Source organism: Microtus pennsylvanicus, chromosome 10, assembly GCF_037038515.1.
Source record: "Microtus pennsylvanicus isolate mMicPen1 chromosome 10, mMicPen1.hap1, whole genome shotgun sequence".
Taxonomy (NCBI): Eukaryota; Metazoa; Chordata; class Mammalia; order Rodentia; family Cricetidae; genus Microtus; species Microtus pennsylvanicus.
The window spans coordinates 100733076-100805164 of record NC_134588.1 but is presented as its reverse complement, the minus strand read 5'-3'; the positions used below and the strand labels follow the sequence as shown (position 1 = coordinate 100805164).

Genomic DNA, 72089 nt, shown 5'->3' with positions numbered 1-72089 from the left:
AAACATTCATGCAAACACCCACACAAGTAACATTGAGAATTGTTGTACATCCATTTGCTTCCTCTATGAGGTAAGCCTTCTTATCCTAGTCACACATTCTAGTGCCTTCTAGCTCAACCAGGATGTGGCTTGACCACTCTTGGCTTGAGCCCCGCTTCCTGTATCTGAGTATGCCAGGTCTTCTTTCTCACAATAGCCTTGGGGGAATTGTGGGGCAACACAAAAACTGAGGACCTATAAAATGTGGATCTTGTCCCTCCTAAGAGGGTGATCGCAATTCATCCCAACTACAGTGCGTGTTACTGGCTTGAAGGACCGCCAAAAGCTACTGGGAACAGCGTTATTATTACAGAGCTGCCAGGATGACCGAATCGGCACAGACTGGATATGCCTTCAGAGGAACCGGATTGTCCTCAGGAAACACTGCTCCTGATGGACATCCTGCTTGGGGTCATGCCTGGTCATCATCTGGTCAGTGTCTCCTGGTTCCTGTCTCCACCATTGTTGAACAGTCTACTCACTAATCCCCACACACCCATGGCAGCCCTTCCTCCATCTTTGTTCATTTCCCTCTACACAGCAATACCGCTGTGACTCTGGTCTCTTTAAGACACCTCTTTGTGTACCATAAGTCAAAGATGCAATAGTCACAAAGGGTCCCTATTGTCCAGTGCTGGGTCATATCTCAGCCTGCTTTCTTAGGTTCACTTTTGTTACTGTGGTTTTACGGAGGGTCTCACTATGTTGTCCAGGCTATACTTGAACTTGGTATCTTCCTGCGTCATCTTCCTGGGTGACAGGACAACAGACATGTGCCACGATACCCAGCTCTCGGGCATCCTTTGACAGCACATACCCAACGCTTCAGTTGTTACCATGAGCATTTTCTAGTTCCTCTCTTCAAAGTTTCGAGTTCTATAGAAGTCTTTCCTGTTCTTGGATTGGGCTCTACCATTTTTTTTAACTATCTCTTCTACTTGGTTCTTCTGATCTTCAGTATTGGACACTCCCAGCTCCCCCCAGCTCTGAGAGTTGTGCAGGAGTTCCTGTCCCTTATTTTACATGTCTAAATCCTTATCCTTCCAGCCTCTTGCTCTGACATTATCCTCCCATATTTTTTTTAAAAAAAGACAAGTGTAGTGATATTTCATTCGTATTTTAATAAATAAAGCTTGCCTGAAGATCAGAGAGTAAAACAGCCCCACTGGTCAGCCTTACAGACCAGGCAGTGGAGGCACACACCTTTAATCCCAGTAGCCACACTAGTTCACCATAGAAACCAGGCGGTAGTGGTGCAGGCCTTTAATCCCAGCCCTAGAGAGGAATATAAAACGGGAGGAGACAGCCCTCAGACACAGTCTCATTCTGAGATTACTGGAGGCAGGATTGCTAATTCAGACTGAGGTAGAAGTAAGAGCCAGCGACTGGCTGTTTTGCTTTTCTGACCTTTAGGTTGAACCTCAACCTGTCCCTGGGTTTTTATTAATCGTGCTACAGACAGGATCTTACTATGGAGCCCTGGCTGGCTTAGATCTCACTGTGTAGTCCAAGCTGATCTTGAACATATGAAGATTTGCCTGCCTTTTCCTCCCTAACAATAAGATTTAAAGGCACGTGCCCAGTCCAGAAATTCTTAAATTCTTTAATTTGGAAAAAAGGTTTCTTCATCTACACCCCTAAAAAAAAAGGTTTACTTCTTTCTTGACACCTTAACTTTGTTATATGCTTTCTGTGTACTTGGCTCAACCCATTATAGATATAAAAACCTAGATTTTGCATACATAACTTTTCATTTTAGTTTACCTCCCAAACTAGAAGCACAATATACTGACCACAACAAATTCTAAATATTGAGGCTAGACTAATGTTTTAGTGGTTAAGAACAATGACTAGTTGTTGAGAGGATCCAAATTCAATTCCCAGCACCCACATGGCAACTCAGAAGTTTGTAACTCCAGTCCTAGAGGATCCGATGCCTTTTTCTAGTCACCACAGGCACTACACACACATACATGCAAGCCAAATACCCATACATTCAAAATAAAAGATTATAATTTAAAAATTAATTCTAAATGTTTTAATGTTGCTTGAATGATACTTTTGCTTTGTAGCCAATTTGGAGGGTTTGATACAGTTTTTACCAGTTATAACTGAGTCTCTCTCTTCCTCTCTGTCTTACACACACACACACACACACACACACACACACACACACCTTTTTTGTTTATTTTCCTGGTATAGTCACAGTATGTAGCTAACTAACTGTCCTGGAACTCACTATGTAGACCAGGCTGGCCTCAAACTCGCTGAAATCCACCTTCCTCCACCTCTTGAATACTGGCATTAAAGGCATGAGCCACCACACCCAGCGACACACACTATTTTTAACGCTAAATTGTGAGTTCTCTCACAACAGTGCCAGCTAGGAGATTATCTAGAGCTTCCTCCTAGTAGATGTCAGTTGGAGATGCAAACGCTGTATGCCATTGAAATGTAATGTTTATTTAAGTGATACGTACTTTATACTCAGTTCTGAAAAGCTCTTAAGAATAAGATGCTTTGTCTAATGAGTAACTGCTCAGAACTCACTTTAATGGCTGCCTCCTGGATCAGCAGAGAGCAACACTGATCTCCAAAATAAAGGTTGCTATGTAGTCGGCAATAAACTGTCAATCTCAGAGCTGCTTCCGACCAGCGCTCGCAGCTCCATTATCTCTTTCCAGTCTAAGGTCTGGAAGGCCAATGGTGATGTCACTCTTGAAGACTCCATAGTCTCCTTCCAGCCTAGGGTCTGGAAGGCCAATGTTGATGTCCCTCTTGAAGACTTTTCAAGAGTGAGAAGAAGGTGGGAGTGATAATCTCCCTCCCTACCTCTGGGACCTCACCTTTGCTTGGCTGTCTGCCTTTCTGTCACAGCAAGTATTCTTCTTTGAAGAATCACAATCTTTTTGCACTTTTGTCTGTGTAGCTGGCTACATGGGACTGCATGTTATTAGCCTTCATCAAACTTAGGAGGGGGGGTGAATGCATTTGTTTTGAGGAAAGAGGTAAGAAAGACAACTAATGCTAAATCCAAACTTAAATAGTGTGTGAATGAACCTCTGTGTGTGTATGAGCCTCGTGTGTGTCTGTGTGTGTGTGCGCGTATGAGCTTCGTGTGTGTGTCTGTGTGCGTATGAGCCTCGTGTGTGTGTCAGTGTGTATGAGCCTCGTGTGTGTGTCAGTGTGTATGAGCCTCGTGTGTGTGTGTGTGTGAGTATGAGCCTCGTGTGTGTGTCAGTGTGTATGAGCCTCGTGTGTGTGTGTGCGTGCGTATGAGCCTCGTGTGTGTGTCTGTGTGCGTATGAGCCTCGTGTGTGTGTCAGTGTGTATGAGCCTCGTGTGTGTGTGTATATATGTGTATATGTGTGTGTGTGTGTGTGTGTATATATGTGTATATGTGTGTGTGTGTGTGTGTGTGTGTGTGTGTGTGTGTGTGTGTGTGTGTGTGATGAGCCTGGGGGGAGGGGGAGGGTGTGTGGAGGGTGTTCATGTAGGTGTACATTTATGAGAGGATCATGTATATGCCAGAGGTCAAACTCAAGTGTCTAGGGGGAGGGGGAGGGGGTGTGGAGGGTGTTCATGTAGATGTACATTTATGAGTGGATCATGTATATGCCAGAGGTCAAACTCAAGTGTCTAGGGGGAGGGGGAGGGTGTGTGGAGGGTGTTCATGTAGATGTACATTTATGAGTGGATCATGTATATGCCAGAGGTCAAACTCAAGTGTCTAGGGGGAGGGGGAGGATGTGTGGAGGGTGTTCATGTAGATGTACATTTATGAGTGGATCATGTATATGCCAGAGGTCAAACTCAAGTGTCTTAAAGATCACTTAAAGAGTGATTTTTTTTTTACACAAGATCTCTCACTGGCCTGAAGCTGACCGGCTACGGTAGGCTGGCCTGAAGATGACCGGCTACGGTAGGCTGGCCTGAAGCTGACCGGCTACGGTAGGCTGGCCTGAAGCTGACCGGCTACGGTAGGCTGGCCTGAAGCTGACCGGCTACGGTAGGCTGGCCTGAAGCTGACCGGCTATGGTAGGCTGGCCTGAAGCTGACCGGCTATGGTAGGCTGGCCTGAAGCTGACCGGCTACGGTAGGCTGGCCTGAAGCTGACCGGCTATGGTAGGCTGGCCTGAAGCTGACCGGCTACGGTAGGCTGGCCTGAAGCTGACCGGCTATGGTAGCCTGGCTGACCACTAAGCCCCAGGTAGCCTGTCTAACCACCAGCACTGGAATTGCAGCCGTGTGCCATTCATTGTGCCTGACTTGCTTGCTTGCTCTATTTTTTTTTTTTTTGCGTGGGATCTGGAAGTCAAACTCAGACCCCTGTGTCTGTGCAAACACTTTATTGACTGTGCTATCTCACCAGCCTCTGTCCCTACCTTCCAACTTAAATTTCTTTTTTTTTAATTTATTTTATTTTATGTGTACTGCTATCAGAGCCCCTGGAACTGGAGGCACAGACAGTTGTGAACTGCCATGTGGGTGCTGGGAATTGAACTCAGGTCCTCTGGAAGAGCAGCCAGGGTTCTTAAATGCTGAGCCATCTTTCCAGCCCCTGCAACTTAAATTTTTTAACACAGACAACATTTGGTCTTATATGGAAACTCCTCTAGGGGTCATAAACAACTTAACAGCACTTGGAAAATTGAGCAAGATACTAAAGTTGTAAAGCAGAGAACGTTGCTGGAGCAGCTTTGGTCTGAGGTTGTTTTCATCTTCTGTAGAACATTTAGTCTCAAAGGTTTTAGAGCATCCATGAATAACAATTAGAAGAAGAAACATCTGTCTGTTAACAACAATGACCTTGGAAAATGGCAATTTCTTTCAAATCTGAAAATCTACCTGTCCAATAATCAAGCAATCCACATGGTATTTGCACAATAGCAATGCAAATATATATTCACAAAAGTCATACACAAGAATATTTCTAGCTGCACTATTTATAGAAAAAAAACTGGAAAGAGCCCAGATTCCAAACAATGACAGAACAAATGAGAAAAACTAGAACATAGGAACGAGCAAGGCCTCCTTCCACGTTCCTTACATAACGCTGTCTATAAATTCAAACTGGGCAGAGCTAATCCAAGTCATGCAAGTTGGGGTCATGGTAATTCCTGTTGGGTGGGAAGAAAAGGGAAAAGCAACAGTGAAGGCTTCAGAGACCAGTGGCACTTCCGTTTGTCCTCTCTGCCCGGATGTGCTTAGGCGTGTGTGTGGATTTTTATGTGTGTGCAGGCGTGTGCATTGGTGTACGGAGGTCAGCAATCAACACCGAGTGACACCCTCAGGAAGGCCATCCAATCTCTCTCCATGGCCTGTTAGTCTAGACTGGCTTGCGGGGACGCCCCAGGGATCCTCTTGCCTTCACCTCCCCGGACCTCTTAGATTACAACAGGCTGCACCACATCTGGCCTTTTCACATGGGTCCTCATGTTGGTGAGGTACAACTTGGTTTTACCAACTAAATCATCCCACTCCCCTCCCATCCCCAAACACTCTCTTTCTTGATCGAGATGGCGAATATAGAGGTAAATTCATGATTTGTATCTTTCTGTACGGATGTTACATTACAATAAAACATTTACTGTCACACACACGCACACACTCACACACACGCACGCACACCACAGTAATAAGCGACGGGCCATATGTCACCACAGCTACATTTCTTTTTTTTTTTTTTTTTTTTTTTTTGGTTTTTCGAGACAGGGTTTCTCTGTGGTTTTTGAGCCTGTCCTGGAACTAGCTCTTGTATACCAGGCTGGTCTCGAACTCACAGAGATCCGCCTGCCTCTGCCTCTCGAGTGCTGGGATTAAAGGCGTGCGCCACCACCGCCCGGCCACAGCTACATTTCTAAAAGATATCCGTGAAATAGGTAGTGTGTGTTGCTGTCCTTTGTCAGACAATGCTTATGAAACAGACAAATTGTTCCTAAGACACCTCTAACTTCTAACAACACCACACTGCTGGCGGATAGGAAGGGCCACAGTGAGGAGAAGGGGAGCAAGCACCGGGAGCTTTTGAATGCAGCTTCTGACTATTGGCCTCGCTATGAGAGGAAAAAAATCAACACGGGAAGAGTACCTCATCTCCCAAGTCTTCAAAGCCAGCCCTGTCAACTTACCAACAGTTACACCACTGGAGAAAATATTTCTTTCTCGCCCCAACAACCATTACCTATCTATAGCTCTCAGAGAGAGCCTCTCCCTCCTCCATGACGGAATGTTGAAAACCACTATGGCATGTCCAGAAAGCAGTGTCACATGCTCTACCACATCGTTCCTCCCTGTCTCCCTCCGCCCTCCTGTTCTGACACTCTTTCCCCTCCTTCAGTGATGCTCCCTGAGTCTTGGCAGGGGTCCTGTTTATGGCTGACCATTTGACAGTTATCTAATCTCAGCACTTTGAGCAGTTAGCAGTCTCTGCACACGCCCCTGCCCACTACGGAAAGAAGCTCCCATGACCAAGGCTGATGACAGCAGTAACATGTAGGCTTAACATCAGCACTTATAGGGCGTTTCGAAGGGTGCATCATGTCCCTTTAGCAAAATAACACCAGCAGTCTCATACTAGGGCTGGTGGCCTTCCTGACCACAGGCTGTTGACAAGGTTTCTGGTCCCAGATGTGAATTCTTGCCGTGGAGTGGAGCTCAGATCCACTCAGGATGTGGTTGGTTGCTCTGTGGTTGCCTTAGAGAAAGGAGACTGGGAGACTAAAGTGGGATGTGGACTTCCTTTTTTACTCTTTTGGACTTTACTACCTACTTGAAAATAAATATTTGCTTTTAAAATAGTGTCTTCAGAAGAACAATACAACTTAAATTTTTAAATAAAATTTTGAAATGAAAGAAATAAGGATGGAAAACACAACTTAGCAATGTAATAAAAACTACTAAAACTGCATGCTCAAATTTTCACAGGAAAGTGGTCTTAGCTGGCTTTCCGTTAGGGCAGTAAATACCTAGATAACCAACTAAAAGAGAGAGGGGTTGATTTGGCTCATAGTTCTGTAGGTTTCCATGATTGGCCATGCTGCTTTTGGGCCAGTAGAGACACCATACATCATGGCGGGGACCAATGTGGGAGACAGAGAAAGCTACTTATCTCAGAGTTGGAATTGGGAACAAGAGGAAGAGAAAGGCTGTGGGTTCACAGTCCTCTTTGAAGATGTATCCTTCCCTCCTCGATAACCAAGATCTCCCACTAGGCTTCACCTCTTTGTGGGTTTGTGTTTCTGCAGAAATACATTAAAACATAATCTGAAAATGCAATATACCCTTTCAGGAGGAACAAGTTCACACACTGAATCATTTCACAGGAAGAAATAAGCAGAAGAGAGGGAATAAGAGAGGATGATAGAAAGAATATCAGCAAAATATAAGTCTACACAGGTAAGAAAAATCTCATCATGATACCCACTATTCTGTGTGCTAGTCCCAAAATAAATCAATTTAAAATGAAAAGAAGCAATGGCGGGGGAAGCCCTTTATGAGACAGGTAGATGCCCACACCAACCACTTCTTTCATTACATTTGAGGGAATATGCACGTGCCCTGTCCCAGGAGTGGGAAGATCCTGCAGGAGTGAATTCTCCCCTCCAACACGTGGATCCTGGGGACTGCGCTTGGGTCATCAGGATTGGTGAGCTGAGTCTCTACCAGTTCAGCCAGCCTGTCAGCCAGGCCCTAACAACTTATTCTTTAGCCAGGATTTAGAGGCTTTGGGAAAAGTGGTGACCAAAAACCATTTTTATAGCAGGAATGCATAGCACGAATTATGAAGTCATTCTTGGGCCCGCTAATTTTACACTGAACTACAAAATTCCCATGTTCCTATCAGCGCTCTTTATAGTCACAGCAAAACACAAAGCATATTGAAACATTATTTTTCTAAAATTACGCCATACAGACAATAGTAGTCCTAACACGAGCCACAGCGTGCTGTTCCAACCAGACCATTAAGGAGTAGAGAAGTACTTGTCGCGGTTTCATGAGCTCATCAAAGGCAGAAATGAATCTGGAGCAACAGAGTTTATAACACGGCACTCATTAGGTTTCGTGCAAACGGTTGTTTAAATTCCCAGAGGAAACTCTGTCCATCTGGCAGGCATGACAGCAGAGCGAGGGGACCAGATGGGCTTCGAAATGGGTCATTCCTGGCAGAGCAAAGGATGCTTAAGGTAGGATTGATTCTTGATGCACCACCTGAGGTCCCCATGACAGACCATCCACAGCCCCACTGGACCTGTCCCCAGGTGCAAGAGTTAAAGAGTTAAAGCCATCTGGTGGCTGAGTGAGAAAATGACAGTTCAGGCGATTCTGAGGGCGAGTGTATGGAGAACTAAACAGGCGCTTTGGTTCAGCCAGCATCACGTGCACACGAAAGCATCGCAAGCGGCTCCGGGTTGGCCATTAATATCTCCTCCAAATCCTGTTCCTTCCTCATCGTGGTAGCCAGGGTCCTCAGTCACGCTGTCACTCTCGATCAACACAATTCATCTCCCTGAAAATGCGAAGTGCAGAATACATCACTTCTCTAAGTGGACAAGTGATCAGAAGTAGGCACTCAGAGGGCGGAGGAGAGCATTCCGTGTGTACAGCGCTGGCTTTACGAGCACGAGGGCCTGAGTTGGGAACCCAAGCACCCATATAAAAGCTGGCTGTGGTGGTGTGTGCCTGTAATCCCAGCCCCAGGAGGCAGAGACAGGAGGATCCTTAAGGGCGCTTTGTCCAGTCAATCAGTCAGTCTAGCCAATCGGTGAACTCCTGTCCATGAGAACAGAAAATATAGTAGACAGTGATAGAGGAAGGTACTCATTGGTGTCTGGGCTCCACAATTGCATGTATGGGCATGCACACCTACACACACACACACACACACACACACACACCAAGGAGACTCGGTAGTTCGTGAAATGCATCCCTTTGCTCCCGTGCCATCTGCCATTTCTCTGCAGAAATGCCATGGGGAAGAACTGCTCAACACACAAAGGCAAACACACGTTATGTTTCTCCAACATTCCACGAGAAGTTCGCTCATTCCAGAACGCCATTACTCATTCACTCTTCTTGATCAGCCTTCAGAATAGTCCAGATGATAAGAGCAGCATTTAAATTCGGATCTGTGTTTTCACAGAATTATAATTAGCACTTTCCACGGAGAGACCTGTCTGACTCCCATGTGGCAGGTCCCAGGGTGATGTTAACAAGACCAAGACATTAGACAGAGGGTAGGGAAGTCTCTTTGAGGAAGAATTTTTGGGTGACAACACCTCTCCTTTGGTTCGATTTTGATTTCCCTTTCTGCTGACTGGGTGGACCATTCTTCACCGATCTGTCATGAAAACAAGCAGATTGAAGCAGAAGTTCAAGGATATCATTTTTGTCTTTTCCCACCCATTGAAACCTTGTGTAAAGTAGTATCGAAAGAATTCGTCCAGCTAGACTGCAGGATGCCAACTGGAGCATGGTTTCCAGGAAGCTCCAATCTTTGGGTGTCTCTACATCTTTGGGAAATCCAAAGTTGGAATGCACCCTCCCCATCTCTGTGCTCGGCAACACCTGCAGACTCAGTGATGGGGAGCCCTTGGGTCCTTGCTCTGTTTTTCCAAGCTGGACCAAGTTAGGAACCTCTGTAAACCCTCTATACTAGACGCATTTGCTGCAGGGCTACACAGGCTCACTTTGTCTAGACTAGCTGACATGCAGAAGGTATAATAAAAGAATGGGTTAGAAGCAGCAACACTCCCACTCCACCCCCTCGAAAACATCTTCAGAAGAATGCAGGACATGTGTCTAAGAAATCCTTCCACCTAATCGGATCCTGACACTCTGTTCCTGCATTTTTTCCTTCACTTGTCAGTGATGAAGCATCAGAAAACTGCAACATCCCCAGGAGTGGGACAAACTGACAGCAAGTCTCATCAGGAAGTCCATACCAGGATGCAATGTTCCAGAAAGGAAACGTCACGTCCAGGTACACATCGTGATCCAGATATGGTGGTGTAATCCCAGCACTTGGGAAGCCGAGGAGTCAAGAGTTCTAGACCAGCCTAGGCTAAACAACAAGACCCTGCCTCAAAACAAAAATGAAATTGGATTTTCCACATCTATCTTCTATATAGCCTTTCTGTGAGTAAGAAAAAAAAACACATAGCTTAGTTAGTTTAGCTTCATAGGAAATCCATGTGCAGTGGGTGTGTGCATGTGCCATGACATGTGTGGAGGGCAGAAGACAACTTCCCATGTGTCAGCCCTTGCCTTCCTCTCTGTAGAGGACTAGGGAAACAAAGGCAGGGTTGAAAGCAAGAAGAGAAAGAGGGTGGATCCAGCATCCTGACTCCCTGGATGCGTCCTGACTCCCTGGATAAATCAATCATGGCAGAGTGGGATATGACCAGAAGATGGAGGTTTTCCTGGGCACTGATGTTATCTAAGGACTTTCTGTTTCTGTCTAACCTAGTGGATCAGGTATCTGATTCAGGAGACAAATCCATTGACATTCGTAGTTAATTTATGGACTGTGAGAGCTACGTTCCTTGTTCCTGAGCTGTTACATGGCTGTATAGGAAGCTCATAAATGTTTCTCAGTTGTGAGAAATAGGAAGTTAAATCTTTGTGTGTATGTGTGAGACAAGAGCGTCATTTTGTAGCGCACACTGCCATACTAGCCTGTAACTCACCACATAGCTTAGAACTCACAGCAATTCTCCTGCCTCAGTTTTCATAGGTCTGAACCACATCCAACCAAATCTTGGTTTAAGTTTTAGTTTATTTTACTTTTATTATTGTGTGTGTGGAAACCAGCAGAGAGCTTTCAGGATTCGGGCTACACCTAGTCTCAGGGATCGACTCGGGTTGTCAGGCTTGTGTAACAGAGGCTTTGACCCACTGAGTCATCTTACTGTCCCTATTTGTTGTTATTTTTGTTGTTCTGGAAGATAGATATAAGCTTCTTGTGTTGTCTTAAACCTGTAATTCCCAGAACTCAGGAAGCTCAGGCAGAATTGCCATTAGCGTGAAACTACCTGGGGCTGCATAGCAAGTACCAGGGTGGCAAGGGATAGATTAAAACCTTATCTCAGAGAAAAAAACAGAAAGAAATTGAGAAGGGAGAATAAGGAAGAGAGGGAGGGGGTTAGGGAAGGAAAAAAATCAGGTTTGTTTGCCGTTTAGTTTAGTTTTTGCAAGTATTCTACTTATAGGACCTTAAGGCTTTAACAGGGGAAGGGACCAGAGATTTCAAACTCGAGAGCTATGGAGAAATTTAAGGGAAAGAAGGTTGAAGAAAGGAGCTGTGGATTCTTCTTTGACACAGCTTTGAGTGACAAGCAGAGAAGGCTGACATCTTTATTCCAAGTGCCCAGCAGATGCTGGATCAAGTCACTAAGACTGTTGGCAGGGGTACAGCCGCCCTGTGTTTATGAGAATGTGCTGGACACCTCTGAGGCCACCGCCCGCAAAGTCTGGCTTCTATTCTGAGTAGTCATTTATGACGCCCATAACAAATATCAAGAGGTTTGTAGGGCCTGTAATGTTCTGGGCAGACATAAACTAAGACAAAACGATTAGTAAATCTTGACTCATAAGGGGCAAAGTGAGCATGGTTAAACAAAGGTCCACTGAGGAAGACATCAAAAGCGTCTTCCAGGTGTGGCGCCTCAAGCCTGTAATCCCAGTACCTGGGGGGGCTGAGGCCAGAGGGCTGCAGCAAGTTTGAGTCCAGCCTGGGTTACACAGTGAGTTCCAGGCCCCACGCTTCAGGGTGAGATCCTGTTTGAAAACAGAAACAGAGAAGGAAGGAAGGAAGGAAGGAAGGAAGGAAGGAAGGGAGGGAGGGAGGGAGGGAGGGAGGGAGGGAGGGAGGGAGGGAGGGAGGGAGGGAGGGAGGTTGTAATGGCCTCAGAAGTCTGAAATTAAAAGACATCTATGAAGGTACCAGTGAGTGCCATCAATACCCAGGAAGCCCCCACACTGCACCTCCCTGGCAGTCTACTGAAACACTGGGAAAGAAAACAGCAAGGAAGTTGCATCCTACACAAATTGATAAAACCCCCTCCCTGCATACAGGCAGCTGATGAAGGATAATTCCATTACAGCTCCAATACCCCATGCCAGAAGACAGGTTTTCTTCCACACTCGAGGCTTAGGTTCCTCATAGAGCTTTGGTGAGGTCAAGGAGCAGCAACAGCAGGTCTAAACTGAGGTGAGTATGTTTGGGCATTTCTGGCTCCATGAGGTCAATTCCTGCTCACCTTGTTGTGAACTGCATGAGACACACAGTTAATGTCAGTCTGGGACACACCAGAGATGCTAGTTTGAAAATGTCTTTGATGGCTAGAAAACCTACTATATGTTCATCCATCTATCCATCCTTCTGTTCTCTTCCCACACCCACCTCTATCAAACCCAGAACTAGACAAGTGCTCTACCAATGAGGTACACCCCCAGCTTACACAAAACTTCTTTATTGGCCTTGTTCTTGGGAAAAGGTTGGCTATAATTCACGCAGGTACATAGACCCATTTTTTTTATGGCCATCAGGGGTTTTTTTAATTTATTTATTTATTAAGGATTTCTGCCTCCTCCCCGCAACCGCCTCCCATTTCCCTCCCCCTCCCCCGATCAAGTTACCCTCCCTCATCTGCTCGAAGAGCAATCAGGGTTCCCTGCCCTGTGGGAAGTCCAAGGACCGCCCACCTCTATCCAGGTCTCCTAAGGTGAGCATCCAAACTGCCTAGGCTCCCCCAAAGCCAGTACGTGCAGTAGGATCAAAAACCCACTGCGATTGTTCTTGAGTTCTCAGTATTCCTCATTGTCCTCTATGTTCAGCTAGTCCGGATTTATCCCATGCTTTTTCAGACCCAGGCCAGCTGGCCTTGGTGAGTTCCCGATAGAACATCCCCATTGTCTCAGTGTGTGGGTGTACCCCTCGCGGTCCTGAGTTCCTTGCTCGTGCTCCGTCTCCTTCTGCTCCTGATTTGGACCTTGAGATTTCTGTCCCGTGCTCCTCTGTCTCTGTCTCCTTTCATCGCCTGATGAAGGTTAATATTCATGAGGATGCCTATGTGTTTGTCTTTGGGTTCACCTTCTTATTTAGCTTCTCTAGGAACATGCATTATAAGCTCAATGTCCTTTATTTATGGCTAGAAGCCAAATATGAGTGAGTACATCCCATGTTCCTCTTTTTGGGCATAGACCCATTTTGACATCGTTGTTAAGTCCTCTTGAAGGGAGAATCAAAGAGAGATGCAATCATTTTTAGGAGGGTTTTTGCTTGGTTTTGCCTAATGTCTTTCAAATCCAGTTTTAAACCTGTCTCATGGGAAACTCTCTGCAGTTGCCTAAATCAAGCCCAGATCACCCCCAGCTTCACACCGTGGACTCTAAGCTTGTGGATTAAAAGAAAGGCTGTCCGGGAACTCTTCTCCACCTGCAGATACCACAGTCTAGATCCATCTTTCCCCAAAAAGGAAGCATCAACATTGTCTGAAAACCAGAATGGCCTAATGGCATGAGAGGTCTCTCAAATTCCACTTCCTCTGTAATTGCTAAGCACAGCTGTCCAAATCCCCTAGCACTGGCTTTAAAACTGCAGGGTGAGCTGGTACACAGGTGCATACCTGTAAGCCCAACTGTGGAGTCAGAAGGATTGCACGAGCCAGGATTTGAGGCCAGTCTGAATAGCATAGTGGTAACCCACTTCCAAATGGTGTCGTACCAATATTAAGATGAGGCCAACAGAAGGTGTGATTGGTGCCTTCTCCCGTGGAAAATGTAACACTGCAAGGGCTCTTGGGGTTATTGGTGGTTATGTTTTTTAACCTTTCCTAGAAGAAAGTAGCATGAGTTCACCAGAAGCCTGAGTCTGAAGTGCTTGCCTATGGGGCTGGCTTGGTTAGGATTTCTTCTGTGGGAATCTTCTAGAAAAAGCAGTTCAGGGGTTAGAGGTGCAATTCAGTAGAACATTTTTCTAAGATACACAAAGTCCTGGGTTGTGAGAGAGAATGAGAAACAGCAAGAAAGAGAAACACACACACACATACAGAGAGAGCAAGAGAGAGAGAGAGATTGATTTTTTTTTTTTTTTGGTTTTTCGAGACAGGGTTTCTCTGTGGCTTTTGGAGCCTGTCCTGGAACTAGCTCTGTAGACCAGGCTGGTCTTGAACTCACAGAGATCCACCTGCCTCTGCCTCCTGAGTGCTGGGATTAAAGGTGTGCGCCACCATCGCCCGGCTGAGAGAGAGATTTTTTAACGTCAATTTCTGAAATAGTTCAGGAGAGGCTGTGACTCAGAAAAGTTAATTAAATACCCTCTCAAAGGTTTTGCAGCCATGCTTTTGAAATAGTGCCTTACATATTTCCTTCTTTCTCATTTCGGAGACATCCAGGAAGGCTCTGGGGACACGGTCATTCTACTCAAGTCCTGCCAAAAGCAATTGTAAGAAAAAGAAGCCACTTGATTGGGTCAAGAGGAATAATTACACTGCCTAAAAATAAGCCGAGTCTAAGGGGAGAAAATGAAAAGCTCCACAGAGACGGTGGCCCGCGCTTCCTCTCTGGCCCCCTTTCATCACCGTGGGGCCTGCTCTAATAGCCTGTCATTTCAAGCCAGATGATTCAGAGGCCTGGCCACGGCCTAGAGTGTTTCATCTGTGGTCATTCATCCTGCCGAGAAAGAAATGGGCCTTTAGTCATGCAGAGAAAAGCTATAACCTCCTGACCCGTGACCAGCCAAAAGATGTTGGTCCACTGCGTTTACCTGCTCGCTGGAGCTGGGGGAGTTGGACCTGGCCCTGAAGGGGTGTGGCTTATTTCTGATGGTCCAACAGAACAGACTCTTTCAAATTTTGCCTATCAAGACCATAAACTGAAGCATGAGAATCTATCGCCGTGACTTCCCTCTTCCTGTGCCCTATGACTGCCTTCCCTAGCTGGGGTGTAGGAGAACGAGTTAGTTGGTGTTTGGGGTGGGAGAATTATGAATTATGAGGTCGCCGTACAGCATCTTCCTCATTAATTAAGAGGAAGCCCAGCATTCTCTCTGACCTATTTTCTGATTGAGTCAGCAGACCCCACCTAGAATCTGACCTCTTCCCTGAGCAGATAACCACAGAGAAAAATGGCTTCCGGGAGGCTCATGTTCACCTGCTACTGGATGTCTGCCTCGCCCAGTGCTGGCCTCTTGGATCAGAACTTTTTGTCTGCTCCTTCCCTTGAGGCTTCTCTCTGCAGTAGCTAACCCAGTTTTGATCTCTAGCCACAGCGCATGCCTTAACCTTTGTTTTGCATGCCCACAGCTTGCCTTCGCCTCAGTTCTCCCTTCTCACGTTTGGGCTCCTGGACCCCGTCAGTCCTTACCATGTGAGGACAGTGGAGGCACCGTTAGTCTGAAATAGCCAAACCCCAGTGTTCATGATTAACAAGGAGAGACTAGCCAAGGTTCAGTGAGCATGCAACTGCTCACATGAAGGCATACGTTTCCTTATTATGTATACAAACTTCATTTTCCTTATTACATATACAAGCTTCAGAAATCACAGGCAGTATTCAGACTAAAAGGGGACAGACTTTTCAGTCTCAGGTCATACAAGCAAAGCATATTCCTTAAAAATGTGTGTTTCCTCCCAAGGCAGGATTATGCAGTTACCTCTTGCTGTGCCAACAATGCCAACAAGGCATTAAACTTAGAGTTCCTTTAAGACCTGAGTGCTAGGAAGCTACAAGAAGTGCACAGATTCTAGGAAACTGCCATTTACAAACACAAATGCCCGGGGTGAACAATCGCGCGTGTGTCTCCATGGTTGCGCTCTTGTTTTAGGTGTCCAAATGTGTTAGGCTGTCTGAAATAACAAAGGTAGTTTGGAGAAAAAAAGGTTAGATGGAATGTTCCAGAAGGAATGTTCCAATGGGAACAGAAGGCTTGGCTGGAGAACTTGCCCAGGCACTGATCAGATGGCCTCCAAATTCTTTCTAAAACAGGGGGAGGTGCTTCTAGATCATACTCAGGGCCAGAAAATACCTCAGATGTTACTCAGTTCAACCACTAATCTTCCAGGGACAGAGAGGCTTCCTGGTTACCTACCTGCACCCTTTCCAGGGAGTTCTTAGTAGGGCAAAGGCTTCTATGTTTTAAGCAGATGCCCTCCTTTTGGCTCCACACAAATTCTAGCCTTTCACATGACATCACCCAAACGCACCCCTTCAAGCCAGGTGACATTTTGCAGTTCCCTCCTGAGTTCCAGGTTCAAACGTTGCGTTGTCACTGGCTTCCCCATTCCTCATCTGAAGTTCTCCACCTCTTCTTCCTTTCTGGCATAAGCTGTCGTTGTCCTACCCTTGTCAAAGGGTAGGGTAGAGGAGACCACAGAGTTCACGGACAAACACCAAGAATAGAGGAACCATTTCCAAGCACACTTCTCCCCTGTTCTGAGTGTCAGGCTCTTATTAATGTAGCCCTCATGTGTTCTTGCCATTTGAAGGGCGGTCATTGAGTTATTTTGATCTTCTTCCCCCTATGTTACCCTATACAGAGATTAAGCAGTCATTCTTGAATCCTATGCCCTTTAATTGCCGGTTTCTTTCTGAATGTAGAAACCATTACTTAGTACTTTACCCGTGTTGGATTTCATCTTGTTAGTGTTGAAAACCCTATAAGAAGAGTTCAAGGCAAAGAGAATGTAATAATGACCTTCAAGGAAGAAGGAACAAGAAATAGTTCCAAAAAAGCAGAAGGCTCTTGTTTGTTTTCTGTTGTTGGAATAAACAACATGGCCAAAAACAACTCAGGAAGGGAAGGGTTTATTTCAGCTTACAGAATATATATGTGTGTGTGTGTGTGTGTGTGTGTGTGTGTGTGTCTGTGTGTCTGGTGTCTGTGTGTTCAGGAATACCTAACATTTAACAAGAAAAAGCTATAAGGAAAAGGTTTTGAAAGTTAACAGAGCAAGAAACAAGGCAAATCAGAGAAATAATAATCCCAGGAAATTTCTCAGAACAGAAAGTTTTCAGTTATCAAATGGAAAGGGTCCACACAACACCCAGAACAGTAACTTTTTAAAAGGACCACATTCTATACCCATATAGTCTCACCAACATGGCTGCCTAAATACCAGCTGGACAAGGACCATCATAGGCATGCATGTCCAAAGAGCACAGGGGAAGGACCAGAACGCCTCAACCCTACACAGATAACCAGAGGCAGCTAAGGAATGCTGAGCAAGCAGGATAAATAGTCTTCTGCAAGGAGGAGCACACCATGGTTATCCAACACCAATGGGAAGACAGAGGGTAACATTCGGTAGCAGTAAGAAGGAAGATGATGCATTAGGTCACATTGGACACAATCATCTCTGCATATGGACCTATGCTGTAGAGTAAATCAGAAATTAATTAAAATAACTATTTCCATTTAAAAAGAAAAAACAGACAGACACACACACAGAACCCACATCTTCAGGACACCAGAGATAAAGGGAAGATGGTAAAAGCTTTCAGAATAGAGAGTAGGTGACAAAGAGTCCAAAGATAGAATGCTTTGGGAGCTGGGAGAGCAGAGCTCGGCTTTCTGAAATCTGAGAGATAATTATCTGTGGCTCAAAATCCTATCTTGTACATCAACTTAATATAAAGCCAGAGGGCTTAGTGGCTAAGAGTGCTTATTATTGTTCTTGCAGAAGACCCAAGTTTGATTTCCAGCACCCACACCGGCCCCTCACAACTGCCCATAACTCGGTTCCAGAGAATCCAACACCCTCTGTGCTCTGTGAGCCCCTGCACACATGTAGTGCACAGAAAATCATGCAGGCACACATACATACACGCAAATGAAAACAAAATTTTAAAATGATCTTAGATATAAAGCCAGAATGAAGATGCTTTTTGTTTTCACACATGAATTGTCTGAACTTATACGCTGACCCTAGTTTCTCAGAAAGCTAGTGCAGAACATTTGTCAGCAAAATGAGAAGGCAACAGAAGAAGACGGAAGAAATAAGACTCAACTCAAGACACAGGCACAGAGTTTTTGCTAGGATCATGCTGAGGAAGTGTCCTGGGAAGAGAGCCATCCGGGAGGCTCAGACAGCAGCCAAGACAGGGCAGAGCAAGGGGGAGAGCACAGGAAAGATTTCTCTAAGAAGAAGAAGGTGAGAGATTAATGCTAAGTCTGAGCCAGCAGGGAGAGGATTGAGACAACCATGGGGAGTTTGTGGTTAAATTAATTACACTTTAGAAGACATTAAGGGAAGAAGAACACGGCAATTATTAACCTCAGAGAAAATAAAATGTTGTGTAAGAAGGGGTAAGTGATCACAGTGTGCCACGTGGCTTGTCTGAAACTGTCATTTACAGGGTTACATGAAATCTTGGCCTCAGCCAGAGTGGGCCAGGATTGGTCCAGATTCGTGCTGGTCCAGATTCGTGCTGGGATGTGAATGATGGGACATACATATGTAGATGGTAATGTTGACAAGGGGCAGTGGTGAAACTGAATTTAAAGTTTCTCTTTCATGGTAGAAAGTTAATTATGTTCAAAATAGAAATACTAAGGAATAACAGTATATCCATGGTATTTAGGAAAAGGAAGGCTGGGCTGGGAGTAGTTCAAGTGGGAGAACAAATCTTAGTGTGATTAAGGCCTGAGAGGGAGGAGATTGCCACCAAAAAAAATTAAAGATTTACAAACCTTCTCTGGCTGGAGAAGCATGTTTGATAGCGAGCTGTGTAGATTACTTGACTGCACCTGCACAATAGCTACAATAAAGTTTTTAAACTAAGTTTTGGGTTGTTTGTTTGTTTGTTTGTTTGTTTGTTTGATATAAGGTCTCACTCTGAAGGCCAGGCTAGACTTAAACTTGTGGCTATTCTCCTGCCTCAGCCTCTTAAGTGCTGGAATTGTAGACAACAGCCACCATGCCTCACCAAAAAAAAAAAATATTTTGAAACAAGAGTGAATAAGTGAATGAAGGAGCCAAGAAAGTCATATAATTAAAAACAATTGATTAAAAATACCAACACGGAAAAACAGCTGGAAAGAAAGGCCTAGAATGGCAAATGAAGAGGGAAGCGAACTAGTTCAATACTTCAAGACTGAAAGAGGCCAGAAATGAAGCCTGGAGTGAAGACCCATGTTTAAATACGTAACTAGATTTATGATAAAGAGGAGGCGGGACCAGTCACTACTGACTGCTAAGTTCATCTTCTGTATATTTCTCAATTTTATGCACTTTGCTCTAACTCCATCTTGTTTTCCTTAGCCGAGGCCAGCAACATCAATGTCCTACATAGCTAGAAATGTTCCCTGCTTCTAGACTTGTGCAATTTCAGTTCACTCTGTTGGAGGATATTTGATCACACTGAACCCCGAGTTTGCATTTGCATTAATTAAATAAAATTTAACTTGGGTCGGGAGGCTGAGTTAGCAACTAATTGACAGAAAGTAATCAGAGAACCTTGGAGGGCATCTGGAAGAGATAGAGAGATGCACAGGAAGTAGTAGGGAGGGGTTTCGAATGGCACATTTTTTATTTGTTGTTGTTGTTAGGCAGAGCAGAAGGATGGACTCTTTGGGAGATAGCAACAAGGAGAGACAGTTAGCTAGGTGAGACTCAACCTCTCTGAGCTAGCAGGTTTTCACCCCAGCCTTTGAGTCTCGAGTTTATTTATTTATAAATAGAATGATAGAGATTTATTTAAAGCTGCATGCAATGGCAGCAACGAGGCTGGTGCCTACAAGAACAGAATTCCTGCCAGGCTGTGGCCTGAGAGACTAGGCCACTGCCAGAGAAACAGAGTTACAATTGCTGGCTGAAATTACAGTAGATTAAGAGGCAGCTGCTGTGCCAAAGATAAAACAACACTTCTCTATGCAGAACGCCCTTTCTAAAATAGCAATCCAGGCCTGCTGTCCCCCAGACCAAGTGTTTTCATGGCTTCTCATCCACGCTTGCGCCATAACCTGCCTAGTTCCTATGCATCCTATGTAGCTCTATATCACATTCTCTGACCTCTTGATCCAAAGAATTCCCCTACCCAGAGCTGTAGCTCTGTCAGAGTATGCAACAGCTTAACTCCAGTTTCCAGAGCTCTCCCCGTGGACAGTAGCTCTGTAAAAGCCAGGGCAGTGTCTGTTTTAATCTATTAGCTGTGAGCTGACTAATCACGATGCCAGCTCTCCACCTCACAGCAGCTCACCTATGGGAACTCATCAACTAACCCCTCTGTCCTCTGGAGTGGAGTTAAAGTCACCATGCTAAGATGAGGAAGAACTACCCTCTCTCGCTCTGTTCATTTTGTTCTCTGAGTAGGTCTTACTCTCTCCACTGTTTCTTATCCTTCCAGCTTTAGGATCTGAGAATTAAAAACCAGCATGGTCTTCCTTTCCGCCTCCAGCAGAAGAATCCTGGGGTTGCTACAGTCAATTAGTCAAAATAAAATATGATGGTATCAGATGTTTATATAACCCTCATGGCCAGATTCCAAGTACTTCTTGTGCACTAACCACTTCATCTTCGGAAGAACTTGGTGCCCTAGATTCTATTCATGTTGTGGAAATTGGATTTGTATCCAAGTTAGTGAATCTGGGGGGACCAGAAACAGATCTGCTTGAGGTTGTTGTAAAGGCAGCAGGAGCAAGTAGCTGTGACACCAGAGATCTGTCCTTATCCAGCAGATACTCCAAGGACTCACCTGTGTCTAGAGTCTCCTGGAGAGATTCTAAGGGAACAATGCATGCTAGGTCATGGGCATTTCATATCAAGCTCTCCTCATAGACACCAAGTCATTGTCACACAGAAAAAGCCTCCCTGAATTAAAGTGTTCTCTTGTGTGTCCGTTTGTACAAGTATGTGCCCATAGATGCAGGTTTGGGGGATGTACATTAACACACATGTACTCATGTAAGGAGGCCAGAGGATAATGTTGGGTGACATTCCTTAGGTAACACTCTTATTTATTTATTTTCCTTAAAGCAGGGTCTCTTGTTGGCCTGGAATTTGTCAAGTAGGCTGGCTGGCTAGTCAGTGAGCCCTCCATGTTGTGAAGCAGATCTACAAACTGAGCTATCTTCCCAGCCCTGGTGATTTTTTTTAAGTAAGGCACCTCAAACTATGCAGCTGAGAATGACCTCGAGTTCCTGATCCTCCTGTCTCCACCTTCCAAGTGTTGGGATTGCCCACACTCGCCATCATGACCAACTAAGAACATTATCCTTATTTTATTATTTTGTTCCCCTCTCTTCCCTGTCTTGGCAAACACTTTGCTCTGGGATAAAGTAAACCACAAGTGAGGGTCCCTCAAAGCAAATTTCTCCTTCCCTCTTAACTAAGTCACAGAGAAGTAAAGACAGACAAACAGAAAGGCAAGGTTGTAGATAGCAAATGAGAACAGACCAACTACCTCGGCTTCTCATTGTGGCCAACGCTTACCAGTTAAGATCTTTTAATTCAGTCATTCAACAAAGACTTATTCAACCTCAGCCATGTGTAAACACCAGCAGCACAGCAACATCTCACCTGTTCCCACTCTCCGAAGCCTGTTCTGCCCCCTACTTCACGCTGTAGTTCTTCAGGGAGAGAGATATAAGATAGGATGTCAAAAGCAGTACTCTGTTGGGTGACATAAAACTCCAATGAACTTCCCTCTGAGCAGTCCGTCATATGACATAGGCTCCGGCTTGTCACCTTTATCCAGTTTAGGTAGTACCCAGCGGGTCAGTGATAGATTTTAGCACAGAACAGAAAATAAATGAGTCAAAGGGCAACCAAAACCCTAATCCCAAGAAATCTTAATTCTGCACCTTTTGGGGAATCCCTGGACAAATTAAAGGAGTACAATTGCCTAGGCCTAGAACTGAATCTCCTGTGACTTATGGAATCATCACTTGTGACTTACATCCCTGAGTGTTCACCCTGGTACTATAGTTATTTCTGTTCATCTGGGAGTTGTCTTTTTCCAAGAAATACTTAGGAAGATCGCTACTATTACATCTTCAGGGATAAACTGAATGATTTGTGTGGCATGAATTCTGATTGATTTTAATAATAAAAACCCCGAGTCAGACATAGGGATAAATGCTGAAAGCCAGTCACTAGTTCCTATCTCTAAAAATTACCAAATCTTCAGACCAAAGGAACAATCCTGTCCCTAGGAATCCCCGGATTGATTGCAATGCCTCCTGTCTCCTACTACCTTGTATTTCTCTCTCTGCCCAGCCATATCCCTTCCTGTCTCTATCACCCTAGTGCTGGGATTAAAGGCATGTGACTCCCAAGTACTGGGATTAAAGGTGTGAGCTACCACTGCTTGGCTCTGTTTCTCTTTTAGACTGGATCAATCTTATATAGCCCAGGGTGGCCTTGAACTCACAGAGATCCCTCTGCCTCTGTCTCCCGAGTGCTGGGATTTAAGGTGTGTGCCACCACTGCCTGGTCTCTGTGGCTAACTAGTGGCTTAACTCTGCACTCTGATCTTCATGCAAGCTTTATTTGTTAGCCCACAAAATATCACCACAGATCTGTGTGGTGTTCTCTATCCTTCAAAACAAAAAGGGATTTGTACAAAGAAAAAAAAGGAGAGAGGAGATGGTGTAAGAGGGAGGAAGAGTGAAGGAGGAAAAGGAGAAGGAAGAAGGAGGAAGAGGAAGGAAGAAGAAATAGAAATAACCCACAAAGGAAAACACAAAAGTGGCATTCAGTAGTTCACTGTGCCAAAAGAATAACATTCAAAATATGCGTGTTGAGACCGATGCTTTGCCGATGAAAGAACACCGTGTGCTATGTAAATACTTGGAGGAAGTTTTGGGGTTTTTTTTCAAGCTATGAAGATGAAGGTGATATTGTCAGACCCAGGGCTGTGACATAAGGGTGTGTCAAGCATTGAGACCAGAACAGTTTGCTGCAAGAGTTCAGAATACAGCCTTGAAATAACCCAACTAATGTGAGCTACTGACCAACAACTGACTCTAGATAGAACTTTAAAGAACATTTTTCATTTGATGGTTTCTTAGCCTAACCTAACCACGAATTTCTTTCACATTAAAGACAGTTCTGGTGTTTATCACCTTGACTCTCCGGGGAGAGCACTATACCAGTGGTTTTATTTTATGATTGTTATATATAGGAAATGGAAGTTTGGGAGGATGAAGCTATTCTTCCTGGGCCAGCACAATGGGGACCAGCTAGAAGCCCTGTTCTTGAATGACCACAGCTCTTCACTGCCACTCCAAAGTTCAAGTTTCAGTGACATTTTAGGTCTCGGAACTATTTAAATGTAAATAGGAAGGAAATTGTGTTTTAACATTCGTAATGCTTGAAGCATGTCTTTCTGGATTCTAATGGCAATCTCAATTTAGGTTTTCAATATTTGGGTCTTGCCCAAAGTTATCTCCAGAACGAGTGTTCTTAAGCTCTGATGCTAACAAGCAGCTGTCCACCAACCTGTCCGGTAGAAACAGACCGGAGGATCATTTATCCGTGCTGTACAGGTTTGGAGAGCAACCAATGTGTGTGCCAACCCCCAGTGACATTTCCAAGGCCGGTGTCCAGGAGCTGCCAGGCTAATGAGTGGAGGATGGGGCATCAGAGGGCACCAGAAGAGTCCAACAGACTTCAAGTCTTGGTTTGACCTCTGACCTGAAACAAATTACTTCGCCTTCCTCTGTGTCGGTTGTCTGTTGTGTAAAGAGCCAAGGGGATGTTGTGGCAGCTGACTTTCCATAGTCAGGGGAAAGGAAAAAAAAGAAATGCAAACATTTTGACGTGTACATGAATCCCAAAGAAGTGATTCTTTTGTTCTCCCAAAAAGTAAAGCTATCAATATTTCCTGTAAACTCCTTTAACAATCTTACTCTTTTTTGTTGTCCCTGTGTTGGTCTCTGACATGTCATGATTCTTCGGAGTCATTGTGAGTTTTGTTTTGCTTTCTGTGTATTTGTTTTCTGTTCATTTGTTTGTTTTATTTTCTGCTGTTGTTTTCGTTGTCATTGTTTTATTGTTTGACTGAGTCTTGCTATGTATCCAGGTTGGCCTCAACCTCACTTCAAAACTCAAGCTGGCCTTGAACTCAAGCATCTCCTCTCTCAGTTTGCTACGTGCTGGGCTCGTTCTACAGAGTCAGGGTGTGCCAATCTTCGGGCACATCAATATGGTCAGGAGCTAGCAGTGTACCTGAACTTCACTGTCTAGAGGTCTCACCAGCTTTCCATAATAACTGCATGGTTCGCTGGATCACTGGTCATGTGACTGAGGGACTTCACGCACTAACCTTGTCTCTTTCCTGAAGGTCAGTTGAAAGCTCTATCCCTGGTTAATCACGTGGTTCTTCTTTCCAGTATAGCACCCTGGATTCTGAAGCTGTGTGGCCCTGAAATGAGCCAGCGCCTCGGCTAACTCAGATTTGGTTGAGGGGACTCACAGTGACTAACACAGGCACTCCTGTGACTCGGAAATCCCAAGGAGGTAGCGGCTATCTCTTCAGAGCCGGAGTGAAGACTGGACTTTTTATTTCAAAACGATAAAGAGTCTGAGCTTCCTGTCTCACGAGAAAACGTGGAAGAGCTTGGCAGTGACTGCTAGCACCTAACAATGCTCACCTCAAACTGAGTGCCAGTCGTTCTGTGTGCTTCATGCTTTTCATCTAATTTAATAAAAGAAATTGTTACTTTTGTTACTGCATACAAGGAAACTGAGGTACGAGATTAAATACCTTAGATCAATCAGGATATTAAGAAACTTTGGTTTGGTTTGGTTTTGTTGTTGCTTTAATTTTGTTATTGTTTTGAGACAAGGTCTCATTATGCTGCCCTGGTGTTAGGAAAGATTTGAGCTTGTCACTAGCTGGAATTCAGAGAAAATGCATTAAAACACTGCAATAGATTGCTTCCAATTAGAGGTTAAATTATAGTAAATTACCTGTTAATTAGACAGGATGTGGTAGCTCATGCCTTTAATCCCAGCACTCAGGAGACAGAGGAGGATCTTTGTGAGTTCAAGGCCAGCCTGGTTCATAAAGTGAGTTTCAGGACAGCCAGGGCAATTATATAAAGAAACCCTGTCTCAAACAAACAAGCAAACAAACAAACAAAACAAAAGAGAAAAAAAATAAACAGGCCAGCCCCGAAGTTCCTATTAAAATGAGTAACTCCCCTTTAAAAATTTTATTTATTTATATATCATTGTTTACAAAGTCAATGTAAAGTATCAGAATTTTTCTACAATAATCCATAGTGATAAAAATAAGAGTGTGCTCCATAGCATTAAGGGTGTGATCTATAGCACCAAAGGAGTGACCCATAGTGCCAAGGGTGTGGAGTGCATCTATAACCGCAGCGCTGGGGAGGTGGACACTGGTGGATCTCTGGTTCTCACTGGCCAGCTAAATGGGGTCCAGGTTCAGAGAAAGAACTTGTATCAAACGATGAAGTGGGAGCAGTTGCAGAAGACACCTGACATTGACTGACCTCCGGCACGCGTGCTCATGAACTCAGGCACTCCACCCAAAAGGGGGAGAAGGCAAAGAGGATGTAGTTTCCTACAGAAATAAACCGCTTCCTTCAGATTAAACTTCCTCTGTAAGCCTGTGTGTGCATGCATGTGTGTGCGTGCGCATGTGTGTGTGCGCATGTGTGTGTGCGTGTGTGTGTGTGTGTGTGTACGCATGCTCACTACATGCTGCAATTTCACTATTAAAGCCCACTAGATTCCAACACTTACATCTTCTCTTTCTGTGGCTGCAACATGATTATTGTTAAATCTCTGTTGTGAAATCCAAATCTTCCATGGCCAACCTCAACAGCCCAGCTGGGGACGCTCCTGCCCCCACGCAGCTGTTTGAAGTCGTTGGCTGGCCTATTGACATGGTCATTATTTCCTGGAGCCCAGTGACCCTTTAGAAATGAAGCTGTTAGATGGTTGTGGAGGAGCTATTAAAAATAATGTCAGGAAGCCAAGGGATGGAAAACAAAGACGTGAGTAATTGCTTTGGTTTGGGATCATTAAATATTTGGTATCCATAAAAGGCAAGCACTTAAGGAGAGGCAGGACGAGGGAATGCTACCCTATGTTTTTCCAGAACATCCTTTAGCAGGTCAGTGTCTTTGATTAGCATTTGATCATTAGAATAGATGAGTCGTTCTCAAGAGTGACAGCAGTGTAGACTCACACTGCAATGGTGCAGTGTAATTCATATTAGTGAAAAGGAAAATGCGTATTTTCGCTGTAACATTTTTTTTAAGTAATGCTCAACAAAACCTGTTAGGATGCAGAAAATACAGAGAAAGGCTGTCTCTGAAGGCCATAAGAAAGTAGCAACAATGGGACCAGGCACAGTCTCTTAGGGCAGGACTTGAGAGTCCTATCATTATCTAGAAAGAATGAAGACTTCAAAGCTGAAAAATGGGAGCAAGGCTTGGCGGCACCTGCATGTAACATCAGCGTTCACTAGGTAGTGGCAAGAGAGTCTCAAGGTGAAGGTCAGCCTGGGTTAGACAGTGAGTTCCAGCCTAGCCTGAACTACACAGAGAGAACCTGTCTGAAATGAACCAACAAGTCCCAGGATGTGGCTAGTGGCAGGACACTTGCCTAGGATACACAAGATCCTGAGCAACTGAAAAGAAGTGAAGCCTGTGCCAGACAGTGCGTGACATCTCATTCGTCTGTTTCCCTAGTGTTTACAACCCTAGTTATGTAAAATTCTAGGACAGCCGGACATAATGTCTCACACCTACAATCCCAGCACCTGGGAGACTAAGTGAGAGTGATTGACGTGTATTTGAGGCCAGCCTGGGTTACATAGCAAATACCAAGCCAACCTGGGGTACAGAGAGAAACCTATCTCAGGCAAACAAAAGCTTTAGGACCATATAGAATGAGTATGGATATCAGTGGTTGCTGTGGCAAGAGGATTTAAATGGAAATGAGCTACAAAAAGGTGCAAATCTTCAGAGTGATAAAATTGTTCTCAATTGTGAATTGTCATATATATATATATATATATGTGTGTGTGTGTGTGTGTGTGTATATACATATGCATACCTAGCAATCTATGTATGTATGTATCGGTACACATTATTTTGGTTCTGCTTCTTTAAAGAACTCTAACATAACCTTGCATTTGGCCCCTTCTTTGTCATTCAGGTCACAGCGTAACCTTGCTTTCTCATTACTGTCCTCCAAAGCCACTCAATCTCTGTTACGTTCCACATATCACGCAATCTTCCATTGCTATCTAAAATTGCCTTGCCTCTGCTTCTGAACAATCACCCACTGTCTCTCTTGCTCCATCTGAGCTCCGCAGGGACCTTTTCTTTTTTGTACCCCACAGTGTTTTGATTGGAATTGCATGCCACCAAATAGCTGTTACACAAACAAAAAAAAAATACACTTTTAAATGTAAAGATGTGGAGGAAATATATTGCAGAAGGTTTACAAACATTTTAAGAATGAAACTAGTTGCCCAGTTTCTGTCAGCGATGAAGTATGTTGTGTTCCAATATTAGCCATTCTAAATTTAAGATATTGAGACTCCTTGACTTATTAATATTGTTTCTGAAAATTGTGCAAAAATTAATCCACAGTAGTGCAAAAAGTCTTATGTAGAAGTAACAGATAAAAGCTATTACATCATTTATAATATCAACAAAAACTTAAATACAACAAAACTGTTCAACAATTGATAAATAGACAGATTAATTACAGACGCTAAATGCTATAATGGTTGATTGTTGTCTGAATATTTGTGTTCTCCTAAATTCATATGTCAAAACCTAATCACCAACAGGATAATTTTGAAAAGTGGGAAGGGGCTGGGGAATGACTCTACTGGTAAAGAGCTCACTGTGTGAGCATGAGGATCTGCATCTGGATCACCAGCATCCATCAAGAAGCTCAGTACCGCGGTGCACACACCAGTAATTCTGTGCTAGGGAGTCAGAGACAAGAAGATCTCGAGGGCCTGCTGACCAGTCAGTCTAACTGAATTAGCAAGCTCTCAATTCAGTGGGAGACCCTGTCTCAAGTCCTGCTGCCAAACCTGCAAACCTGCCTTCAATCACTGGGACCCACATGATGGAAGGAAGGAACCAACTTTTTTTTTTGTCTTGCTTTCCAAGACAGGGTTACTCTGGGTAATCCTGGCGGTCTTGGAACCCATTCTGTAGATCAGATTGGCCTTGAACTTAGAAATCTTTCTGCCTCTGCCTTTTGAGTGCTGGGTTTAGAGGTTGCTCCACCATCACCTGGCTAAGAAACAACTCTTGCAAGTTGTTCTTTGATCACCATATCCATGCCATGGCAGCAAACGTGTGTGTGTGTGTGTGTGTGTGTGTGTGTGTGTGTGTGTGTGTGAGAGAGAGAGAGAGAGAGAGAGAGAGAGAGAGAGAGAGAGCATGTACACATATGCATTTATGTACACTCACACATTCACAAACAAAACAAATAATTATAATTTGTATACATAATTTCAAAAATTGAAAAATAAAGGCCAGACATGGTGGTGTATTCCTTTAATCCCAATGTCAGAAGGATTTCTGTGAATTCAAGGCCTGCCTGGTCTACGTAGTGAGTTCCAGTACAGCCAAGAATATGTAGAGAGAATCTGTCTCAAAAACAAAACAAAAATTAATAAAATAACAATAATTAATAAATAAAAATAAAGTTGACAGATATCAAGAAAGACTGTGGAGCCAGGCAGTGGTGGCACACACCTTTAATCCCAGAACTCAAGAGGCAGAGGCAGACAGATCTCTGTGAGTTCGATGCCAGCCTGGTCTACAAGGACTAGTTCCAGGAGAGGCTCTAAAGCTACAGAGAAACCCTGCCTCAAAAAAACCAAAGGGAAAAAAAGAAAAAGAAAGACAATGGACACCAAACTTCTGAACTCCACATGCACATACATGAACATGTACACACACACACACACACACACACACACACACACACACACACACACAAAGGTGAGGGTCATGATAAGTTGTTACCTCATGAGGGTGGAGCCCTATGGACAGGATTAGTACCTTATTAAAGGGGCCCACGGGAGCCAGATCTTCTACACCCCAGCCTCCAGAACTGTCAGAAGCACACTTCTAGTGAACTACTCACTTTATAATGCTTTTGTTACAGCAACCTGAATAGACCAAGTCACCAATTTTATGTGACTTCAAAAGAAAAGTATTTCTGATGTTTAATGTAGAAGCCTAGGGATCTAGTTCGGTTGGTGGAGCGCTTGCCCTGCATTCGCAGGGGCTTGGGTTGGATTCTGTTCCCCAGCATTGTGGGGAACACTTCAGAAGTACAAGGGAAGAAGAAGAAGAAGAAGAAGGAGAAGGAGAAGGAGAAGGAGAAGGAGAAGGAGAAGGAGAAGGAGAAGGAGAAGGAGAAGGAGAAGGAGAAGAAGAAGAAGAAGAAGAAGAAGAAGAAGAAGAAGAAGAAGAAGAAGAAGAAGAAGAAATCCAAGAAGAATCTGAATGTGCATTCTGTGTCTTTATATGTACATATGAATAGAATTATAAGGAATTACAGAAAAGTGAAACTGATATATTATAATGGTAGAAATATAAGATTACATTTTAATTAATTTCCTTTAATTTTGAGTCAATACATTTTCATAAGAAAACAATGTGTTAACAAATAAAATGTATTCTCAGCTCCTATTCAGCAATATCTTCCTAAAGAATTTTCCAAACCTGCTGAGGCCCAAGACTTTCTTCTAGTTCAATATACATGTTCCCAGGACCCAGACCAGCCAGATCCACTGAACCTTAATCTCCAAGGGAGTTACCCAGAAAGCTTTGTCTTTAATAAACACTGATTATTTGGTAACCACTAATTTAGGGCACCAGATGACGTCACCATGACTTGAAAGGGTCAATATAATCTTCAGTCCACCAATTGATTTTCCCCTTAAGTATACGCTTCTCATTCCACTCATCCCTCTGATTAAAGAACCACAGCCTGGTTCTTCTAGGTGCTCACAAGTAGCAATGTTCTTAAGTAATAGGAGGTAACAGAAGAGAAATCTGAGCCGGACTTGGGTTACTCGGTGAATTACAGGTGTAGAGTAGATCAAGATAGTATTTAAGGCATCTGAACGCAGAGGGGAAAGAAACAAACTTGTTTCCTTAAATGGCATTAAAATGATTGCACTGACAGATCAAGGAGAGGGCAGCAGTAGAAAGGGGTAAATAAGAATGCAGATCTGATAGTCTTGTGAAAAGGGGCATCTCTCTGTCTCATTTCCTTTACATCTACAACCCAAGGCCAGGTTGAGTGGCCAAGTCACCAAAGGCTGCCAAGCAACGCAACTCAAGTGCTGCTAGGCTAAACTCTGTAAAGCAGATTCAATGTATGGGTATATGGGGGTATTCAATAGTCCATCTGCTGTGTTACCTTAGTTGTTCTATTACCAACAAAGTCTGGGAGTCAGATATTAGGGTGAAAACCTGATAGATCAAAGAAATAGCAGAGGAGTGGCCAACTGACCTTCTCTCCACACTTCTCAGACCAAAAATGGAAGAACAAAAAACCCCGCGAATCTCCAAGTCCCTCCCTACTCCTTCCTGTGGTTTTTTTCTGTATCCTGGGTCCTCTGTTGTCTCTATGACTAATTCTTGTCAAGTAGTTGATGTCTTCACCTTCTGATCCAAGGTTAACTTTATTAACAAGTCTTGGGGTGTCATGATGTGATCAAATATCTCACAACATTTTGTCCCTTTTGTCTAAATAAAAAGGAAAAATTTTAACTCTGATGCAGTAAAATTATATACAATAAGCACAATTATCAGTTAAAAATTACATTCACTCCAGGCAATGGTGACACACACATTAATCCCAGCACTCGAGAGGCAGGGGCAGGTAGATCTCTGTGAGTTTGAGGCCAGCCTGGTCTACAGAGCAAGTCTAGGACTGGCCCCATAGCTACTAAGAAACCTTGTCTTGAAAAACCAAACCAAATCAAATCAAACAAACAAAAAAATTACATTCAAATTTGGAGAAAGTATTCTATTATCTATCCTATCTTGGTGAATCCAAAGTTTGTACCTACATCACTTTCTAGCTTAACTTGTATTACCAACTTAAAAATATCTTTTTAGACCTTAATACATTTTCTTAGATAAACAACTTAAGCTTTTATGTCCCTCAACCTTATAAACTTTACATCTCTTTTGTAAGTTTCTTTTCTGAATTTGGTACCAAAGAAAAATGGTATACCTATCTACTCTTCAACCCCCATCAGAGACCTGAGAAGAATAAAAAATATCACCCAAGTAAACAGAAAGTGCAGAGCAAACAAGTTACAAAAATATAGAAATGACAGAAACAGCTGACTATCTGGACAGCCATCCAAGGTTCCCCTGTAACACTGGGGCATCCATATTCAGCTTACAGGTCTAGAATATCTAACAGACTTTTCTGTGAAGCAGGAATTTTGAAGGGCTGTCCTACTTTGTCTTGGCAAAGCTCAGCAGTTGACTTCCTATGTGTCCTGCTTGTCCCATTTGGACAGCATACTGTCAACAGTTGAGGCAAGGGCAGTGTCTTACCCAGTAGCTAGATTTACCACATTGAAAGTAAACTCCATGTGGAGATTCTTTGATTCCCATCCTCCTGTTTTGAAATAGATTGGTGCTGCCAGGAGCAGATGTGTCTCACTGTTATGAAAAGCCTTATGTTACTGAAACATCTTAAATGTCATATTCTGTAGATCTCTGAAGTATTTGAAGATCACCTATCTATCTAAAATATATGAGGCTAAATAAAACTTATTTCTATCTATATTTATACCCTTACTACAAGTTTGATTATTAGCTATAATCAAACTTGGGCTATATAACCAAACTGTGATATAAATCTCCATCCATGCCATATGAAAGGATGGGCATGTAATATTAAGTCATAAGGACTCTGTAGCCAATAAGATTTATGTCTCACCCAGGCTCAGAGCTGCTCCATGTAGAGGAATCAGCATATAAGTCACCTGTCTTGGAGGTTTTCTTGTTTTTTTCTTCATATCTGTAGCCAAGATTTTCAGGAGGTCTCCCCTGGTCAAATCTGATCTTTATTGATTTTGAAGAAAATACATAGCTTTTCATTTCCTGTAGAAACAAAAATATAATCAACCTCTCCCCCAAAACAGCACATTTCTTGACTTCCATTCTGAAGTTAAAACATCCTTTAAAAATATAGACTGGTTTATTTCAGCAGTTTACATAACCCAATATCTCTTAGCAGCTGTTGTTTATTGCTTTAGCATTTAAAAAATTTAAAGTTAATAAAACACTTTATTAACTTATTGGCTTATTCTTTTTATATTACTTTACTCATTCTTTAAAGATTTTATTATTTTAAACTATTTTTTACTATGATTGTTTATATCCATTTTTTTCCTCTTTCTTTAGAATATAAGCTCATTTTCAAGCATTCTATACCTGTTCAGAGGTTTTCTCAGTCTGGACCTGACTTTTTATGCTGTTCCCCAACTGTATGTGCTAAACCTTAAAGGGCCAAGCTACCTGTTCCAACTGACCCAAGGGGCAGTCCTAAGCAGTGAGCATAAACTGCAGGGAATACACACTTTGACCCTGAGAAACTGTTGTAAAGCCTTCTGTGCGCCTGCAGGCTTCTATGACTCTGCTTAGCACATGGTGCTGGCAAGTGACTCCACCCTCCTTGGGTTTGTGAGAGCTGAGTCTTATGCCTACAGGCATCAGCCAATAGCCTCATTTACCTGCCTCAGCTCTGGGAAGTTGCTGAGCCCACACGGTAGCAGGCATTTTTATCTAGTCTCCTGCCAGGTTAGTGTGCCAGCTGCTCTATGCTTGAATATACATGCTCCATGTTGGGCACCAAATGTTGTGTTACCTTGGTTGTTATATAACCAATAAAGACTCAGTAGTGTGATATTTGGGCTGAAAACCTGATAGATCAGAAAAGCAATAGAGGAGCAACCAACTGACCTTTTCATACTTCTCAGACCAAAAATGGATAATAAAAAAATTCCTCAAATCTCCAAGTCCCTCCCTATTCCTTCCTGTGCCTTTCTATATGTATCCTGGATTCTCTGACATCTTTATGACTAATTCTTGTCAAATAGTAGCTAATTCCACCCCCTGAATCAAGGTTGACTTTATTAACACAGTCTTGGGGTATCACAGTACAATCAAATATTCTGCAACTCCTGTCAAATGAACTATGAGAGGTTGTGAATGCAGCTTAGTGTGCACAAGGCTCTGAGTTCAATCGCAAGCATGGAAATGGAAGGTGTGTGTGGCATATAATAGGAGAGTCAAGAGAAAAAACAGAACACAAAACAGGCCAGGAAATTCAGTGGTTAAGACCTTGAAGGAAGCATTCCCCTCTTTGGGGGAATTGTACAAAATGCTCCTGTTTCTTTTATCTTGCAGGTTCCACCAGTAAAATTAGACTTCTTCCTGTTCTGGTTGCTGCAAGTCCACATTTAGAATCAGAGCCCAGCCTAGAACCTGTGCCTTTCTCATCAGCCCATCACCTCTTGTTCTCTGCAGAAATTTATTATTATTAAACATGATGTCTTATATTATTTGAGAGTTTTGTAATTGCATAAAATATATTACCATATTCACCCTTACTCCTCCCTCTAACCCCTTTCATATCTACTCCTAACACCCTCCTATTTCTGTATCCCTTATTTTTTTTATAACCCACAGAGTCAAATTTGTATTGCTCATATACCAAAGGGTTTAGGGCCATCAACTAGAGCATAATAATCTACTAGAGGCCACTCCCTAAAAGAAAAGTGACTCTCCCTCTTCTAAAAGCTATCAATTGCCAATAGCTCCTCAGACAGTGATGGGGCTCATGTGCCTCTCCCCAGTCCATGCCGGAATGTCAGTTGGCTTGATCTTGCATTGGTCTTGTGCAGTAACCACAACCTCTGGGAGTTCATGAGTGCAGCAGGCCTGTCAGGTTCAGAGGACACTGATTCACCCCGTCCTTCCTGGACCTCTGGCTCTTACCTTCTCCACCCCTTCTTCTTTGGTGATCTTTGCACAATCCCCCCATTTTTGTAGGGAGGGTGATATTGTCCCGTTTGAGGCTGAGCATTCTCGGTGGTGACTTCTGAAACTATTGTTCTGACAAATAGCGCTCCCAACCACGAGGCAAGATGTCTTGTAAAAAGAATAACATAGTTAAGATTATGAAGCCCCCTTACAATACTCGATAGCTGGCTGCTCCATCTTAATGGGCAATTTTTCCTCTAGGTTGTATCTAATACCCTTTATCCCAGCATAAAAGATAACTGATACAGTAACACCATTTGACTGGCACACAGAACATGTGCTACCTGTGTAGCAGACCCCACCAACCAGATTAAGAAATATTTCAGGACCTGCAAAATGGCTCAGTGAATAAAAAGGTCTTGCCACCAATGTGGGCAACCTGGTTCAGATCATAGGATCCTCATGGTGGAAGTAGAGACCTGACTCTTGCAAGATGTCTCTGACTTCAGCATGTATGCTGTGGTGTGTGCCTGCCTATGCAACACACACACACACACACACACACACACACACACACTGAATGAAAGTGACTTAACTTTTACAAAAAGAAAACATTTCAGACACCTCCACCTCTTCTTGTTTTCCCTATTATAGCTGCTTTTATTTCCTGCCTCCAGCTCTGTGCTCCGCCTTTATCAGCTCTTGGCTTTCCTGTCCTGGTAGATGGTAGACTCACTCAGCATGATCTTATTGCACCTGGTTTTGATACTGAAGCCCAAAATAAGCCCCCAGCAGTGGTACAGGACAGACAGAAGACACTAACCTGGAATTGTCGCTGTAGGGATTACCTTCAATTTAACACTGTAGAATCAACCTAGTAGCTAAACCATCACTTATGGCTTAACATCCCAAACAATGAAGTCACATTTAGAAAAAAAATGAGCAGTTAACGAGACATGTCATCTCTGGGACCATATATTTTGTCAAAGGTTCAGTAGACAGTTAGTCTCAAGTCAGAAATATTTGTCATCCTGAAGTTGGGCTGGTTAGGACTTGGCTTGGAAAATAATGTCCCTCAGGTTATCTATCCATCACTTGTGGTCCATGCAGCTGACAGTGACTTTACCATTGCTCAAGCCTTGAAAATGGTAGGCTGTTGTCTTTCACTGTTAGACAGCAGGACATCCATCTCTTTTCTAAATGACTCGTGACCAAGTATTTCAACTATAAATTCATAGATATTTAAAGGTGTGTGTATGGGTTGTGTGTGTAACTATGTGTGCATGTGTGTGTACATGTGTGTGAATGTGTGTTTAGTGAGCGTGACGACAATGTATGTGAATGTGTGTGTAGTGAGTGTGACAATGTGGGCATTGTGTGCTTGTGGGCATGTGTGTGCACATGTATGTGTGAATGTGTGTGTATGTGTGTGTGTTCATACTACAATGGGCAAGTAGGGATCAACTTTCCAGGGATTGGTTCTCTCCTCCCTTGTTTTGAGGCTGGGTCTCTCTTGTTTCTGACATTGTGTTGTATGTAGGAACTTCCAGTTGATTCTCCTTTCTCTACCTCTCTTTTATGCTAGGAGCACTGGGATTACCGACACACATCACTGCATCTGACTTCTCTCTCTGTCTCTGTCTCTGTCTCTGTCTCTGTCTCTGTCTCTCTCTCTGTCTGTCTCTCTTGGTTTTTGGAGACAGGATTTCTCTGTCTAATCTAGGCTGTCCTGAAACTTGCTTTATAGACCAAACTGGCCTCAGACTCCCAGAGATCCACCTGCCTCTTCCTCCCGAGTGCTGGGAGTGAAGGCCTGTGCCACCACTGACCACCTTTATTTTATTTTTATGTTCATTGCCATGGTGATGGGTCCCCTAAAATGGAGTTACAGAAAGGTGTGAACTGCCACATGGGTCCTGGGAATTGGACCCAGGAAGAGCGATCAGTGCTCTTTACTGCTGAGCCCTCTCTTTAGCCCCATCTGACTTTTCTTAACATGGATTCAGGGATCAAATTCAGGTCATCAGGATTATACATCAAGCACTATTACCTACTGAACCATCTCCTGAGGCCCAACTTCATAGATATTTTCCAGCTTCTACTATTCCAGCGCATCATGCCACATACTTGAGGTATTCAGAGACAAATGAGACAAGGTTGTGAGAAGAATTACAAATCTATACAGGAGGACATTAAACATTTATTTAACAAAAAAGTCAGGTTTATTTCTTCCCTGGAGCTTTGTGAAAGCTAAGATGGGGGGTCATTGCCTGAAAGCAAGAAGTGGCCAAAAGAAATATTTTTAGTTAACTGCTCAGCAAATCTGAGCACTGAAGTCCTGCGAGCTCAGCTGGCAATTATACCTCCTAAAAACAGCAGCTCTCACTGGTGGTGGGAGGCAGACACAGAAATAGCTCGGACTCTGTAATACGTGCATGAGACAGGTGTGGGCTCATGCACAGTGGAGACACCTGAGAAAACATGCTTTCTATCGTTTCTGATTTGGTGAGTCTCAAACAAGGCCTGGGAAACTTCCTTGTAAACAAACACTTGGGGTGTTTTCGGTGGTAATTTCTGGCCACGGTTTTGAGCAACACTGATTCTTAACATGAGGCTGCGGGGACTGAGAGTGCCTACTTGGTCTGAGGTTAAATTGAGATACAGAGGTTTAAATATCAACTTGTTCCTTACCATCTCCCATTAAAATGCTCTTAGGACTAAGAACTCTCTCTATTCTTCATAATTTACTCTGTCTCATATATGCGTCACCACAAGCCCAAATCAACGGGACCAACTAAGAATGTGCCAAGAGCTCCAAAATGGCGAGCCAAGATACATGCTTCTTCTTTTATAAGATGATTGTTTTAGGCATTTTTGTCATAGTGACAAAATGATAGCCCCGCCACCCTTTGAGGCCAAAGTGCACACATAACCTCCTGTGTGGCACTTTCTCTGTGACCATATAACCCCGTGTGGTGCCTTCTCTGTGACCATATAACCCCGTGTGGTGTCTTCTCTGTGACCATATAACCCCGTGTGGTGCCTTCTCTGTGACCATATAACCCCGTGTGGTGTCTTCTCTGTGACTATATAACCTTCTGTGTGGTGCTTTCTCTGTGACCGTATAACCTCCTGTGTGGCGCTTTCTCTGATCTTTCAGATCAGAAGTAGCCTCTTCTATTTGCAAGCCCCTGTGTCTTGTGTTTGCACACCTTTCTGAAGGAGGGAAACACTGTTAGCTCAGTCGCTCTCTGAATACACAACCTCAGCAAGAGTTCTCTTAGAGAAATAAGGAGATGCCAGTCCAGCCAGCCAGATCAACAGAACCAATCCAGCTCCTCCCTGTGGAGCTGAAACTGTAGCCAAACTCGCATACCCAGTTGCAAGAAACATTATTTATAGCCTAGCATCCTCCTAGTGTTTTACCCTCCCAGCAACATTTCCTGAACTGAACATTTAGTGGGTTCTTTCTCTGGAGTCAAAACTCTTATTTTTAAAATGCATTTAATAGTTCAGTTTTCAATATTGGCAAAGACAGGAACTGTCTCTTCTAGTCAAAAGATTAGGGGTGGGGTGTGTGTGTACTCATGTGCCTGCACAAATGTACATGTATGTGGTGGCCGGAGGTCAATGTTGGGTGTCTTTCTCAATTGCGTTCCACCTTATTTTTTGAGGTAGAACCTCTTACCGAACCTGGAGCTAGACTGGCTAAGCCAGCAAGCCCAAGATTCTTCCTCTCTACCTCCCCACTGCCAGGATGCTGAAGGGCCTGGTTTATTACGTTGGCCCTGGGGACCTAAACTCAAGTTCTCACGCTTGCTTGGCAAACTCAGTTTACCAACTGAGCTATCTCCTCTTTTCCGAAAGATGGATCTTTGAACATAAAGGTTGGGCTGGAGAGATGACTCAGCAGTTTAGAGCCCTGGCTGCTTTTCTAGCAGACCCAAACTCAGTTCCTAGCATCCACATGGCTACTCACAACTGTAACTCCAGTTCTAGAGGATCTAACGCCCTCTTCTGGACTCTGCAGGTACTGTATGGAATGGTGCAATGACACACACAGGCAAAACACTCCCACACATAAAATGAAAAATAAATCTTTTTATTTTAATTGTGATTGCAATTCACAAAAACACAAAGCCTCGTTATTTAGGATAAGAGTTAAAACTTTATTCCTTCTTAATACATTACAGATCGGCTACCATGTATCAGAAAAAAAAAGGTATGGTTATCTCTTTCTCTTTTACATATAAACCCAATGTCGTGCAATTGTCCTGTTGCTCAGACCACAGACCTGGCTATTAACCAGTCACCCACATGCGCAGAGTTATGGGAATAGGATTGCTTTTTGTAGGCGCACTTCATACAAATAACTGAGTGTAATGAGTCGATTAACAAAATACATGAGTTAAATGAGACAATGATGATTCACTCTTTATAAGATTTCCGGTGTGTTTCCTCTAAGTGAGAGTTCCCATAATGTACTTAAAGCATGAGTCCACTTACAGAAATTCTGTCTCAACTCAACCCATAGAGAAAGCTTCCAACTCGAATTAAACTAGGTAGAAAATGATTTCAATTTAGACTAAATTGCAACTGGTTCTCCAAAGAGGTAGCAATGCCCTAGGCACAAAAGTAAAATTGCAGTCCATTAGAGGAGAGAAAATTACATTATAAATATGCAAACATCTAGAAACAAATAGACATAAAATAACTATTGAATACTAACCATCGCTTCTATGATATGGGTCTGGTTTGAGTGTGTTATCATGGCACATACCCTGGAACCTTGATCATCATGGATGAAACCTTTAAGAAATGGAATCATGGGTGGCAGAGACCTCACAAGTTCAAGTCTGTGTTCATTACTCTGCTGTTCCTGTGATAAAATACCATGACTATGGCAACATATATAAAAAAAAAGAGTCCCCCGTGGTGGGGAGACAAGCATGGCAGTAGGAGCAAGCACAAACCAGAGAGGAAAGTGGAAGTTGGATGAGGTGACAACCAAAATCCAGCCCTAGTGACTGACAGCTTCCTTCAGCAAGGCCCCGCCTCCCAAAGGATTCCCAAACAGCCACACCAACTGGGAACTAAGTGTTCACATACCTGAACCTCTAGGAAACATTCTCATCCAAACCACTACAAAGTCCAACCTAAGTTTGTTTACCTCAAATGCAGATTTTGTATTTTTATGCATGACTACTTCATTATGTTGGGTCACTGACAGGGTCCCAGTAAGAGGAGTGTGATGTTGGCTCCTCCCACAGGTTGTAGTGGTATTCTTAATTATTTGATTATGAACCTGTTTGTTTAATTTCTGTGTCATACTTTTCACTTTTTGCAATTAATATGTATCACACGGGGGGGTTATTTTGGGACTGTGCACTGTACCTCGCCACGTGCTGGCCTTCTAGTTTTAGCATTTTTTTCAGTGGTTGTCTAAATCAATTGTTTTGTTGGATAAGACACATAGAATAAAAGTAATTTTTTAAAAAAAAAAACATACATTTTGGGTGCCGGAGAGATAGCTTAGAGGCTAAGGGCACCTGCTGCTCTTCCAGAAGACCTGAGTTTGGGTCCCAGCGACCATATTGCTCAGCTCAAACTGCCTGTAACTCCAGCTCCGAGAGCTCTAACCCACTCTTCTGGCGTCTTTACATAGCCACGTTCACATGTACATAAGTACATAGGTACACAAATTTAAAACAAGTTGTTAAACCATACAAGGCAGTGTTTTCTGTATTTTCACGAGGTTGTATATCCACTACTATTTAATTCCATTAAAGCGTATTTTAGATTTATTTCATGTGTATGAGTGTTTTGCTTCCATGTATCTCTGCACGGAGCTGCGAGGTGTGTGCCACAGGTCTTCTGCAAGAACAACAAGTGCTAGGGCTGGAGAGATGGCTCAGCGGTTAAGAGCACTGCCTGCTCTTCCAAAGGTCCTGAGTTCAGTTCCCAGCAACCACATGGTGGCTCACAACCATCTATAATGAGATCTGGTGCCCTCTTCTGGCCTGTAGACAGAATACTGAGAATACTGTATATAATAAATAAATCTTAAAAAAAAAAAAAAAGAACAAGTGCTCTTAACCCCTGAGCCATGCTACCAGGCTCCTAATCTCATTTTAAAATTATATTTATTTGTTTGGGTGTGCGTCTGTTCTATCCTTTCCCCACGTGAGTCCTGGAGATCAAACTCAGATGGTCCCGTTTAGTAACAAGTGTCTTCACCCATTAAGTCACTTTCCTGGCCTCTAATTCCACTTTCTCATTACCTACAAAAAGAAACGATGTGCCTGCTAACTGTCCGTCGTCTCCCACGCTTCCCTTGTCCTCAGTTTCCAGCAACCACCAAGATGTTCTGTTTTAGTTGAGCAGGTGCAAGCCACCCATTGTGGATGCTGGGAACCAAACTCAGGTTCTCTAAAGAGCAGCAAGTGCTCCAACCTCTGGGACATCTCTCTGGTCCCTGATTCTATGGCTGTGCCTATATGAGACATCTCATCTAAAAGTAGTCATACAGTATGTGCCTCTGTTTTTATTTCACTAACATGCTTTCAGGGCTTGTCTACTGTCTTGTAGTTTTTACGTAGCGGTGGTTTATTCTTCTTTAATGCTGAAATTATTACAATGGCTCTTGGGAAATGCTGTTCTAAATACAAATTTCCATCTAAACTTAGGAAGATAGCATGGTTTTTCTCGTCCTTTGTCAATTTGCTTTGAAATAAAAACTGGCCCAGTTTCTTTCAGTTTGACCAGGCGCGTTCCGCTACCCTCAGGTAGTTTCCAATAAGATAAGGGAACCTGACGACCGCCTTTCTCGGGGTTTTCAGAATCTTTGACATTGCGAAGACCACCTTTCTTGAGGTGTACAGCATCTTCCTTTCCATGGGATGCACAGCAAGCGCTGGTCCCTTTCCTCCTGTCATCCCACAAGCTCCTCCCTCTCCTTCTGCCCACCCACCCCGCCCCGAGGAGGCAGAAGGAGGAAGTGACGCACCGGAAGTGCTCTGGTCCCTTTACAGTGGAGGAAGGACTCAAACTCCCAAGATGGCGGCGGCGTCTGAGGAGCGGATGGCTGAGGAAGGAGGCGGCAGCCACGGCGACGGCGGCTCCTGTTCGGCCTCCGGCTCCGCTCAGCGACAGCCCCCGCCGACCCCGTCGCAGGCCCCGCAGCTGGGATCCCAGGCACCCGCGGCGCCCGCGCTGGCTCCGGACCATCTGCCCCAAAACAACACACTGGTGGCGCTGCCCATCGTAGCCATCGAGAACATACTCAGCTTTATGTCCTACGACGAAATTAGCCAGCTCCGCCTGGTGAGCCTCCCCGCCCCCCGCGGGACCCCCGCGACCCTCTGCCGGAGCGCGCCCCCTCCTGCCGCCGGGCAGTGTTCCCGGTGCCGGCCGGCCGGCTGCTGCTGCTGCACCGGCATCCTGAGTCCCGGGCGGGCGAGGCTCCGCGCCTTTGGGGGTCTCCTCGCCCCCAGCCCGGGATGCGCCCGCCGGCGAGAAGTAACGGAGTTGAGGCTTGGTGCCCGCCCCCCGGCGGAGCAGGGATCCCTGAGGGGGCTGGCGGCCTGCCTCGACTTCCCTCCCGGTCCCCAGAGTCCGGCTTTTCGGGAGTACACTCCCCAAGTAGGCAGAGGATCCCAGCTAGGCTGGGTTTGTGTTGCAAGACTAGTGTATTGTTCCTCCAGCCGCCCAAGCTTCCTGGTTGAAAAGGATGCAGTAGGTTTGGTCTACCTCCCCCCCCGCGAACCCCCGTTGAGGTTCTAAAATTGCACCGTGTTTTCGTGGCTTTTAACCCGAGCCTCAGCTGACCGCTAAGTAAAGCCCTAGGAGATGACCCGTTCGGCTTTGCCTCCCTGTCACTTCCTGTCCAGCCATCGTGGAGCAGCTTGCCCCTTGACAAGCTGTTACCCGCCTCCCCCTGGTCTTGCCATCATTTTTTAAACAAGTGCCTCAAGCCCACCCACCCCCGCCGTCGGAGTGGTTTATTTATACCCTAAAAATAACACGTTCTATCAGAGATTTAAAAAGAGAAAAAAAAAAGCCTTTGGAATTTTGCTACCTCGCAGAGGTTTGACCAAGGATTTGGTGAATTCCTTGGTTCAGGAAGGTCTCTCGCTTCCTTCCAGTGAATTTATCCTTTAAGTAGTCGGGAAATTGAAGGAGGTGGGCATTTTGAAGTGATTATGAGCTGGTTCTATGTAGTCACTAGATGTCTTCAGAATTGTTTATAAAAGGACAAAGACATCTTTCTGAATGTGCTGTGCGTAGCATTTTCTTAAATAATCTATATGCCATATTTTAGACATGTACTTCAGCTCCAGATGGACGGTAATCGCATTTCGGAGGAAATCATCTTCAAACAGGCTGTAATCATTTATTCAAATGGTGGGCAGGTTGTGTGTGTGTTTGTGTGTGTGTGTGTGTTTTCCCCTGGTCCATACAGCAGTTTAACCATGCCAGTCTCCAGCTCCAGAATGGGAAAATTTCTTCAGTTGGGAGTAGGTATTTCAGAATACAGTATCCTTGATTTTTCAAAACGTCATCCTAGAATTTCATGTGGAATCGTAAATATTACTTTATATTTTATAAAGACTGGCATTTGACACAATTTTTGCTTTATGTACATGGAGTTTGGGCATAGCATTTGACTGAACTGAGCCGGTCGGCCAGACAATGGCTTCGGGAACCTTGCGATGTCTGCAGTTGTTTTGTTAAATGTCAAGAAAAACTGGGTTTTATTTCTGTGTTAGTCGTTTCCCTCAGTTTTTTCTTTCTTCTTTCATTCATTTTTGTTTGTTTGTTGTGTGTCTGTTACTGTTTTTTCACTGTCCTGGAGTTCCACCTCAGCCTTGCACCTGCCAGACGAGCGCCCTATCAGTTACAACTCGTTTTTCTATCTTAAGCTTCTTTTCCTGGCCTAGTGTTAGAAATTTATCATTTAAGACGTTTTCATCGGGAGTCCCTCTGCTGCTCTTGTTCCCACTTCCCAGCCGGTTTATACTTGCACATACAGTTTTAGAAACAAGGAAGTCTCCTTCCTTTCTTTACCTAATGTTCCTGGGTTTTTCTGTGACCTTAGATGGATCTTTGGTTTTTAGATTCATTGGTTTCAGAAAATACAATTCAAGTGACACAAAATACAAATGTTCTTTCTTCTCACTAGGTGTCAGCATTAATTTAATTATCATCTTTTAGTGAAATTGATAGAAAAGAAACAGTGCCTGGTTAGGCTCTTTGTATATATTGTTTCATTTTAAATGGTTATTTTTACCTAAATTGTTTGCCAAAAATTCAAGAGACTTAAGTGTGTGTGCTGGCATCTGCTATATACATTACTCAAGTTCCTTCCATTGTGTTTTCTTGAGTAAGAAGTAAGGCTGGCTAAGCTCAGAAAGAAGGGAGTGATATTAAGAACACAGTTAGCTTCCACAAAGCAAAATTGTGATCCATGGGCATCTATGCATCATTGAGATAGACCTCGGCTTCTAGGACGTCAGTCTTCCCTCTTGTAGCACCTAACTTAAAGGGCAGGCACACAATCCAGGTACTCAGTATTCTGTATTTTCTATAAAAGGTCTCTGACCTGAAGTTGCTATAAAAATATATTTCAATTATTTTTCCAGGTTAGTTGGTGATAATCTTTGCCTCCTGTCACCATAAATAATTGAAATTTTTATTTTCCAATCTTCTGGTTTCTAAGGTTCTGTCTGAATACCTTATTAAAATGGCTTTCTTTCTACCACTAAGTTTTGCTCCCCAAACATATGCAGCCTGAAAAATTCTAGTTCCACAGAAATAGTCTTAAATATTTAATTCCTATAATGTATTAAAATGTATTTGGCTAAATACTACTTTTCAAATGGCAAGGTATGTACTTTGAGTTGGTCGCTTTCCCAGTAAGACAGGCAGATTGGTGCTGATGCAGCTTTGTGTCACCCAGACCCCTTAGTCAGTGCTTGAGAGACTTTGAGACAAGGAGCCATGGGGAAGAATTGAGCTTCTACCCTGAGGGAGCATATCCAAGTTAACTTTGAACATGTCCATGAGAAGATTTTCAAGACAGTAGATACTGTCAATGGTTTTCCCTGTAATTCAAACAGTGCTCTTGAGAGGAGAGTGAAACTATTAGTATTTCAGAGCATAAATATGACTGCGTGTTAAAGAAATAAGAATTCTTATTGCCTGAAATTAGATATTTTCAGGCAGCAACTAAGTATATAAAGCCATGCTATGCCCCAAAAGACTTGTCTAGATCACCCTGGACAGTAGACTCTGCTGTTTATAGTTCCTTTCATGGTTGGTTTGTTTGTTTGTTTTTAACATATTAGAAAACTTTAGTTATGGATTAGGTTGGTAGGAAGAAATATGAAGAACAATACAGAGGCCTTTTTCTTTTGCTTAGAAATAGCAATTTTTCAGTTTGCTTTGCTTTGTTTCTCACTATATGCTAGAAGTTCTTGATTTTTTTGTCTTGGTATACCTTTGTACTCTTTCTTAAAGGTTATTGATGATCCCAAGAGCTTTCCTTAGAAAATCCCATAAAACACAAGAACACAAAGCACACATCCATTAGCTGTCAGAGTAACAATGTATCACTTACTGTGTTGCTCTGGGAACCTCAGCTGCATACCTGGGAGCGAGTAAGAGAGTCTCCTCTTTTCCGTTATGAGAATGGTTTGCCCATGCGGACTCCTGAAAGGGAAACCCCAGGTCTCCCACCACCATTTACAAAGTACACGGTGTTGTGGGTTTTGTTTTCCTCCTAGCTCTCTGCAGCAGGTACTTGAGTACAGGTAAGGAATAATAATCTGTGAGCACAGTTCCTCCCTCTGCTCATTCTTCCTGACAACTCTCAAAGGAGTTCAACCATCAATCCTGTCACAGTGTCATTATGGAGACGAAATGGACGTACCCTTCCCTACACAGTTACGAAGGAAGCACCAGAGTAATAAAGGCAGAAAGCATAAATAACAGAGTGTTGAAGTTAAGCAGGAAACTTCTTCAGGACCATGGTTTTCTCCAGGTAGTACAAGTAGGACGTTACCTGCAAGTAAACCCTAGAAAGTACTGAAGAACCTTGGAGGGTTGGCTGAAAGGGGTTGGCACGAGCTTGAGTCTGGGAGTATAAAGTTTTAAATGTGCTGTTGGGTAGTTTCCACCTATACTTGAACTTTATTCCACAGAACAATAAAGTGTAAGAAACTATTTTTGATATTCCCCAGAGTCAACAGCCTTTGATGAGGGCAAATATCTAAGAACATTAACAGAATAGGGACTTGACATGGACTCAGTTACAACTTTTGCTTAGCAGTCAGAAGAATGGGAGTTCAGATCCCCAAACCAACTCGGCAGTGGTGGTGCATGCCTTTAATCCCAGAACTCAGGAGGTAGGGGCAGGCGGATCTCTGTGAGTTTGAGGCCAGCCTGGTCTACAAGAGCTAGTTCCAGGACAGACTCCAAAGTTGTAGAGAAACCCTGTCTTGCGAAACCAAAAAAAGAAAAAATCAAAAAAGATCCCCAAACCCATGCCAGGTGGGCATGACAGCCCACTTGTAATTCTAGCCTTTTTAGGGAGAGATCTCTGAAATAAGCTGCCACGAGGCTTGCTGGTATTGGGCAACCCTGGATTTAAGAAACTGCTTCAAAAGAATAAAGGAAGAGAGGCTGTGGAAGTTTACCAGCACTAACCTTACTTCTCAGTGTGCATGTGTACACAGGTGAACATGCATGCATACAGGAATAGAAGGGGAAACAGCTTCGATCATTTCATAGCAGAAGCCAGCCGTATTTGTATTCCAAAGGTCCGTGGGTTAAAGACTTGGTCTCCAGTTTGGCACTGTCAGGAGCTGCCCAAGTTTTAAGTAGTACCTGCTAGAGTCTTGGATCACTGAAGCTGTATTCTCAAAGGGGGTAGGAGTCTTCGTGGAGAGGTGTCCATCTTCCAACTCTGTCAAGTCTTGTTTTCAACTCTTGTCAAGTCTCTGATTTTACATAGGGTTGTTTGCATAAGCAGGGTCTTTTAAAGTGGTTGTTGGCTGTCTTAATTTGGGTTCTTAGCTTGTGCACTGGGCCATCCCTCCCCAGCTCTCCAAGATTAATTTTTAAAATTGAGGGATTCAAGCAAACTTTTATTGCTTTGGGTTTTTGTTGTTTTGTTTTTAAGTAGGGTCTCATGTAGCTCAGGCCAACTTCAGACTTGCTATGTTACCAAGGGTAACCTTGAACCTTGGATCCTTTGAACCCTCCTACCCTCGTGGAGCTTAAACTTACTTGGAGAGCAGACTCTTGTAAAAGTAATTCTAATGTAGTGAGTACAGTCAGGATAGAAAGGGAGTTAGGAATGCTGACTGAAGTCCAGAAGAGAATCACAGAAAGTTTTAGTGAGGTGCCATCAACTCATGAAGAAACCAGGAGCCTCTGTGCTTTGGCAGGCTTGAGATGATGGGTTTACTCAGTCTTAAGTACAAAATGCTAGAAGCAGGAGTTTGCAGGAAACTTCTATGACATGGTCTCTTTTGCTTCTAAAATCTTTGAATTGGATTTATGTGCACGGGCTATAATCATAACACAGTAGCTTGTTCAGTGGTGTAAGAATCCCTATCATTCAGCCTATCGAGGTGGTGGTCAGCTTTCTGTCAGCACAAGAGGCCAGGAGGAAATTGGCTGGAGAGGAGAATGGTTTGTCTTTACTGTGCAAACATACTGCACCCCTGCACCTAGTGCAGCAAAGTGTTCACTCTGGTAGGTGAGGAGGATGAGGAGCTGAGTTTCCACAATCCTCCAATAGGATATAGCTCCTGAGAGCTAAAACCCACTAGTCAGCCATATGTCTTAACATTTTGGGCAACCCCTAGTAGTGCCAAGCTGGAGACCAAGTCTTCACACATGGACTTTGGGAGACATTCCAGATCCCAGTGACAGCTCACGGAGTGCAGATACATCTGACTTCTTATATGACATGACTCTTCCTGTTTTGTGCACGTGTGTGTTCACCTGTGTAGGTGCACGTACCTAGGGAGAAATAAGGTCATTGTTGGTAATCCTCCCCATCCCTAATCTCCCTTATTCACCATGCCTCATTTGGGCCTTCCAGAGTCTGTGATACAGTGTAAGGTTTCAGTGTGTTGAACAAAATAGTTGTGAAAACATCTCACTGTTGTGAATAAACAATAGAAAGTCACGTCATTGTGAGATGAAGGGCTTTTCTGTGTAGCTTACACTAACTACTGAAAAAGTAAAGTGGTGCTTACTATTTGCCTGAACTAGATTAGATCTTTTTTTTCCAGGTTTTTAATTCACCCCCAACATGAAAAATATTTTACAAGATTTTTTTATTTGTGTGCATGTGTGTGTGGATGTTGTCGTGTACATGTCTGTGGGGTGGCATGCATACACCCCTGAACTCATATATGTGAGTGGAGTGTGAGAGGTTGACAGGTCTGGGATAGCTCAGGGCGGCTTCACACTAGCAAACTCTGGCTCCTTCTGCCAGCACCGCCTAAGAGCTGCAGTTACAAGCACGCCCCACTATTCTTAGCCCAAGGAAAACATGTTTTAAGATTTGTTTTGCTTTTATTTAGATGTGTGTGTGTGTGTTTGTGTCTGTGCCGGCCACGTATATGCATTTGCTGTAGAGGCCAGAAGGTGTTGGATTCCCTGTAGCTAGAGTTACAGGCGACTGTGAGCCCCCTTATGTCATGCTGGGAACCAAACCGGTCTTCTAGAAGAACAGAAAGCACTTTTAACTGATGAGTCATCGTCTCTCTAGCCCCTCAAAAAAAATTCCGAAAATAAATTAGCATAGTATATATGGTTAATGGTGCATAAGCAGCCCCGATAACAGAGAAATCTGAAAGTCTTTCTCTGACTTTACAGAAATCCTGGGAATAGACTCTTCCTAGGCTAATGTGAAAGGAATTTATATTTTCTTTCAAGTGAATATCTAGGGATCAAACCACCCAAGATAAAATATTTCTTAAAATTCTGCCTGCTGATGATTGAGAATTATGATGTACATGTGGTATATATAATATACCATAGTGGTTAAGAGCACTGGCTGCTCCTCGAGAGAACCTGGGTTTGATTTCCAGCGCTCAAAGGCTGGCATCTCACAACTGTCGATGACCCAATTGCAAGAATCTGATGTCCTCTTCTGGCCTCCAAGGCACATGGTGCACAAGACATGCATGCAAGCAAATCACCCCAACATATAAATATACTGTGCACCAGCTCAAGTGCTGTGATGCAGTGTGTGTAAGGTGGACATCACTTTTCAGGAAATGTTGAAATACTGTTATGTAAGACTTGGGAAGTTAATTCTTTTTTGGTTGAGGGAAATGAAAATGAGTTCCCTGAAAAAGTAAATGGGAAAGAAAGCAGGCAGAATGGATGTCCTCACTCATTATTCATTTTATAAATGACTTTTCATCTGTCATTCATTTCAGGGATATTTGCCTTGGCTTCCTCTCTTGTCGGCTCATTTTTTTGCTCTAAGTGGGGGGTGGAGTACTTTAGGTGCACAAACACAGGCAAAGATAAAGCTCACCTTTTACTAACCCATTTGAAGAGCACAAATATATAAAATGTACCTCTAAATACTTGCTTCATATAACCAGTGTCATTTATTTCCAGGGGGTTCCCATACCATCTTATATTCAGCTTTCTCAGTTTTCCTCAAAATGTTCATAGCTTTCTTTGGGGGAGGAGCATCTTGGATCTGATAAAGAATTAAGCTCTAGTATATTCCACATTTTCGTTCTTTTCTGCTATTGATCTTTTGAAGAGTTCAGAGCATATAACTTGTAAAATCTGTTTAAGTCAGATGTAGTAGCACATAATTATGATCTCAGCACTTGAAAAGCTGAGACAGGAGGATTGTTCCAAGTTCAAATAGGCCTGGGCTATACTCAGAACCCTGTCCCAATTAGAACAAGTAAAAAAGGAAGTTTTACTCTGTAGACTTCTATCAGTAGTTTGAAAACTCAGGCAGTGAATCTTTAATGACAGCTTTTGAGTTATTTAGAGAAAAACATCAAGTGCTTCATTTTTTAAAAAATGAGCATCAAAGAATATGTTATAAAAACTGAGCTGTATTACACAATTTTCTTGATTCCAAGCTAGTGTTTCATAACTCAGTATTTATGAAATCGGAATGTCTCTTCATTAACGGTATGTTATTACGGTAATCTGTGAGTTGCATAGAAAGTCTTTGCAGTGTCTTAAACAAGATTGAAGACAGCTCAGTCATCAGAGGAGGACATGCTACAAATTAAAAGGCATCATATTTTATAAGCTGCTCAGCCAGGTGTCCACCTTAGAATTAACTAAAACTTGATTTCAGACATATTAGAAGAAAATTGCAAGTTTCATGTAGTTGCTTCACATTTGTCAAGAAAGGCCCTGGTGAAAAGTCTAAGATAATTATAAAAAAAAAAATATGTGAAAGGAGGCTGGAGAGATGGCTCAGCCATTACAAGCACTGACTGTTCTTTCTGAAGACCCAGGTTCAATTCCCAGAACCCACATGGCAGCTTACAACATGTCTGTAACTCCAGGATCCTACACCCTCCCACAGGCATACATCTGGGAAAAACAACTTAAGAAGAAAAAAAATCTTTTCAAAAAAAACAAAGAATTTGTTGCCACTTAAGTTTAAAAATGATTTTAAAAAAGGATAAACATGACATTTGAAATCCTGCTTAATTAATGAATTAGGGAAACCTGCATCTGTTTCCTAATACTAAAACAGCATCGCCATTCCTGTACAGTGTGGCTTTCATTAGTTCCCTTTGTTTTGTTTTGTTTGGGGGGTTATATTTTCCAAGTATTCTTATGTAGCATTTATTTTTTCTTCTCAATAAAACGAGAAAAACTGGGACTGGAGAGACAGCTCAACAAATAAGGGCACTGGCTCTTCCAGGGGATCAGGATTCCATTCCCAGCACTCGTGGCAGCTCACAGCGACCTGTAACTCCAGTTCAGGGGATCTTCTGACCTCTGTAGGTATCATACCTACACATAGTACACAGGCATAGATGCATAAAAAAATCTATGCATATAAAATAACTTGAAAAATGTTAACGGATACATCTGTTATGTATGCTGATCTTTATAACTAGTATGTTTAAATTGACTATGACTTTTAAAAACCATGTGTGTTGCCAAAAGCTGTTTCGTACTTTATTCCCCCACCCAAGCCTTTCTTCTTTTTAAGTTGGTGCATGCATGTTGTGCATATTTGGAAAACTGTTAGTTAATTAGTTTGTTGAGATAGTCTTACTATGCAGTCCAAGCTGGCCTGGACTTAGTATGTAGCCCAGGCTAGCCATGAACTCTACTCTAGCTCTTCTTCCAAGTGCTAAGATTACAGACATGTACCACTGATGCCTGGAGCAGGTTTGTACACACATATCTGCTGTGCAATGTCCATGTTAAGATAAACATGGATCTCAAAGCTTTGGAGTTTCTTTTATAGTGGAAACATTTAAAATCTTTGACTGACATCTTATAAGTGCACTGTATATGACTGATCGCTGTCTGTAGTTACCTTGCACTCAGGTAACTACGGCCTCTAAATGGAGCTTAGTGACTGTTGGTTAGCCTTTTCCTACCCCACCCAACCCTTCTCAGCCTCTCCTCTGTACCATTCTAACCTGTTTCTAACATAGGCATCATCCTTGTTTATTATGCTCTGTATTTTTAATTTGTGTCTTAAACTGCCAGTTTGCTAGGACTTTCGTTGATATTAAGAACCAAAGAAACATTTTTTCCTTGAGCCTTGGAAAATTATTAACATACCTCTAAATTTAGAATTGCACTTTAGTTGAGGCAGTTTAGGAACTGTTTCCGCTGTGCAGTGTGGTGCAAGTTCAGTATGGTGTGCTGCTGAACCCAGCATCTCTGCACTCTACCCCTGTGCTACCTCCTTACCCTAAGTGTGGTGATTTAGAGTTGCAAGGTAGCCTACGTTGGCAACAGTGGTCATTCAATTGCTTGCTATGGGAAAATTCAGTATAATCCAGTTTCCCTAAAATGACTGCGTCTTTCTGAACCCTAAACAAAAGATGAGTGTGTCATTTCTTTGTGTCTGTGCTGTCAGTGTTTGTTGAGCATTCACGAAAGAAGGACCAATACAACTGCATCTGAGACGCTGTTGACTGATGCTTCGTGTGTTTTTGATGTTGGCTTCTGTGGTTGCTGTTCTAAATTGTCTTTGTGACGTGTTTTTTATTTTTTTGTTTTTGTCCTTTCTGTTAGCTTCCATTTATAGACATCAGTGGAGGCTTCATTTTTAAGGATTTTGTTTTTTATCTTTTCCTTTTTCCTCTGGGGTTCATCCATATTGATTCCAGCTGTCTCTGGTGAGTTTCCAGAAGTCCATTTTTTAGCCCTAATATTACAATGTTTACAGAAATAACCAGCCAACTGTCCCAGGATCAGATCTTTGAGAAGACTGGGTACTGTCTTTTTCAAGATTTCTCCTTATCTGATTGCCAAGTTCAAGACTTGGGAAATCTCTCACCCTCCCTCTACATCTGATCTGTTTTCAGGAGTGCTTATGTAGTGCTTTGCTCATTCCGACTTTGTCCTTTCGTAGACGTGATTGCCTGTAATGTAATTCTGCTTGAGAAGCCTAATTCAAATCTTTAGTCAGGTTCCTTTCCCCTTGGTTGACTTTGTGTGTACTTGGGTTCTCCTTAGTGAATCTTATCTATTCAGATTAGGTAAGAATTCACATTATTGAATTTCTGCATGGTTAAAGAAAGACAATGAGACCTTAGAACCAGCTAGATCCAGTGGAACAAAATTCAGAACAAGTAATTTCACCATTACCTTACAAATGTAATCGGGCGATGGTGGTGCACGCCTTTAATCCCAGCACTCGGGAGGCAGAGGCAGGCGGATCTCTGTGAGTTCGAGACCAGCCTGGTCTACAGAGCTAGTTCCAGGACAGGCTCCAAAACCACAGAGAAACCCTGTCTCGAAAAACCAAAAAAAAAAAAAAAAGTCACAGTAATAATCGATGGACCTTATGAGTTTTGTAAATACGTGGTTGTTCAAAAAATTACTTGATCTCAGAATTTAGTAATGTTGCAGAGACATGAAATATCCTCTTAACTTGACAGAAGAAGGGTTTAATAGTATCTTGCCTTCTGCTGGCCCCAACTCTTACTCCAGCTGTACAGCTTTGACTGCTCTATTTCATGTTTTCTCTTAACTTTCTGCTTTGGAAGATGAGAATTTAGCCCTCTCTGTTTCCATTTCACACATAAATATACTGTCTTTTTCTTCCTCACATTTTTCACAAAATAATTCAGTACTCAAGTTTGTGGTGATGTATTTATTCCATATTAGGTTACTGAGTGTATAGAGTGTATTCTAGAGAGCCCACAGAGGTTTCCAAGATTGGCTCTGTAAGATTGCAGATAACTTATTCTTGTGGTTTGATTTTGTTTTTAATGTTTATGGGTATTTCGTCTGCATGTATATCTGCACCATGTGCCTGGTACTCAGGAAGGCCAGAAGAGAACATCAGATCCCCTGGAACTGAGTTACAGAGGGTTATGAGCCACCATGTGAGTGCTGGAAGAGCAGCTAAGCCCTGCAGATACTTTTGTTAATGAGACACTATGTTTCTCACTTCTTATTTTAAAATAACCATAGCGTTTTCTAGTATTTATGTGGCCTGTGAGCTTGTCTATATGTTAATAACAACTAAAACAATTACTTGTATGGTCTCGTGAAGTTAAAATTTTCTTTTATCAAAGAACATTGAAAAAATGTAAAATAGTGCCTCTCACTAAATATGGTTTAAAAAGAAATTTTCATTTAAAACATGTTAAAGGCCAAAGTGAGGGGTGGCACTTGCCTTTAATACCAGCACTTAAGAAGGTAGGAAGATCTCTGTGAGTTTGAGGCTAGCCTAGTCTATGTAATGAGTTCCAGGCCTACTGGAGCTACATAGTCTATAAAATGTATGCGCATAATCATGCAGGGATGTTTAGAATCAGGTGTGATGCACAGGCCTGTCATCCCAGCACTTGAGAGGTTGAGGCAGGGAGATCAGAGGAGGTCAAGACCATCCTCTGATGCATAGGTTCAGGGACAGCCTGGTTATGTGCGACCTTGCGTGTCTTTCTCAATGTGTGTGTATGACATTAAACCCTCACTTTTAAATTTATTACTGTAAAGTAGATGTTTGTTTGCTTTATTCAAAATATTCTTTTGCATTCTCTTTAAACTAAGTCCTAATTACTCTTTCCCTTTGAATGAACAGATCCCTTAGTGGGTTTAAAAAGCAGTGATTTGGATTTTTTGAGACAGATTCTTGCTACATAGTCCTGGCTGACCTGGAACTCATTCTGTGCTTCTCAAACTTGAAATAACTCTCCTGCCTCTTGTTTCTTGAGTGCTGGTGTGTCACTACCCTCAATTTACTTTTTACTTTATTATACAGTTGAAAATAACTTTTCACTAATGTGTTCCATGTGGCATGCTGTGATTCAGTATTGAAACATGAAAGTCTTTATGAAATTAAGCTCAGTGTACAGGAATTTTTGTCTTCCTGTGTTCCCAGGAGAAATAAACTCAGGCACTTCATCTTGACAAGTACATAGCAGGTATTTGTGCATAGATGCTGTGATGGAACAGGGCAGATAGAAAACAGATAGAGTACCTGGTAGGTACTCGCTTCAATGGCTGTGCTCTCCAGCATCTATACAGTGAGAAGTAACTTTAGGTTGAAGATCAAACAAACCATTATAAAATTTTCTGGGGGGGGGGACCTAAAACCACTAAGTTTTATGTACTGGATTTAAAATATTAAAAGATAAGAAAGATTCTAGGGGCTCTCAGAAATATGGAAATTAAATCTATAGAACAGAGGCTTCAGATTCATTTTAAGGTGACCTAACAATTTTTTGCAACAGTTTAGAGTTTTCCAAAGGAATTGGCCTGTGTGATTTAATCTAACTGCTGTGATTGTCTCAGCTGTTTGTGAACTAGATACTGTTCACAGCCACGGTCAGGCCTCAGGCTCTCAGACAGCACTGCTTATGTTGTGACAGTCCCCATTTCTTCAGTACCAGAAGTGGTTGCCTTTGTGATGTACATTGAGATGCTTTGGAGAACATAACAGCATCTCATCTGAAAGCCTTGGACATCATGACCCAAATCACTAGAAGAAATAAAAATTCTCACTCTGCTTATATTTCTGAGATTAAACTAAAATTTGAATTTACACTTTTTTTTGATAAAAGGGAGTGTTTCAAACTATTAAAAGCTTCCAGGTATATCATTTTACTGATCTTCCATACTGCAGACAGGATATTCTTCACACCTAAGTAAGTGGTAGTTCTTTGCCCAAACATTAATTTCTTAGTGAGCAGCCATAATGATTCCATGGCACTGATGACAGTGGCCGTGAGTTGGGTGAGACAGCACTTTGGGGACTGTACCAGTACAGAGAACTTCCGCCTCAATCATCCCATCCAAGTTCATGTTAATGCTTTGGTTATTGGTTTTATCTTTTAAATTCTGTCTCCCCTCTGCCTATAGGTTTGTAAAAGAATGGACTTGGTCTGTCAGAGAATGTTGAATCAGGGATTTCTGAAAGTGGAGAGGTACCATAATCTATGTCAGAAGCAAGTTAAAGCACAACTGCCAAGGTATGTTCTAGTTAGTGTTGGGGGTACCACGGGTTTGCTCGGTGAGAAATGAACAATCGGGCCAGGCAGTGTGGGGCACGCCTCTAATCCCAGCACTTGGGAGGAGAGGCCAGTGGATCTCTGAGTTTGAGGCCAACCTGGTCTCCAGAGCAAGTTCCAGAATAGCAAGGGCTACCCAGAGAAACCCTGCCTCGAAAAAACAAGGAAAAAGAAGAAGAAGGCTGGAGAGATAACTCACTTGTTCTTGCAGAGAACCAAAATAATGAAGATCACAGGCTGGGCAGTGGTAGCAAGTGCTCTTATCCCAGTCCTTGAGAGTCTGAGGCAGGTAGACTTCTGTGAGTTTGAGGCCAGCCTGGTCTACACAGTGAGTTTCAAGACAACCAGGGCTCTGTAGAGAGACTGTCTCAAAACAACAAAGAAAAATTGAGTCAGGTGTGATGGTGCACATCTATAATCCTAGCACTTGGGCAGGGGAAGCAGGAGGATCAGGAATTCAAGGCCAGCCTTGGGTTCATTAGCAGACTTGAGGCTAGCCTGGTTTACATGGGTCTCAAAAACACAAAATGAAAGAAAAGAGAGATAGATTAGGGGGAAGAAAAAATACATAAAGAAATAGAAGAGCATGTATGTTTGCGGCCTGGAAGGTTCTGTTTTTAATGTGACAGTACTTCTCAGGTCTGTCTATACATACATACATGCATACATACATTACATAAATTACACATGTATTTTATACACGCACACATAGTCTTGACCAAGGCTCAGCTCTATACACTCATATTTTTTAGAATTTGGACAGCTAATCTTAAAATTCTTATGGAAATATAAGAGACCCAGATTAACTATCACAGTTTTGAGTAACAGTGTTGGAAGACTAATACCTCCTGATTTTAAAACTTAGTACTAAGCTACAGTAATCAAAACAGTATGCTACATACAAGTATAATTATAGACACAGATCAATGAGATAAAATAGAGAGTCTGGAAAATAACCCTTGTATACTTAGATTTGATTTTCAGTGAGGATGCCAAGAAAGTTCAGCTGGAGAAAAAAATGATGTTTTTTAAAAATTGGATCAGGCAAGGTGATATGATACATGCTTTCAATCTCAGCACTTGGGCGGCAGAGGCTGAAGGATCTTTGAGTTCAAGGCCAGCCTGGTCTATGTAGCAGGACTACATAGAGAGACCCTGTCTCAAAATAATAATAATATAAATTGGGACTTAGGGGTCAGCAAGGTCACTCACAAGTAAGGGCACTGATGACCTGGTTCTAGAACTCACATGATGTAAAGAGAGCTGACTTCCACGGTTTGTTCTGCCACACACATACAAGTTTAAAAAATTGGGGCTAAATAAAGCAAAAACTTGTACGTATAAAGCTGGCCACTACCACACTCTAGCAAAGGACTCTAGGTAACTACACTTGCTCTTGAACCCCTAGAGCACATAATGTTACAAGTAAGAGTGGCTTCACCAGCTAGATAGTATAGTACATGCCCCTAATTTCAGAATCCAAAAAGCTGGGGCAGGAGAGTCACAAGCTGGAGGCCTGCCTTAGCTACAGAGCAAGTTTGAAGCCATCTTGAGCTGTGTGATGAGACCTGTCTCAAGACAAGCTGAAGCCTAGAAAGATGGCTCAGCAATTCAGAGCATTTGTTGCCCTTGCAGAGAACCCAGGTTCAGTTCCCAGCACCCACATGACAGCTCACAACTTTCTGTAACTCCAGTTTCAGGTGATTCAACAACTCCTGACTTCTGCGGGTAACAAGCACCCACATGGTGTACATAAATACATGTAGCCAAATATCCATACACATAAGATTAAATCCTTTTGTAAAAAAACAAAATGAACCAAATTAAGTTAAACAGACACATTACAATAAAGTAGCTTGCCCCAAATGTGTGTTCAAGAGAAATTAAAATGTGTGTCCATACAAAAGCTTGAAGACTATAGCTCAGTGGAGCACTTGACTACCTTGTACAAGGTCCTGTCTTAGGGTTTCTATTGCTGTTGTCTTCTGTTGAAGAGACACCATGACCACAGCAATTCTTATAAAGGAAAACATTTCACTGGGGTGGCTTACAGTTTCAGAAGTTCAACCCATTATCGTCATGCCAGGACATGGTAGCATGCAGGCAGACATGGTGCAGGAGAAGTAGCTGAGAGTCCTACATCTTGCAGGCAACAGGAAGTGGTCTGTCTCACTGGGAGTACCTTGAGTTCTGAGGAAACCTCAAAGCACACCTCCTAATAGCAACACTCCCTTTGGGGGCCATTTTCTTTCAAACCACCACACGTGGTTCCCAGCACAACAAAAATACATACTTGTACACAGATGTCCTTGGGATCTTTATTTATAATCGAAATGTAGAAACAACCCAGATGTGTAAAGGGATGATATCTAAGTATAAGGGGGTGTTATTCAGCAATTAAAAGGTCAGTGTTAGAGCATTGGTGAACTGTGACTAGAGAAATGGATGCACAAAGGGCTACCCATCACAGTCCTGTTATTCCAGTGTTCAGACTAAGGAGATCATAGAAACAGAAGGTAGATGAGTTGGCAGATGGTTGCAAGTTTTCTTTTTATGGTGATGGTGTGCCAAATTTAGATAATGGTAATGGTGATGCCACTCTTAAACACACAGAATCTATTCTGATTAAACTACATACAAAGTAGGTTGTGGCGTTAGTACAGTGTGTGCCCAACTGCCTTCTAAATAAAGAAATACTGAATTGTATGTGTGAGTTACTTCTGAGTAAAACTGTTAGAAAAGATTGAAATAGAGAGAGGGGTTTTGGGATCAAGCTCAGGACCTCACAAGTACTGGGCAAGTGGTCTACCACTGTGCTACACTGCCAGCTGTGTATTTTTTTAAGAAACTGGTATTTTGTTAGCAGTAGTTCTTGTTAAAGATATATGAGCATTACAGTTATGACCCAGTTGCAAATGTCTAAATTAGCATGTTCGTCTGTCTGTGTTGTTAAGGTATTTTGTTTGGCTAACATTGTATTCTACACTACTGCTTTAATGGGTGCCACTGACTTATTGTTATTTCAGGAGAGAGTCAGAAAGGAGAAACCATTCCTTAGCTCGTCATGCAGATATCCTTGCTGCCGTGGAAACAAGGCTGTCACTGTTAAATATGACTTTCATGAAGTATGTGGACTCCAACCTCTGTTGCTTCATACCAGGAAAGGTAACCAGTGCTGCATAGCTAGAAAGCTGGGCTGCCCTGTGTAAACTAAGTCTTACAAATGTTAAAACACTTTATGGTGTCAGAAATATTACTTCTCTGAATGAATTTTTATTAGTGGGTTTACTTAGCTTTTCTGTACAATTATAAATATGTATCATTCGTGTGGTGTTGACATTTAAAAGTCTAATTGTAAAGTGCACACTAGAAATGAGAGGCTTGGTGGGGATTCATAGTTAAGAAAACATTCTGACCTTTATGGTCAAAATATCAGCAATGCCACAATGAACAAAACACAGATTGTGCTGCCTTCAAGATTGTTAGAGTTTGGGGAAAGGTAGGATGGAGGGTTTGCTGGGTTTGGTTTTGTCTGAGAAATGTTTGGTAATGATGAGTATATTTAACCAGAGTAGTATTTGTTGTGTGGGAATATACCAGGGTTAAGGAGTCCTCCTTACCACACTAAGTATGGGACTTGGACAATTATTAAGTAAATTCCCTTCCCCAGCCGCACTGCATGATCTGACACTTATGGAAGCACCCTACTTGTTGAATAAAGTGTCAGTTCAAGTGAGATATAGAAGCATGGGAATGGATTTAAAGATCATTTTGCTTCTTGATAGACCTTGGCAAAAGTGTCCTTTCAGTCATAGGAACTTCTTAATACCTAGTGAAATTATTTCCAGAAACAGTTTAGCGCTACAGTGTATGTAGATACTATTTCCATTCTCAGTTTGCAGTAACATCTGGTTTGATGGCTTATACTTTGACTTCAAGTCTTCCTAGTTGTATCTTATTTCTCCATATAACCTACAAATGCTTTTATAAGATTATGCTGTAAAAGCATGACTAACTAAAAACTGGGTTCCGTTTTTTTATTTTTATTGTATGTGGACTGGTGTTTTCCTGCATATATGTCTGTGTGAGAATGTCAGATCCCCTGGAGCTGGAGTTACAGGTAGTTGTGAGCTGCCATGCGGGTGCTCAGAGTTGAACCTGGGGCCTCTGGGAGAGCAGCTAGTGCTCTTAACCACTGAGTCAGCTCTCCAGCCTCGGGTTCAGATTTTTTATACCAGATTTTATCTATGTACAGCCCTTAACTCTTTGTGTGCTGCTGAAAAGTCCTTTGAGCCTGATGACTTGCCCTCTCCAATAGACAGTTCTCACTGTGCGTCTCATTTTTAATGATGGGAGCAATAGGCATAGCTTCCAGTTTCCTGCCCTCAGAGAAAGTGCAGCCAGCTGTTCTAACAGAGGGGTTTGTGACTGGACTGCGGACCTGCAGAGATGAGTGCTTTTTGTCTGACCTTTCCAGACATTGTAGCCATTCTTCATTTGGGTTCATGTGCCTGAATCGGTAGATTTGTACTGCCTGAGTAACTGCAGTGAAGACCAGCTGAGTTCTACTCCTCGGGAACCGTTTGTTAGCTTTTCAGTTTAAATTCTAGTACCAAACCAGTGGGCAACAGTGGCATCTTCAGGTTTCTCAGCATTGCTAGGCAGCTCCTAGATCGGGCCTTCATTTGCCCACAGTAGAGCTCACCCGGGAGGAACTTTGTGTGACATTCACCTGGGAAGATGGAGTCCTCCTCTCCCTTTCCTGCCGTTACCACACTGGGCATTCATGAAGCGCATGCTCGTTGTCAGAGCACCTTTCCTATGTGCTCCCTCACTTGTGCTCCTCCCAGCCATGTGTGGGGTGGGACAGACATTCCTGTCCTGTCTCATGGGCAAGAAAGCTGAAGCCCAGGGAATCTGGTTGCAGCAGAGTTTACTCCAACATGGTGTCTCACACCCCTACTGCATCCTTACAGCCGTCCTCACTGTGAATCCATTGCCACAGGGTTTTTTTCTCCAGCAAATGAGTACTTGACTGAAAACAACCAAAAATGATAACTTTTATTTTTATTTAGATCAATGGTTTATCATACTTGGATTTTTGTTTGTTTCTTAAAATTACCTTCTTTAATAGCTTATGTTATGGTGATATTTTGTTTGTAATCTAACAAATAAAGCCTGCCTGAAGATCAGCGTGCAGAGCTAAGCCACTAGTTAGCCACAGAGTCCAGGCAGTGGTGGCACACACCTTTAATCCCAGCACTCAGGAGACAGAGGCAACGGATCTCTGTGAGTTCAAGGCCACCCTGGGCTTCACGAGATTGATTCTGTCTAAAAGAGAAACAGAGCTCACACAAAGGTGACCCCAGCACTAGGGGGTGGAGACAGGAACAACGTGGCTGGGCAGAGAGAGGAATGTAACGCAGGGAGGGGAGAGGAGGAGCTCAGAGGCAGTCTGAGGTTTCTGAAAGAGATTCAGTCAGGATTCCTAGAGACAGAATCGTCCCTTTGGTCTGAACATTGGTAGAGAGAGGAACTCTCTAGGTTGTTGCTCTGCTTCTCTGATCCTTCAGCTTTCACCCCTGATAGCTAACTTGAGTTTTTATTACTAAGACCAATTAGAATTTGTGTTATATTATGTTTTGCCTGAAACAACAGCATTTTACTCAATAATTGTTATTTTTTAAAAATACGTTGCTGTGGACTAGAGGCACAGCTCAGTAGTTAGGAGCAATGGATGCCCTTCCAGAGGTCCTGAGTTCAATTCCCAGCAACCACGTGGTGGCTCACAAACATCTACAGTGTGATCTGATGTTCTCTTCTGGCGGAAAGTCATACATGCAGATAGAGCACTCATTCATTAAATAAATAGATAAATCTTTAAAAATATATAGGTTGCTGTTACTTTATGTTTCTTAATTAAAATAGCTAATTTAAGCCAGTTGGTGGTAACACACACCTTTATCCCAGCACTCAGGAGGCAGAGACAGGTGGACCTCTGAGCTAGTGGTCAGCCTAGTCTACCAAGCAACTTCCAGGACAGCCAAGGCTATACAGAGAAACCTTGAAACCCTGTCTCAAGTGCCCACCCCCCAAAGCTAATTTAACAAGGATATTCCCCTAATGAGACCCCTTCCACTAGGCCTTACCTCTTAACAGACTTGTAAGTAACACTTAACTGAAAACCAAGGCTTTCATATGTAAGCCTCCTGAGGCTACTGTAGACACATTAATAGCTAATTTTCCTATTAATTGTAAACTTGATTTAGTGTATGGTTTCTTGTCCCCAAGATTACATTCCTTTAGATTATTATACTATATCCCTTTCACTGAAATTGAGGTGTATAGTCAGTAATTTATTAAGTTGCTTAAGTAAGTTAGAAAAACAAAAGTGTGATTTAAATTAGGTTGCCAGACATCACAATATTGAGACTTTGCCTTCTAGAGGAAGGATCAGCATGTGTTTTTCAGTGAAAACTAGAGAGTCGTCATTTTGGCTCTGTTTTCTGGTTCCAGTTCTTAGTGACAACTGGACAGCGTGGAGTAAAGAACTAGATAAGTTCATACACAGACCACCACTCTCATAGTGCACTCCTCTCTCAGACCTAAGACTGCCCTCCTCTGGGTGAATGGTGGGCAGCTGGTCTTCTGACCGTGCAGCAAGGAAGAGTGGCATGGGTAGGCGCGGCTTCTAGCCATTACTTGGAGTCCTGATACCGCTGTGTCCTGTTGGAACTCAGTGGCCCTCAGAGAGAGGGTTTTCAAAGTATGATGGTTGTACAGCGCCAAGAAACTGACCAAATGTCCAAACAGACCTAAAATGTACACACTGGGTGTGATTGGTTTCTTCCTCATGATCTAGGAAGGAAAATAGGGGCCCAACAGTGTTGTTCAGACCCAGCAATTGTAGCCAGTTTTCTCTTTAATATGTACTCTTTATTGAACCGTTTGAAAATGTGTTAAAGATATTAGTAATTCTTGGTTCTTAGATATGTTCTATGTTTCCTAAGAACTAGGGCAGTCTTTCTTCCATAACCATAGTGCAGGTAGAAAACCAGGAAATTAAGCATTAATAAAATACTTGTATTTATCCTTGACAGTTTATATTCAGATTTCATTACATCACAGTAATACTTTCCTAGTGGTTTTCTTTCTTTCTCCCTCTCTTCCTCCCTCTCTCTCCCTCTCCCTCCTTCTCCTTCCCTTTCTCTCTCCCTCTCTTCCTCCCTCTCTCCCTCTCTCCCTTTCTCTCTCTCCCTCTCTCTTCCTCCTCTCCCTCTCTCCCTCTCTCTCTCACCTCTTCTTCCCTCTCTCTTCCTCCTTTCCCTCTCTCTCTGTCTCCTTCTCTTCCCTCTCTTCCTCCCTCCCTTCTTCTCTCTCTCCCTCCCTCTCTCTTCCTCTCTCTCCCTCCCCCCTCTCCTTCCCTCCCTCTCTCTCCTTCCTTGTTTCTAAGGTCCTGGAACTTGCTATGTACAACAAGTCAGTCTTGGAGCCTTGAACAGAGATCCGCCTGCCTCTGCCTCCTGAGCACTTGGATTAAAGATGTGCACGACCATACCCAAGTAATTAATATTAAATAATTAAAATAATCGGGTATAATTTTGTTCTTTCTTTTTCTTCAGTCCTCCCTCCCCCTCCCTCTTTCTCTTTCTTTTATTATTTCTTTTGTTCTTTCTTTCTTGTTTCTCTCTTTTTTTCTTTCTTTCTTGGGACAGGGTCTTACTCTGTAGTCCTGGCTGGCCTGTATTCACAGAGATGTGCTTGTCTCTGCCTCCTAAATGCTGGAACTAAAGGTGTGGACCACCACACCAGGCAGTCTTCAGTTTCTTGATTATCACAGGTCAGTTATGATGAGGGGTGACTATGCAGGTTTATCTAGTATCTGAAACACTGTGGGGGGTTTTTATTAGATTTCTTACGAAATGCTCTTAAACATAAGATTACTTGAGATTATTTCTTTATTTTACTGTGACTAGTCCAACTTAAAGATGTAAGCCTTTAATTGAAGAAACGGTCTTTTAAAAAACAAAGGTGTATGTGGGGGTAAGTGCCTGCAGAGACCGGAAATGGAATACAGGTGGCTGTACAGGTCCTCTACTTAAGCACCCTTCTTGGATAACTAGGAAGATCGGATTTGCTTTTTATATGCTGTAGTCTTAAGTAGAAGCAAACAACAAAGACTCACTAGACTGAAAGGTGACAGTGAAACAGGATAAGCAATTGAGGAACTCCTGTAAGGATTAAAAATATAAACTATTGTTCTAAGTGAAATAAGAAAAGGGATTCAGACAAACACATGCCATACAAGGAATACTCAGAACCATTTTGATTACAGAAGGCATTTTTTAAAAATTAAGTGGGAAGGATGAGGTTAATGTAAAAAAATCAGAGGTAGAACAGAGGGATGGAGGCGGTGGAAGGATTCCAGTGGAAGCTCACCAGTAGACTTGAAAAGATAAACTCTTGCCCAGGAAAGCCTGAAGTTGCGGATGATCGGTGCCATTATTTTACAGTTTGAACGTGTGCTCCGTGCAGTGAAGTTTTTGTGTAGAAATGTGATAATGTTCACATGGGGACTATGCCAAACTTCTTATACAGAAATATTCGTGAAGATGTAGTCTATTGCTTCAGGCCTAGCTAGGGTTTGGTATGTGGTGTATTGTTTGAAGGGCATACAGACAGCCGTTAGATAGTCCTTGAGGTCCACCGTCTCTGCTCTCTCCCAGAAGTATTTGTTTTGTTGTACTCTGTTTTTTGTTGCTTGTTGGTTTTGAGATAGGGTAGCCGGATTGACCTACAGTTGTGTTCACTTGCCTCAGCCTGTGAGTGCTGGGGTCACAGGTGTGCCCCACCAAACTTAGCCAGTTAAGGAGAAATGAGCAGATGTGCTCTGAGATGGTTTCTCTATGTAGCCCTGGCTGTCCTAGAACTCACTCTGTAGACCAGGCTGGCCTCAACCTCACAGAGATCTACCTGCCTCTGCCTCCTGCATGCTGGGATTAAAGGCTTAGGCTAATGCTCAGCTAATGATTGTTTTTAAAAACATACCCTAGAATAAATGCCTCAGATACAATATCACACATGTTAGTTAATTGCCTATCTTGTCACCTATCCTTTTATGCCATCCACCTGCCTCAGCTCCATTCCTTTATTTTTCCTTGTTTTGTTGTACTCATTCATTCATATGTGCTTTTGAAATAGGATCTCACTAGGTAACCTAGGCTGGCCCTGAACTTGTGGTCTTCCTGCCTTACCCTCCTGAGCACTGGGGTTGCAGGCTTGGCCACCACTCCTGACTGTTGTTTTTATTCAACCTTCTGTCTTCTCTGCCTTCCCCTATTTGCTGAAAGTTTACCTGTTGCTATTTCCATACCCTCATTCGACTGCCCAGTTCTCTAAGTGAGTCTCACCTCCTTGCCATCTGTGTCTCACTTTATTTGTACATGGAACTCACTGTAGTCTGTCTGATGTGTGCTTGCCATTTCATTTTACTATATACTGGATTTCTAGCATGGTAGTTGAATAAGTTATTGAAAAAAGTTTTGTTTTGTTTTATTTTTGAGACAGGGTTTCTCTGTAGTTTTTGGTGCCTGTCCTGGAACTAGCTCTTGTAGACCAGGCTAGCCTTTAACTCACAGAGATCTACCTGCCTCTGCCTCCCAAGTGCTGGAATTAAAGGCATGTGCCACCACCGCTCAGCTAAAAAGTTAATTTTCTTCTACCATGAGTTCTGTATGGAATAGTAGTGGCAGAAAAATATAGCACTAGCCATTGGTTCCTTGGTTGTGCCTTTGACTCCCTGATCCCATGTTCTCTCTCTGGACCCAGACCCTCTGTGCTGTCTGTCTCTGCTGAATTGCCTACATCTGCAGTTTGCCTCCTGTCCTCCCGACCTTGACCCAGCGGCCTCTGACACGCATCACCTTATTGCCCATTGAGCTCAGCACAGTATGTCTGCCTGACCTCTGCCTCAGCTCATTCATTCTTAGTCAGTCCTTGCCCACAGAACTGGCCACTACTTCGGTGAAGTCATCTTATGTTTATACAAAGGACCATTCCTCCTAACAGTTTAATTTTGCCGATACTTACAGTATCTAGACTGATCAGGGATCATCACCTTGAACTTGAATCAAGAAAACATTAAGGGCTAGGCTTTGTCCATGTACTATTAGGCTAGATTCTGTGTTTTCTTTTAACTAGTAAACACTGTGTGTTTATTCTGAGTCAAAAAGAGAAGGCAGATTACAAGACTAACCCAGAGTTGGAATGAATGCAGCGAGAGGAAAATGGTATTCAAGGAGGTTTGAGACTCTGGTGGCATAATGGTTTGGCTTATAGCCCCCAGTTCTTATGAGATTCAGTCCCATTGCAACAGACATTATTTGAACTGTGGTCTTCAAAGATGTGAATCACTATTTTCGGGTCTGTATTGAAGCTCTGCGTGTGTGAACAATACCCTGGCAGGGAGTAAAGCTCAGCATGCTTGGCTAAGGATGTTCAGAAACTGTTCAAGTAGGAGAGGAGAGGGTTGGAAACCAGTGTGGTAAGCACTTGTTTCTTCTTCATTGATGTTATGCCTTCAGTTTCCCTATTGCAATTAAAATAGAAAGGGACATTTTGCTGCCCTTTGGTAATGATGAGAAAGTGTGGCCTGGAAGCTTATTCCACGCTGTGTCAACTCTTAGAAAAACAAAGCTTTACGGGGTAGAAAGAGCACAAGAGAAAGAGCAGTCAGACTGAGTTCTTGGGACTTGGGGACAGAATCAGGTTTGAGTGTAGACTTGGGTAACCCTTCCCTACCACTACTCAATGCAGAACTGTGATGTCTGCATTTAATCCTAATTTCTGTAGCAGCGTGTGTGGCTCTTGTTGTATGGTGTATACTCATGTGTCTCCCTGGTTGCTCCGATTTCCCTCAGGGCAGGGGTGTAGTCTGTTCTGACTCTAGCTTTGACACAGTGCCCTGATGCAGTAAGGATGCTTCTAAGTCTAGGTATAAAGTGCTGTAGTCCAGAGCCTGTGCCGTGAATGCTCATGCCGAGCTCTGAGTCTTCACAGCAACTGTCATCCCCTCTCTACTATTTAGCTGATCTCTTTTTTACAGCTTTATAAAGTGCTAACAAGATTCTTTCTTGTAGGTAATTGATGAGATTTACCGTGTACTGAGATACGTCAATTCTACCAGAGCCCCTCAGCGAGCCCATGAAGTGCTACAGGAATTACGGGACATCTCCTCCATGGCCATGGAGTACTTTGATGAGAAGATCGTTCCCATTCTGAAGAGGAAATTACCAGGATCAGATGTGTCTGGAAGACTCATGGGCTCTCCTCCAGGTGTCTTTTTGGTTTTTTTCCTTTTGCAGACAGAGTCTCACTATGTATCTGTACCCCAAGCTGGCAACCGACCATGTTGGCCTCTGGAGTGCTGGGAACATGGCTGTGCACCACAGCACAGCAGCTCCCCGTGGCATGTGTCTCAGTTTTTTGTTTGTTTTGGTTTGGGTTTGTTTTTTGTTTTACTTAAATTATGCTCTCTAGATCCATTTCATGGCTAATTCATTGCATGAGGCCACAACTGCTGACTTAAAATGAATTTTTATTATAATAAACCCCAAAAACCTAAAGTAAGCTGAACGATTAACCCTTCAGATGCTTTCTCCACAGTTCCCGGACCATCTGCAGCCCTGACGACAATGCAGCTCTTCTCCAAGCAGAACCCTTCGAGACAGGAGGTCACCAAGCTCCAGCAGCAGGTTAAAACCAATGGTGCTGGTGTGACTGTCCTCAGGCGTGACATTTCTGAGCTCCGCACCAAAGTGCAAGAACAGCAGAAACAGCTCCAAGACCAAGACCAGAAACTGCTAGAGCAGACCCAGATCATAGGTGAACAGAACGCACGGCTGGCAGAGCTGGAGCGGAAGCTTCGAGAAGTCATGGAAAGTGCAGTAGGAACATCCTCAAGTTCTGGGCAGGGTGAGGACTCTCCTCGGAAACGAAGGAAGGCGACAGAAGCCATAGACTCTCTTAGGAAATCCAAACGACTGCGGAACAGGAAGTAAATTGGAATGTGGCTGTAGCTCTGGGGAAGATGTCTGTGGCCGGGAGTTTAAGCAGCTCTTCCTGTGAGGATACTAGAGCAACATGGCGTCCCTTAGGCTTCCAGGCGATCAGAACACAACTTACACTTGGCTCTTGTGGTTGGCGTCCCTTCTTGCGCTTCTCTGGTGGAGCTGATGCAGAGAACCTCTTACTTTGCAATAGATCTGTACTAACCAGACCCATGCTATCGTGTTTGGGAGCTAACGTTTTTCCTGTGCAGATGATGTGTTAAGTTTGTCTGTTTCAGCATATATGCACATTACATACGGATTTTAACAAACCATTCTTGACAGACTCAAAGTTAAGTTTAATACATAAAATGTCCTGTTCACTTGAAAGAAAAAAAATCTACTTTTTAAATGGACACTATCTTGTTTTTTTTTGTTTTTTTTTTTTTTAAAGGTTGACTTTTTGTTTGTTATAAGTGACCTTTGTCTGGAATGTCTGAGAAGTTAATAGTGTGCTGTTGCAGTGGTGGGTAAGGAAGGCCCGCAGAGTGTTGCTGTAGAGGCTCTACAGTACTGACTATATTTTTATAAGCTACTGGCAAGGGATTTTCCAGTTATTCGATACATGCTTTCATTTCTCCTTGGGGCCATGGATGGGTGCATGCATTGCCTAGTCAGCTCTTGCACTGGTCCATCTTGACCTCTGGGCCACTTGCAGAGCTGCGCCTTCGCTTACTGTCTTCCTCTGCAGCGGCTTGCCTGGAGGGGAGGATTGGCAGTCCATTTGTCCTCGGGTTTCGCAGGCACAAGAGACTGTAGAGCCCATTGATGTGTCCTTTCTCTGTAGGGTTCAGGTACACTGGCCAAGCCTCTTTGTGTAGATGTCAGACCTCTGGGAAGCAGTCATGAGGCTGACTCGTCACTGTGCTCATGGGTCAACCATGACGAATAGGGACCCAACTGAAGGAAAGTTCCTTGAAGAAAATGTGCCGTGAAATTAGTTTGATCATTTCATATCTAAGGGCTGAGCCGGGTGAAGCCTTTGAATACCACTTTCGAGCTCCCGCGATAACTCTGACAGAAGCGTTAGTTTTCCGAGCTCCCACGATAACTCTGACGGAAACTTTAGATTTCTTTGCACTGTTTTGAGCTCGTAACTGGAAAAGTGTGTCTTGCACCGTCCAACCTTCTGAGTGGTCACCTTCACACTCTCCAGATTGTGTAAAGTGGTTCTTTTCCCCGTTGTGTATTTTTGAAACATCCAACAATCACTGTCCTATTTTATTTTAATGTACTAAATTATGTAGTTTTGTTCTTTTAACCATCTGTTGCTTTGGGCTTCAGTATTTATAGTAATTTAGCTGTGAGATAGTCAAAACTATCCCTTTCCAGGTGAAAGTTGACGCCTGTGGAAAACTAAGGTTTGGTAATCCCACAGTGGGAGGGAAGCATGAGGGTGTCCTCCGTCCAGCACGCTGTGTTGTGCATCCTTTAGGCTACTTTCACCGAGTGACACTTCCTGCCCCTAGGATTGTCCCCTCATGATCCTGCCCTTCCTTGGGTTTTGTTCAAGTCTGGCTTTGAAGGTCCGTTTACGATGTAGTGTGTTTCAGTGAGAATCCGCAACATGGCATCCAAGTGTCTCATGGTTTGTTGGGAAGGTAATTTTAAAATAAACAGTTTCCTAAAATGATTTGTCAGCCCAGGTCATCCATAACGGTCCTTGTCTAGAACTTGTTTTCTCAGCAGGTCTCACTTTTGCAATTCTAGGACGTAGCCATATCACTGTAGCCTTGGAGGAGGCCTATTGGGCACTCAGAGCTTGACTGTCTTAGTCTACTGTTGTGGTAGAAGAAGACTTTGGTAAGCATCAAAGTACAGGTTTTCAGAGTATAATCTTGTGCATCAAAGAAATAAGCCTCAAATTAGTTCTTCAGTAATTAAAAGTTTCTTTCAAACTACATCTAACTAGCCTAAATGTAATCACTAGTCTTCCATTTGTTGATGTGAGTGCCTGGCTTTCACAGGAAGAAGGGACATGTCTGCTGCACACGCCCGTGGTCTGCCCATCAGATTTGCACTTGCGTCATGAGTATCCATAACTATGAGAATAAAGTGCTACAGCTCGCTTGTCTTGAGCTTTACTCAGAGTAGCTAACTCAGGTCAGGCAGTTGTCTTCTCCACTTAATACAGTGCTTTCGGATAGCATAGTAGCATCTAGAGTTTTCCAAATCACGCATTATTAATAGCTAAAACTGACTTGCCATGGGAAAACAGCCCGCCTCCTGAGAGAGGCGTCTTGCGTTTCCTGGCAGAAGCTTACATGCTGTGGGTGGTTGACAGCTCATTTCGGAAAGTATCCCCACCGAGAAGTGGTTCCTCTGTGTGAATGCCTCGTTCCCATGTATAAGTTCATCCATGGTACACACTACACACAGGCATCCAAGCATGACAAGACATGGATGGGAGGTGAAGAGGACTGGCCCCGTCCCGCAGAGCCCTGCTCACCTCCCGTGTCCAGTGTAGTCACACCACTCTTCAGACTTCCCATCTGACGGAGAGCCTGGCGGTAACGGGGGGTTGTAGAGACTACTGGGGTACCCCAGGTCGAAAGCCAATGATTTAGAATCAACTTTTTTTTTTTTTTTTGTAAAACATGTTTTTGGAGTACTGAACTTCACAGGGGCTTGCCTTAATTTAGTAGTTTCAAGAGGTATGTGCTACTAGTCTATGTGTTGAAATGTTAAAATATTTTATGTAGCCCAAGAGTGGGTAAAACAGTTTAATGCCTACATAAATAAGCTAAAAGGTGTCACTGCAGCTGGGTTTTTAGAGAGTGGACATACAAGAAATAGGCTATGCGCCATGAACGGGAACTATGGCACCTTGGGGTTGCACTGTTTCATGCACTGTTTTCTATGCCATTTCATAGCCTGCACTTTAACCTCCAAAGAAATGCTGTGTGCTGCCCGTTCCTACTCGGTGAGCGCATTCCTGAGACGGCACTAATCCTATCATTTCTCTGTGCAGTCTTCCTCGTCTGAGTCCTCTGCTTCTTTAGCCATAATACTTTGTAGGAGCTGAGAACTCTTGTCCCTCCGTTTCCAACAGCGTAACATTTTAATTTAATGTAAACCTCATCCTTGGTGGTCAGCCCAGTCCTAGATCCTCTTCTAGCGGTGACTACCTCTTTTTTCTTAAACTGAACCCTCAGAAAGTAGACACCGTGAGATTTGCAAGCAGGAAGGGAACACAGGAAATGACACAGCTGCTTGGAAGTGACGGATTCTAACAGGAAATTTACTGTTCTGTGCTTTGGCTTGAGATCTACATGAGTTTCTTTAGGGCACAAGACGTTCAGTTAAAACTGCTTAAACAGAGCCCGCCATCTGCAGGAAGCTGTTTTCAACAAACGCTGTAAGCCAACAGTGACCACTGCTGGTGGAGTGTGGCCGCCGGCTGCTCTCGCTTTGAGTAAGCTAAATATCACAGACGAGAACTCAGGCAAGCTTGAGTGATGTTGGCTTTTCCCAATTTCCTAAGAACCCTAGTTATATTTCTGAAGCTCAAGCACTAAATCCACCTTTTACCGCTGTGTCTGAAGATAGCCACACGCTTTAGCATAGGAATCCAACCAGGCTATTATTGCCAAAGTCTAGTGGTTCATACTGCCAAAAGGTTTAACGTGTTGAAGATTCCTTTATGTGGTACCATATGTCTGTTTACTTATGCTCATGAGCAAAAATAAACCACTAGTTTACCTTGTGGAATTTTCATTGTTGTGACCTAATCAATTATGGGAAGGTGAGAAAAAGCACCTCCCAGTCACACAGCAGGGCACAGAAATAAATGTGTTGTCACCAGGTCTACTTGTTGCTTTATTTCAAGACCAAAGTTTGGAACAAGCACAGACCACAGACAGATACCATCTCAGTAGCTACTGTCCTGAGCCACTGCCTGTGTTTATACATCACTGGGAGCCACCATGCAACCCTGTGAGCACCACGTCCACAACATCGAGACAAGGATGAGAATCCAGTGGGGTTTGTCACCTGCCTGAAGCTTTGCTCCCTGCTGTGCCACACACCATTCTAAAAAGTGCAGGAGCAGTGAGATGCCAGGCAGGTGGTTGTTCTAGATACCCTCTCAATCAAAGCAAGCCATGCGGGTGGTCGTTCTAGATACCCTCTCAGAGCAAGCCATGCGGGTGGTCGTTCTAGATACCCTCTCAAAGCAAGCCATGCGGGTGGTCGTTCTAGATACCCTCTCAATCAAAGCAAGCCATGCGGGTGGTCGTTCTAGATACCCTCTCAATCAAAGCAAGCCATGCGGGTGGTCGTTCTAGATACCCTCTCAAAGCAAGCCATGCGGGTGGTCGTTCTAGATACCCTCTCAATCAAAGCAAGCCATGCGGGTGGTTGTTCTAGATACCCTCTCAATCAAAGCAAGCCATGCGGGTGGTCGTTATAGATACCCTCTCAATCAAAGCAAGCCATGCGGGTGGTCGTTCTAGATACCCTCTCAATCAAAGCAAGCCATGCCGGTGGTCGTTCTAGATACCCTCTCAAAGCAAGCCATGCGGGTGGTCGTTCTAGATACCCTCTCAATCAAAGCAAGCCATGCGGGTGGTTGTTCTAGATACCCTCTCAATCAAAGCAAGCCATGCCGGTGGTCGTTATAGATACCCTCTCAATCAAAGCAAGCCATGCGGGTGGTCGTTCTAGATACCCTCTCAATCAAAGCAAGCCATGCGGGTGGTTGTTCTAGATACCCTCTCAAAGCAAGCCATGCGGGTGGTTGTTCTAGATACCCTCTCAATCCAAGCCATGCGGGTGGTCGTTCTAGATACCCTCTCAATCAAAGCAAGCCATGCGGGTGGTCGTTCTAGATACCCTCTCAAAGCAAGCCATGCGGGTGGTTGTTCTAGATACCCTCTCAAAGCAAGCCATGCGGGTGGTTGTTCTAGATACCCTCTCAAAGCAAGCCATGCGGGTGGTTGTTCTAGATACCCTCTCAATCAAAGCAAGCCATGCAGGTGGTCGTTCTAGATACCCTCTCAATCCAAGCCATGCGGGTAGTCGTTCTAGATACCCTCTCAAAGCAAGCCATGCGGGTGGTCGTTCTAGATACCCTCTCAATCAAAGCAAGCCATGCGGGTGGTTGTTCTAGATACCCTCTCAAAGCAAGCCATGCGGGTGGTGGTTCTAGATACCCTCTCAATCCAAGCCATGCGGGTGGTCGTTCTAGATACCCTCTCAATCAAAGCAAGCCATGCGGGTGGTCGTTCTAGATACCCTCTCAAT

At 43.3% G+C, this 72089-nt stretch overlaps 1 protein-coding gene across 1 annotated transcript; it reads left to right on the top strand.

The window, feature by feature from the left end:
- Window positions 1-41037: 41037 nt before the first annotated feature.
- Window positions 41038-70552, top strand: Fbxo28 (F-box protein 28). Its single transcript, XM_075989357.1, has 5 exons — window positions 41038-41338; window positions 54590-54699; window positions 57765-57903; window positions 65877-66072; window positions 66403-70552. Exons 1-5 carry the CDS (start codon window positions 41072-41074, stop codon window positions 66795-66797), a joined length of 1107 nt encoding a protein of 368 aa, XP_075845472.1. The 5' UTR covers window positions 41038-41071; the 3' UTR covers window positions 66798-70552.
- Window positions 70553-72089: the final 1537 nt, after the last annotated feature.

Coding starts and splice junctions, on each gene's coding strand:
- Fbxo28 (XM_075989357.1), top strand. CDS start 41,072: ATGGCGGCGGCGTCTGAGGAGCGGATGGCTGAGGAAGGAGGCGGCAGC. Junction 41,339..54,589: donor AAATTAGCCAGCTCCGCCTG/GTGAGCCTCCCC, acceptor CTCTGCCTATAG/GTTTGTAAAAGAATGGACTT. Junction 54,700..57,764: donor GTTAAAGCACAACTGCCAAG/GTATGTTCTAGT, acceptor TTGTTATTTCAG/GAGAGAGTCAGAAAGGAGAA.